The sequence below is a fragment of the Lepidothrix coronata genome, unplaced genomic scaffold (genome assembly GCF_001604755.1).
Source record: "Lepidothrix coronata isolate B3197 unplaced genomic scaffold, Lepidothrix_coronata-1.0 Scaffold3, whole genome shotgun sequence".
NCBI lineage: Eukaryota > Metazoa > Chordata > Aves > Passeriformes > Pipridae > Lepidothrix > Lepidothrix coronata.
Genome location: NW_016690183.1, coordinates 5,681,762 through 5,753,850, shown reverse-complemented (window position 1 = coordinate 5,753,850; position 72,089 = coordinate 5,681,762). Strand labels below are relative to the sequence as shown.

Here is a 72,089-nt window from a genome sequence, read left to right as displayed (position 1 = left end):
AATGCAAAGTATGACATAGATGCTTAAAATCCTAGAAGTAATTTGGATTTGTCAACAAGAGGAAATTAGTCAGTTGAATTATCCCAGTATAACTCAAAATGTACATGACACTATGTATTTCTAAATTTCTTTGGTGTGGAAAGGGTTTAAATTAAATGAAGCTGTCCTTTTTTGGAATGAGATCGATCAGACAAATTTGTAACTTATGTTGGTAAACTGTATTGTGTAAACATGCACAATAGTAACAGATAGAAAATTGGTCTTCTAGACTAAAGGATTAGCAAAAAATTTAAGTGAGCAGGTTTAGCCTCTTTCCCTTTTAGAATTAAAAGGATATTGTCTCATTTTGCTCAGGAAATTTTTATAATGTAGTGCAGAGCTGAGTTCACTGAGAATATAAAGTTAGTTCTTGCCATTGAAAAAAAAAGTCAACTCAAAGCAAACTCCAAACCCCAAACAACTATTTAAAGCCAAACAAAAGCAAAACTGGTATATAAAGCATAGAAACATTCTGCTTATTTTAATGGTTAACCTGTGTTCTGTGCTGTTCTGAAAGCCCTCTTTAATTTTCATATGTGACAATATCCTAAAACCAAGTAGTGTTGATACAAATTAAAAAAAAAAAGTCTTTATTATTTTTTTGTACAGAGTTCTTGAGGATTTGCATTAGTATACCTGAGAACAGAGCAGGAATGGTAATAACACTGTTTAATTGCTGCTAAATATGAGGTTCTCCTCTAAGAGCACCTTTTGCCACGAGTTTGTATGAGTGAGTCGTTGCCTGAGCTACTACTCCACTGAATTGCTGGCAGTTCGAACTGACTGTAAAGCAAACCCTTTCCATTAAAGTGCTCTTTAAATACGTCACTATATGTATTGTCAATTGGGACTGCCCTAGCGCACGTAGTTATTTGCAGGCTCAGATGTTATAAGACAGCAGAACAAAGGCGCACAAATAAGCATATCTGAAGTGCCATGAAGTGTGAGGTAAATACTCTCTTTGCTGTACAACAGATCATTTCGTTGTTGTTCACTGTAGCTGTGGAACCGCGGGTGTTCCCTCACAGCACCCAGGGCTTTCACCGCCTGAGTTACCAGGCGCGGCTTCTGCGCGTCTCCTGAGACTCTCTTACTCCAGATTATTCCTCTTGATCTGGAAAACGCACAGAATTACTCAGGGTCGGCGTGACAGATCGCTATGCAGGCTGAACGAGCCGAACTCCCACTCTCCCACTTCCAGGTGGGATGGACGGCGCCTCGCCTTCCCCGGCCCGGAACGTTTGGAGGCCGGAACCTTCGGGCCGCCTGGCGGGGAAAAGGCGTGGGGAAGGAAAAGGAGTACGCGCGGCGCTGCCATTGCGCAGGTTCCATTCCCGGCGCTGCCATTCCCGGCCTGTCTCTTCTTGGCCATGTACCGGCCAGGGTTCCGCGCGCCCACACCTCCCTACGCGGGCGGCGGCTTCCGGACCCCCCCCTCCGGTGGAGGGCCCCTGCCGCCCTCCCCGCGGGGCTACGGGAGCCCCCACCACACGCCGCCCTACGGGCCCCGGCCTGGCCCGTACGGCGGCGGCCTCTCGCCCCGCGGGCCCGGGTTCCAGGGGCGCTTCGGGAGCCCCTCGCCGGGGGCGCAGACACCGCGCAGGCCGCAGAGCGTCAGCCCCCGGTACCCGGCTCCCTACGGCGGCGCGGCCGGGGCGCCCCTGCACCTGCCGTCGCAGCACAAGCGCTCGCCCGGGGGCTTCCAGAGGCACTTCCAGGTATGGGGCAGGGCCGAGAGGGACACGGGGAGGGAGGGAGGGAGCTGCTGCCGCTTTAAAGCCCGCTAGGGAGAGCACGCTGAGCGCAGCATCCACCCGCTCCAGCACGATTTTCAGCGAAGAGCGGCGCTTGCACCGCACTGGGCAACATCAGTGTTCCCCCCGCAGCAGAGAGGACGGAGAGAGCACAGCTCAGGCAGCTGTAAGATGAGGAAAGGGAAGAGGCCGCGGGCCTGGCCTGTTGTGAAGACACAAGGGCTGATGAAGGTGCAACTTTTCTATTTCATATTGTGGCACGTGAAGGTACAGAGAGAATTAAGCACCGCCCAAAACTGCAGCAAACGCCTCTTTTTCCTGTACATGCCTCCCTTTGATGAGTTTTCTTCGATGCAATGGTAAAGCACTATGTGCTTTTAGTTTGCCTGTATTGTTACATCATGGGAGCTTCCTTATCCACACCCTGTCCACACCCAGAGCTTCCTGGGACACGGCTACAGAACAGGAGTGCTTATTAAAGAGAATTAAGCTGAGGCTCCTTTAAGCAGAAATTAGAGCACCTGTTGGGATAATAGACTATAATTTTGAAGTCTTTGCTTTGGACACTGAAAGCTTCTGTTTGTATAAAGTAGTTTTCCTGACAGTCATTCCCAACGGGTTCTGCGGGTTTTGCTTTTTTTCCAGGTGGGTTAGTTGTGGCATGTGACTGGCAATGCACCTAGGGATGATACCAACTTTATGTACATAACTGGTTTTATGCATTATTAGAGAAGCTTTAAAAGTCCAACAAATGGCACGTGCAGTACAAGCAATGATAAATTTTGTAGGTGCTCTTACTGACACTTCAGGGATTAGAGTGTGATAATGAAGTCAAATCTTAATAGAGATTAGTAAAATGTTAACGTGCCTGCACTGCATTGTCATATTTCCATTCAGAAATAGTACTTTGTTACTTTTTTGTGATGCAGTTAGCTATCTTACAGGAATCTTATAGTTGGTGGAAGGGGATCATTCTGAGCTTTGTACATATTCTTCAACACAACAGCAAAGACTCTCCTGGTGTAAAAGCCAATACATGGCTTAAGCTCTGTACCTCTGGAAAAGGCCAAGGATGTGGCATTTCTGCTGTAGATTCTAGAGGGACAGTTTATGTGATCGATGTCTAATTTCCCTTCAAAAGATTACTCTTTGGCTGTTCAATTAAGTGGCTTTTTCAAAGCCTACCTTAAAGTAATTGAGCAGAAGAATATGCAGGAATCCTTTTGTCCCTAGTTTTAGTCAGAACTGTTTCTTATCAGGACCCGTGGACAGGAACAGTCCCATAGGCTCATTCGTGATGTAGGAAACCCAATATAAAGAAGGTAGAAGTCTGAATCCAGTCTCAGCTTGTCACAACATTTTCCCTTCTCCCCTTTCCTTCTGTAGACTTTGTGAGTAGTTTAGGAGCATTGGCCTGATGGTGATGCTTTGAAAGACTCAAAGGATATTGTATGTCTGTAGCTCTGCGTAGGGCTGAAGTAATGTCTGTCTGCTTTTATGAGAATCCACAAGGGCTGTTTTTCCGGGGGGGGGGGGGGGCAGTGGAGGCAATCACAGAGGGAGGAAGTCTCATAAACCCCAAGTCCCCATTTTCTTTGGTGTGGACAAGAATCTCTCCATGAGGCCATGAATAAATTCAGGTTGAAGGCCTTTTTGCATTTTCGAAGCGTCAGATTTCTTTGTGAGCCATGTGTATTGTCCCCCTCTCTTCTGTAGGTGCTGATGTTAAGAGAACTACAGTGCTTTTGAAATCTGTGATGCTGTGGTCACCTTTGAGAAGGAAGTCTTAAGTGGTCCTTTAAAATCTTGTCAGAAAATCCAAAAGACAGTTTATGTTTACTTCAGTGTTCCATTAATGTCATGTCATTGGCATTCTGTGCTCATTTTGTGCTTGCAGACATTCATTTTTTGAAATGAGCAGAAAACACAAAGAAAAACATAGAGAGCTTGTTTTTTCTGAAATGGGTGACAACCTTTATGTGGCCAATAGTTTACAGCACTTTCTGGTCTTTCCACAGACATGCATCTGATTTATCTGTTATGAAAACATGGTCATGAAAACAAGGGCCTGTAGTGACAGGACAAGGAGGAATGGCTTTAAACTGAAAGAGAATGGATTTACACTGGATATTAGGAAGAAGTTCTTTACTGTGAGGGTGATGAGACACGGGAACAGGTTGCCCAGAGAAGTTGTGGATGCCCCATCCCTGGAAATGTTCAAGGCCAGGCTGGATGGGGCTTTGAGCAACCTAGACTAGTGGAAGGTGTACCTGCCCTCTGAGGGAGGGTTGGAACTAGATGATCTTTAAGGTCCCTTCCAACCCAAACCATTCTGTGATTCTGTGTTTGTTGTAATTCTTGAGTATCTACTCTTAGAATTCACTTAGTGGTAATGTTTCCTTTTCTACACTCAGCACGAATTAGTGAACTAGCTGGTAGCAGTAGCTTGTTAGTGGTGTGGATCAAAGATTATTACAGAAAGTGAAAAAAACCCCCAAACCCCAGCCTTTTGAAATGGTACAGTTGTGATTTTCATGTTTTCTGTGTATGCCAGCAGCTGTAATGACATCAGATGAAGAAAGCTGATAAAGGGAGTAACTGTCCCCATTTTCAAGGCAGTGTTACTCAGCTCAGTAAGGTGTTAGTGAGTAGCACTAAAAGATGTTGTTTTCTGCTCTAGAGAGAGACTTTATATCTGGAGAAAAAGTATTGAGAACAGATTGACTGTTTCTTTAAGGAAAGTTAACTGAGAAAAGGCTGTTGGCATCAGGGACAGCAAAATAGAAAGTTTTTTTTAAGGTATCTTTGGCGTCAAACAGTGTCTCTTGCACAGAATGGTTTAATTTCTACAGGTAGGGCAATTTCCCTTTTCCACAGGCCTAAAAAAATACAGAGGGGAAAAAAGCATATGTTGACTAGCATTCTAGACTTAAATAATCTACATGCTTAAAGTTAACACTTATTAAAGTCTGTCAATCTTGTATTACATAATACATTTCCTAGATTTCAGACATGCTAAAAATGTCAGTGTTACTGATGGCCTGCATATATTGTAGTGAAATTTAATATTATCAAATAAACCCATATAAATGAGCCTTACCATTGGATTATTTTGATCCTTCACTGAATACTGCAGATTATGTCAGCTGAGCTTTGTGTTCTGCAGATCAGATATAGCATTAAATAAGCTCCACACTCAAACTGTTATACAATGTCAAAGTTACTGGGTCTTCCTTAAATATGCTGTTTTAGAGATGGTGAAGTTTTGTGGTTTTTTCAGACAGAATGCCCTGTGTACTACTGCTTTACTGCTAAATGTGAGGGCTTAACATAAATGTCACTTTTGCTAGTGCATGTCAACTTTAGAAAATTCCATGTCCCTTAGAAAGTTTTTTAGATGTAGTCTGAGGTGATTCTCTCTGATCCTTGTAGGGTTTGATGCAATAAAGTAATTCTTCTTGCCCTGTAAATAAGACATGGGTGTTCCCACATTTGGTCGTGTATGCATTGTCATCAAGCTTTAGGAGTTCTAGAAGAGTTCTTGCTGGAACCAAATTAACATGTTCCTGCCACAGCACATGAGCAGAAATAGGTTCAAGCTGTTTGAGGGAAATCTATTCTTCTGGCTAAAGACAGGGGGCTTCACTGTACAGCACCATTTCTCAGTTTTACCCAAAAATTGTTTCATGTGATCTATTTATGTAGATTCTGTAAGGGCTTATTAGTCAAATTCAAATACCATCACTGCTGGTCCAAAAAGTCAGGGGTTGGGAGGGGTAGGAGGGGGAAGCAGCCCATAATCATGGGTTTTTACCGTGCTTCGCAAAGTTTAATACAGCCTCGAGGAGTCCTGTTGTTCTAATCATACAGAATGCAATGGGCATGTTTGGAGACTATTGTGTACCTGTAATAGGCATTGTTTAACTTTGGTAAAAACAAAATTAATTTAATTAATACAGCTTTAAACAAAACCTCACTTTTTAGGGAAGTGAATCTGAAGAGAAGAACAATGGATGATGCTAACAGGAGAAAATGGTTATAGGCATTCCTTTATGTCATAGCTCTCTTTAAGTTGCAGACTTGTAGCAGCTTTACCCAAGCAATTGTAGTGATCCTTGATCTTAAAAATGAAAAATAAATCAAAAGTTCCATGCGAAAGTCAGTATCTGCTTAATCACTGATTACCATTCAGATTGCACATAAAATAAAACCATCTGTTCTCAAATTTCACAGAATACTGGTTTGAATGAAATGTGTTTTTTTTCTCAATGAGTTCTTTGGGTCATTTGTAGCTATTTGTGTTAAACAACACTGTGTTCAATCAGTAAGTACTTAAATATGACTTCTGCTCTTGTTAATATTGTCAGCTCTTCCTCAGCCTGTAACTCCCTGTTTTGTTATTCAGCTTTTGTTAGACATATCGTTGACTTAGGCAGCTTATGAAGAACAGCATGAGGAGCTTTTCTGTAGCTGTGTGCCAGAGTGATGTAAACAAGTATTTCGGAGAAGTCTGTTGTGGGGCTTTTTTCTTATTTTGGTAAATCATCAGCTGTAATTAAAAGAATAATAAAGTTAATATTTTCTGAGAAAGATGCAAGTGAGACATAGTAATGATAATTAATAATCAGCTTCAAAGCTCTACTATGGTAGAAAGAAACATTTTTTTTTTTTAAGTTTGAATTAGTCTATTGAATGTTTCTTTACCTGATGGTTTTCTTCCAAAGGGATCACCCAGGACATCTACTCCATTTGGTACAGCGCATGGCAGAGAGAAAAGAGTGTCTAATGATGTGGAAAACTATTACAGACCTTCAATGCTTGAGGACCCATGGGCTGGCCTAGAGCCAGTTTCTGTTACAGACATAAACCAGCAATACAGCAGTGAGCAAACAACATGTACTGGTAAAAAAGGGAGGTATTTCAGCTAACACTTTTAAAGGCCAAATAACTCCATCTTGTCAGGAAAACTTTGGGACAAAATCTTAACACTTACACAAGATGAACAGTAATCAAGACCTTAGATAATGCTTTTATTTGAACATATGTCCACCCTTTTATCCTACTTTTTTTTTATTGCATTGGATATTTTTATGTATGGGACAGAAAAGGAGTGGTAGGAAACCTTACATTTCTGGCTATGTGGAAGTGCCTACCAGCTTTGAAGAACAAAGTGTTCTTTAATCACCAGCGACTGATATGTGACTGTTAAAACAGGTTTCCTTATACTTACCTCTTCCATGCCAGATTGTTAGCCTTTTATTGTAAAGTACTTTAGGAAGTGGTATTTTTTTATGTTTCAACATTTTTAGAATGAAGTAACTAGGAAATAAAGTTTTGTAAATTCTTGTTTTGTAATGTATAAAGAATATTTTAGGACTCTTGTTAAGGTGTACACATTAACACAAATAGTACTATTGAAATTAGGTGACTTCTGTAAATGTGCTTGTATGCTGTAGTTAACCTGTGGTTTTGTGCATAGTGATTTTTGTTAATTGCAGTGTAATGTGAAGTTGAAACGTGACTTTTAGCCATCTCAGGAAACAAATGTATTGCTTTTGGAAAGTTTAATTTGTTGAACCAATTCTTGAGTCACAAACTTAATTCTGTAATCATTTGCTTTTGTGTTTAAAAAAATATAGTTGAATCAATATTAGACATTTTTGGATTATAGTAACAAGTCTGTGCAGTGGGAGTTTAAGTCTAAGGAGTACATAAAACACAAGATAAAATAACTGGAAATGTTCTCTGTGGGTCCACCTGTTAGAATAGAGGTTTTGTTATACTGTTGACATTAGTACATGCATAGCTTTTGGTTTTTTTTAATCTGTACAATATTTTCCAATTATTTTTTATTTTTACTTATGGCAGGAATCATTGCCAGGAGAACTGTTTTGTGTGTGTGCATGCTATATTTTTATACTGAAGTGGAAAACAAGGAGTTGGTTTTTTAGACCTTGTCTTTACATGGAAGATTCATGCATCTAAAGTACATCACCTCTGTTTTCCCCCAGCTGACCCTGTTGTTTTAGTATTATATCCAAAAAGGCTGCTGAGAGAACTGAGAATGTAATGCCTTCTGGATGTCAAGGATGGTTAAATCTTCATCCCAGAATCAAAAGAACTGTGCCTTAAATGGCAGCTGTCAGTATCATTATCTGTAATAGGTACCAGCAAAACTGAGATGACAAGTTGCAGATAGTCTTTAGAATTTATACATCAGTTAATTGATGTCAATTGTCAAAAGTGAAGTATAAAGTTTTCTTTCCTTTTTTTTTTTTTTTTAAAACCTTGTCAGGTGCTGTAAAGCTCACAAAAAAAAAAAAAGTTGTAGTCTGCTCAACCAAGTCACCTTTTTTTTATTGCTATTTCCCATGTGATTGAATGCAATTTATTTTTTGCAATGTTTGGTGATCTTGGAGAAACAAATATGATTTTATTCAAGACACTAAAGCTCTGATGTGTTCACAGTTAGATATGAGAAAAGTTTGGGTTTGGAAAGGAGAAAGGAAAGGTAAAGGATTCCTGACAGAGGGGAGTCTGTTAAGAGGTGGGACTGCTTACACAATAGGCAGTATCAGCTGCCTTTGCACATTGCAAAGGTACATTTTGCCATTTTGGCTTTGCAGTTGGCCCAGGGATCAAAGCCAGCCTCCTCTGGTAATAATTCTTAACTCCTGGAACCAGGTGTCAGACATCAGTGAAGATAAATGTTCCAGAAAGACTTAAGGAAATATTCCTGAAGCACTGTTTAATCAATGCAGATCTTCTACAATGGCATCTGTTAAGCTGCTGCTCCAGTACACTTCAGGATATGATCCAACAATTATATCACAATGCTAAAGACTCCAATCACTTGGTCAAGAATCCACACCAAAAACTTAAAAATTATTCACCTTTCTGGCTTCTAGGAGAAATTCTGCAATTACAGTAAAATTTTTAAATGTCATTGTTGAATAGCTGTAAAATGCATGAACACATGTTCAGAACTATAAATATAATGTACTTAAAGCCAATTTAAGCTTTGCCTTTTGTGCTGCGGTACCCAAGAAGCTTAAGCACTTACTTCCTCACCAGGTTTTTTTCCTTTTTACCATATGGCAAACATTCTTTTTCCCCACATGTTTCTAACAGAGAGAAAATATATCACTTCCTCATTTATTAATGAAGCTACTTCATAGTAACAGTATGACTCTGGAAATAGCATTTGATGATAAAAAGTAAAGCACAAATGCATCCTTTCTTCATGAGCCCATGAAACAAAATAGTGCCTATGTCTTGTTAATGAAAGGATTCTTCTGTAATGAACGTACTAAGAATATGGGCATTACTCTTTCTTCAACAGACTTCTTAGATTTTAAGGTAAGTAATTTAGCTCCTTTTTCAGAAGTTTGGATGGGTATACTTTTCCATTCTGTTCCGCTTGCATCAAGTCCATTTGACTTTCTATTCAGTTGTTGTAAAGGAGTTGTATAACTCTTGACTAATTCTTCCAGCAAAAATTAATACAGCTCCTGTATTTAACATTGAACTGCATCGCTACTACACTGTGCTGATATCACAGTAACATGACTTAAATCAGGTGAATACATGTGTAATGCAGCAACACACTGGGTGGGTAGCTACCCCAAGTTGTACTAGAATAGTTCTAAGTTCAGGTTTAAGGTTCCATTGCAGCTTTATAATATGGAATATTCATTCTTCTCTGGCACTTAATACACACTATTTTATATTGAAACTTAAATAATTTAGAACATTGAAATTACAATTAAAATGGGATTTTAAAAGTTCATATCAAGCTCCTGTTTAGAATTAGCAATAATGCATTGAGATGTAGCATTTTCCTAATATCAGAGCTGGGAACACTTGCCAGGGAAAATGCTTCTGGGGAGCAGAATGGATAACTACTTTTGTAGTCAGGTTGTTTTTCTTTTCCTGTTAAGGGTATCTTTATGTGCTCTTCAGTTTATATAAATTGTAAAATTAGACATCTGAGGGGGAGCATTTGAAACATGCATTAATTATATGGAAATTCTACAAGCAGCTGTTCAGCTTCCTTCTAAAGGAAATTTTTTCATAGTCGGTTTGGGCTTCAAGTTGTGCTTCTGAGTAATCTCACTGAAGTCAGAGGATTCACTCGTGCAACTGAGATGTGTAAGTATCTAATGTTACAGTTTGAAAATTGTATCATCCCTTAGTCTGTCAACTTTTTTCCAACACACAGCAGTTAACTGCTCTGCCTAGCTATTGCTCTGAATTCAAGTTCACATATGAGCCAAGACTGTCTTGCAGATTAATTAAACTTGTTCTTACAACATTTTCCAAAACTCTCAAGTGTAAAGACTGTTCTCCTTTCCCCAAATCTTGGTGCTTGCCTTCCTCCTAGCTCCTTGGAACTGGGGAAAAAAGGGAGGACTGCCTACACTGATTGGTGAAGAATCATATAATGATTTTCATGTCTCAGGCTTTCAGAAACTTGTGTACCAATTGATATAGGTAACTAGATAAACTTTTTTATCATTTGAGATGTCTCAAAACAACTTTTTATAGCATGAGAAATGAAAGAAATCACTGTTATGCCTAGCAGTATTAATTCAGAATCCGTCATTAATTCAGCACTCAGTCATTAATTCAGAATCCAATTTTTTTGCCTAAAGTAACTTTTCATCTGTATATAACTAGGCACAAAGTGAGTAATTTTCATTTTCTGCCATTTTCACTGAAATGTGTGCTTTGCTGACTTGGAATTTAAGAACACTCTCAACTTGGACTTCTGAATTTACTTTTACACAAATTACTAGCTCTGGAGCGTTAGACCTCACATCTAGGCCTTCCCTTTAAGGCATTTTAGATCTGGCAAAAAGAGCTTTGTCTCATCCCCATTGCTTCCTTGATGACACTAGGAAACCTTTGACTAGGGCTAGAGACAGTTGTGCAGATGCTTGGTGCGAGACCAGGCCGTCAAGGTACCCTTCCTCTCCTAGAGGTTACCTCTACCCTTGCCATTCCAGAGCAGTGGGGCCCAGGAGGTGTGTTGAGCCAAAAAGTAATCCTTCATTTTGCTTCACCAGCTCTGTGTGGGTTTCAAACCATAACCATATTGGGAGTTTGCTTAGTGCATGTCCTGAATTTTAAATTTCATCAGTGTCTTCTGCAGTAAAATCACAGGTGAATTCCACTGGCCTTTGTTCATTGATCTGTGGCTGTTGCACGTTGCTGTTCTGAACTATTAATGTAAACATTTGTACTCAAGAACATAACTTTGTGGCTAAAAGGGGTCATACCAGTACAGTTCCAGAGTAAAATTTTTACTACTGCTGACACCACTGCTATTAAAATAAGAGCTTCTCTGTCCCCCTTTAACAGGATAAAAATTAAGCAGTTGAGATGCTGAGCTACAAACTGTGGTCTGTGTAGGGCCAGATGGACATACCTCTATTAGCTGATTTCCGGATTGGAGATAGAATGGGGTTTTAACAAAGAGCTGAAAAAAAATACCATCCCACTCCCTAAAAAGACAGAAAAAGGTATTTCTCAAAAGTAACCTTACACATGAAACAGGAATTCTTACACAGCCTCAAATTTTTCCACAGTCTTGCAGAATGTGAGTTCTGTCTTATTCTTTTTCTTCTGGAGAAGCACTGGCTTGTTACCATAACTTCAAGGCTTTCCATGACATGAACTTCAGTTAAAACCATCAGCTCACCATTTGACCTGCTCTCTGACAAAGAAATCTCTAGGCTATACTGTTCATTGGATGTCAGTATTATTTTTTTGACAGTGAAAAAGTTACACCTTCAAATTCTACCAGGGACCTAATTTTCACATACTGAAATTAATTCTTCAAATTGCTTAATTCTGAGTATTCATTTTTTCCAGGTAACCGTGACAGGATTGTGGAGAATGTATTAAAGTTATGCCTTTTTTCCCTATAAAAGAAAGATAATAAGTTGCATTAATTTCATTAATGTATCAGTTGTGGTTCAAGTAGTGATGGCAGTTTGCAAATTCAACAGAATCTGGGACTCCCTCCTTTCTTTCTTGAAAGTGCTTACACTTTCCAGAACTGGCCAACACGGTTCACCCACAGGCACGCTGGGTCAGAGCTTTTGCAGGTGAGATACTGGGACGGCAATAATGGTCTCCACGGTGCCAGATGGACATCTGAATAGGGACATCATTGCAATTCAGTGTGACCCATATTAGCCCATTTCTACATTGCAGCTACAATAGGATTTTAACAAGGACAAAACAAGTAAGTCCCCTTCCCTCCCACACACACAGAGACACACTTCAAGGGACTTTTAATTTTCCAAGTCTATGGTAAGCCACTATGTTACTGAGGTAAAGAATAATAGAATTTAAATTGTTTTTTCATTTATTCACTAGTGACAGCATCTTAGGAGGCAAAGAATTTGACATCACATCAAGCTGAAATTTTTAACACAGTTACTTTAAAAAATGGGCTGCACTTGAAAATCCGTATGTACTACCCTGCTTCTGTGGGCAGCAGTAATCATGCTGCTTGATGCTGTATTAAACTACACTTAAAGCTTCTGGTATCCCTATGTATTTAGCCACAGTCTAATTGCTGTGTAGCCAAGATAGTTAAAAGCTGTTACTGTAGGGCCAGTAGGTTTAAATCTTTGTTGTATGCATGAGGAAATTCCTAAGAGTTCAAACTGCTGAACATGATGTTGATGCAACTGTTAATATAAAGACCAGTAAATAGAAGAACAAAACCTCTTTGATGCAGATTATTACCTTTTCAAGCATCACACAAGCTAATGCTAAAACAAGGGAAGAGGACTCAAGCTAATTGACAACTTCCTGTGGATGACTACACAGCATAAACCACAAATAACGGTGCCATTGCACTTTCCTAAAGCTTTCTCTTGTCTGCCTCCTGGTTCCTATGGCAATAAAATTACACTAAGGAAAATTACATGGTTGTTCATTTTCAGATGTTAGCTGTATGTGCACTATGGGCAACAGGCTGAGAAACTGCGATAACTGCTTTCAAATGAATGAACTGACAAATTGTGTCCCTCTTGGAACTGAAGACAGCTTACACTACCAGCAATGTTCCTGTACTTTAAATAGCTTCTAAAATAAAATTCCAAGTATGTAGAAAGCTTGTGCAAAGAACCTTTAAATCTCTGTTATCAAGGTATCTGCTGCATCTGGTTGCATTTTTCTGACACTGTTTAATTTCTTCTCAGAATAATTGCTGCATATTTTATACATAGACTCTCCTGTAGCTCATCATCCTCACTGCTGTGAGGTGAGGAAGAAATAGCTAGTGTCTGCACTTTGTGGCAGAAGAGAACCCAGTGTTTCTTGTTCTCCCTATGTCACTCCCTAAAGCTAATAAAATATTCAGAGCAAGTTTCAAATGTGTTGCCTTCCTGACAGGAGGGATGCCAGCAGAAAGGCAGCCATGCTTTCCAACACATGCTAATTATAAGTGGTAGCTGTTTAATTCAGTGAGCATCTGAAAAAAAAAACACATTTCCCCAAGCACCTTTCAATTCTGCTGTAGAGAATACAAATAGAAACATTACTCTTAACAAAAGAAATCCACTTCTTACAGCATAAGCATTCATGAACTTCAGATAAATGAGAATCTCCGTGATTTCTTTGATAATCCACATGTTTGTGCTTCATGGCTCTCCAGGAGAGCTGCATTTCAAGTCTTCTGTGGCTAAAATAAGTATGCCAAATTATATATAATTTTTTTAATGGAAGGTAGTTTTATTAAAAAAAAAAAAGTTAAAATTGTGTTCAAAAAGGAAATTCTGACACAGAAGAATTAAAGGGAAATCCCTGCTGCATTTAAGAGGGGTTTTGGTTTTCATCCTTTGTCTGACCTAAAACCTGCAATGACAGCAGGAACAATTTCAACCGAAGATAAAAGTTATAAGTTTTCGTTCACGACACTGTAGCAATGGAGTTCACAGTCTCCTAAGAAATAGAGAGGGATACTTACACTACTGAATTTCACTGCATATGGAAATGATCTGTGCTGTAATCCCTTTCACTGGAAGATTCTTAAACAATTATCATGGAGTAAAGTGGTGTGTTTAGCTCTACTAGCCATTACTTTAATAGATTGTATGGCCAGTCTTCCAGAGCGAAGATTTGGGAAAGGTCATTAACCCTTCGAGCCTGCGCAGTGGATTTGTTAGGTGAGACACAGCGTGCGCTGAACTGAGCCCACCCTTTAATCCTAAGGTTCATCTGCTGGGGCCGAGCAAGCTTGGACAGTGGCAGTGAGGTCCTCAGAACATAGGTTTAACAAGACTTCTTTTTAATGACCAGGATCTTCATAACTGATTTGATGCCTAATCTGGTGCAGCACCTGCTCTCTCATTTCCTGGATGCAAATGTGGTTCAGCTTTTCAAATTAATGAATCAGAAAGCCAGTTGTGACAGTGTTGTAAAATTATTATTTTATTAAACTTTAGAAACAGAAAAATAAGCCACAAATTCACTTCCAGAGTTGAGGTTTCAGGTCCTGAAGGGTTTTTTTGGTTGGGGGCTTCTTCCGGACAGGAGCTTTAAGTGGCATAATCACTTTCTAAAGCATAGGACTGTCACCATAATAATTGTAAGTCTCTTCGTGCATCTTATTTTTTTAAAGCTACAGAAAATTGAGCCTAAAAATGTTAATAATCACCAGTAGTGGTCAAGCTCTGGAAATGCTGAACTTATTATGCAACAACATGTCATATATCACATGATGTAGATGAGGCTTCGCAAAACACAGAATGTGTAATACAAGTGTTACAAACCTGATTTCTTGCTTTTTCTGAGTGGCTACAGAGCATTTAGCGACAATTTGAGTGGCTTTTGCCTTCCCACTTAAGAACAGTTCTAGAACTACTCTGAAGAACAGTAGGGGCTGCCAGCTTCCCCAGTACACTTTGGGGCACCTGCTTTACAAATATTCTACCAATAAGAAATCTAATTCCCATTTGTTGGGTCTGTGTGCTTATGAATTTAATAATGCTGCTGTTGATGTGTTCTCTCTCCTGTCCCATGAAATCCTCCAGCAGTTACATGACTTGTGAAAGCATTACACAACCAAATAGTGCCCAGTTGGAAGGGGTCAAGCCAGTGTCCTATTGAAGTCTTTGCACAGCAAAATATGTGCTTGTATGTTTTTAATGTTGATTTAGTCTTGTCAAATTGTTGTCTCCGCATTGTGTAGAAACTTGGTCAGTTACCACCATTTCTTACAGCAGAACCTGTTTTAAATACTGATCACACTTAAAACACAACTAGAAAAAGATTCCCAGAAATTGTCAGTGAATCACCTGCATTTGATATTCTTTCTATTCTGCAAATGAAATCCTGACCTTTTACTGTTAACTGCAGTGTCTTTTGCTGTCAGAAAAAGGTTTCAGACATTTTAATTTTTAATTAGTCAATAAAACTGATCCCTCTCATTCTCATTGCATTTATCTTCCCAATTCTGTAAAGGCAATCGATGATCTCACCTAAATTTAAACTACCAGCTTCCACATGTTGTTATGGACCACAGTGACCATATTTAGTTCTGCTGGATACTGTTTACTCCTCTTCTGCTCTTGCCACCACAAACATGTCATACTGATGAAATATTTAGACAGAAGTATATTTTAACCAAGACAGGAGGATACTGGGACTGTATCTCAAGCAATTAGATACGTTTAGAACTTGATGGAAATACCTATTCAATGCTTTGATATACTGCTTCCCATAATGAAGGCCATCCTGTAATAGTTTATACAATGCAAAAGCTTTGTAATGCTGAAACCTTAATATAGGACTTGAGGAATGAAAAAGAAGAGTGGAAGAGGCTGCAAGGTAGCAACAAATGATGGGTGCTTAAATAAAAGCATGCAGAATATTTCCCTGGATGTCAGGAAGCAATTTGCATTCTAACAGTTGAGACTAACAACAAATACCCAAACCAAACTGGAGCTTCCCAGGAGATCAGTTGAAAGAGAAGGCCATGTACAATTTACCTGATGCTAGAAGCTGAAATAGAGTTGAATTTCTGATAGAAAAGGTCTGTGAAATTCTGTGGAATTTGTTGGGTGTTTTGTCATTTTTCCCAGAAGGTACCATTGTAATTGCAAGTACAGTTTGCAAATAAAAATTACTACTACTACTACTACTACTACTATCTGCATGTCTTCCTTCACTGTTTTGTGTAACTGTATGTGCTTGCTTGGATGTCTCAGAGCAGGATCTGCAATCCATAACAAGAAGCAATCTGCAGAGAAAAATGTACATAGCTTCTAAAGTCTGCCAGGTTCAGAGTAATACTTTCCCAGTGTGAAATTGCCAGACCATCTGCAGAAAATTTTTTTTACTATTATTTACTACTCCTCATATACAGCATTAATAGATTTGTTCATTTCCCATGTCGTCTGTAGTTCTTAGTCCACTGCCCAACCCCTCCCCCCTATGAAGGATTTTCATGAAAACAGAGATTTAAAAAATGGTTCAAATTGATCTTTGTTCTGCAAAAAAGCAGGAAGGTACCTGTGCTGCCGCTGCCAGAGGGTCCACTGCCTTCCTTGTCTTGAGGGCAAGGATTCCAGCCTGGGGATCACATGACTTTTCAAGAGTATTTGTGGGGCAGGGAAGGTTACAGGACCTCACATGGATAACTTTGGCTGGTTTTGTCCACTGGGCACAGCATTGTTTGTTTTCCAGTATGGGGATGTATTTTTGTTTTAACTAGCACAGAAAGGCAGGGGATGCTCCTCTTCAGTAACATCATGTATGTTTTGCCAGTGGAGCAGCTGCAAAGCAGAAGTCCCGATCTCTCAACCCTACATTGATTTGCAGGTGGTTTCTAACATCCAAAAGCTCTCTGAAGGATAATGGCGGTAAAAAAAAGCAGAGAAAAAAAATAAAAACCACTGCCAGACCAAATCCTGCTTTGAAACCACTCCCATAGATCCTTTTTGCAATTGGTCAGGATGAAGAATGAAAGTAGAAATACCTTTGCTGGACACCTAAGTAACGATCTCTTCCTTGCTCGGGGAAAATCACCTCCTGAAGTCAGGCTTCTGTCCAGTTCTCTGTACAGTTCCTTGTTCAGAGTGACCTAGAGACAGAGCTATGAGAGAAACCAGCATTGGCAGCTCTTGGTGCTTCCAGCAGCAGGGCATCAGTACTTTCCTACCACTGCCACCTGGGCAAAACTAAGATCCTCAGAAGACATTTGAAGGGCAGGAGAAAGTGTGCTTTTCCCCCATGACAGTACCTGCTGACATGCTGTGTGCATTTGTAAAACAGGTCTGAAAAGAACTTGAATGAAAGAAAAAAGGCACCTGTATTAGACATTGCCGCACATTATTAAACACTTGCTTATAACTATGTCCTATAGCAGCTAACACAGTACCCTAGCACATAGGAGGTAGTACAGCACAGACACACATCTGCACAAGCCAAATACTAACTACAGAAACCAGTTAATCACCCCAAGTTACCTTAAGGGCAGCACACAGCTGTCAGATCTGCTTGCACGTACCAGGAGCTCCCAGTCTGGTTTCTGTAACGCTTACCCTCAAGTATTCCCTTTTCTAACCAGCTATATCTCTTCTACCCTGTATTTTCTAATATTGAAAAAAATCCTCACAAAGCCTCTTTGCAAGAAGTCCCATTAAAGATATATTCACCATATTATGAGAATTAGCAATAGTACATCCAAAGTGCCCACAGAGGAACTGCTGTAACAGAATTGAAGCCATGCTCCGTAAAATGATCTGAGCATTGCCTATTAGCAAGGGCTGCTATACATGAAGAAAAAGAAAACACTACCATAGGCTCAGACTCAAGGTTCCTCTGACTGTGAGTTCTCTCCAGGGGCGATAAAAAAAAAAACACCAAAATAAGCAGCCATAATGAGCACACAATTCTAAAAGCAAAACCCTCAAGCTCCATCAAAGCGAATAGTTGACTGGGGAAAGAAACAGTTCCCCTTATTTGTCAAGTAAGTTCTCTCTCCCTTTCTTTCTGTCACTGTAAAGTGTTCTGACTCATTTTCTCCCACACCGGGGAGTTTGGTAGCTGTAATCCCGTTCATCCAGGTGGCCTGTCAGGGTTTATAGGCATTCCTTAAAAATAGAAGCAACCTAATCCTGGTTCTGGTAATTTAAAAGAAATTTTTGCAAACCTGCATTGTACTTTCAGAGCTAACAGGCAATAATTCATGGCTGTGATATGAGATGGTTGGTTTCCTCTCTTGCCACCAATTTCAGAGACACATTCCTTGCTCTGTGTTGATACAGGCTGTTGTTCTGCAGTTATTTGCAATCTCTCATCTTTCACTTGATGCTGATTTTTTGCAGCTGAGGATACTGATTCTCATGCAGTTCCCACTGGAATTATTACTGGTACCTTATTACACACCCATGTGGCAGTAACAGCTGAATGAATGGGATGCCGCACCATTTTCAAACCGTTACAGTTTCATACTCCAACACAAACCAGAGCCAACTTTGTTACATTACTGGTTGCAATAGCAGCTTACATGAGAAAAACTGAGCAGACAACTAGAATTGGTTACACACAACTGCCAGATCTGCTGTGTGCAAGTCAACACGCTATGTAATACAGCCTGACCTTGTCATCAGAATTGAAGTCCAGGCTTTAATTGTAGCTGTCATCAAAGTATTGTCTCCAAAGTGAGATGTTTTGGGCTACAGCTACACATCCTGGCAGCCTAATGTCAAATGGCACCTATAGAACTGCTGCTGGTCCCTGCAACTTCCAACTGCCCATGTTCTCATGGGCATGTTCTCAGTGCCCATGTTCTGACTTTGATCAATGACAAGAGATGAAGCAGCAGTCTATCCAACCTGGAGAATGGAAGATAGCAGCAAGTGCCATGTTTTTGTATGGAACTTTATTGAAAGATGCAAACAGTTTCATTAGATCAGGTGGTACAGTAGGAAGAAGCAAAAGAAGCCTCAGGCATTCAAAGCACAGTTGCTTAAGCCAGGCTCAATTTACAGTGTCTAACCTGCAACTGAAAATACCTGGCTCTTTGGGATTGATTTCCTGTTACTTCTAACACACCCCCCCATCCTCTTTAAATAGACTGTGGTGGGGAATACTAATTGCACCTCTGCTTGGACACTACCAAGAAAACATGTAAAGTTATACATAGCCTACCATTCTGAGAAGCTCCCAGGTGCTGGAACTGGCTTATCACCGCTGGAGAAGGCCACGTCCCACACCCGTGTCCCAGCACACTGCCAGCTTTTGCTGCATGACCAGTGCTGGGTGGGATGCTCCGCTGCACCTTGGAAACAGTACTGGAGCAGCAAAGATTTTTTCTTAAATAACTTAAAGAATTTCAACACACTGAAAATTATTTTCATCTGGGTACTAAAAAAAACTTTCTCCGTGTTCTTTTGAAATGCTTTTTGACAACTAGAGAGGGAAAACAAAGACTTCAAGTTTTCGTGTATTTTATTTACAGGCCACACAATACATTTTATATACAAATGGCTTAAAATAACAAAGAGTAAGCAAGCTGAAGCATAACAATTTGTTTTAAATTAGGTTGTCTTGAAATAACTCCTGCAATAAAGTATTCTTCACCCTGATAAGCACATTAATTCAATTTTAAGTCAACTCAAGGTCATTCCATTTTTAAATACAAATTCAAAACAATTTTCTGGCAGTTCCTTAATTTCATGACACACTTCTGCAAATGTAGAACATTCCAAAACTATCAAGAAATAGCTAAAATTTTCTCATGTAAAAAACACAGTAACAGAATAGACTGGGGAGAAATGTTGTATGTAAAACACTTGCGTGTTTTATTAATGAAAAGAAGAAATCAGGAAGTACATGTGAGATTTTCCTCTCTTGGAAACATGGTCCAAGATCTAATCTGCCTGCAGACAAGAGGTATCTTGTGTTACTTCAGTACTTTAGTTTTTAACCACACAATTATCTATTGAACTCTTCCAACTGTAAACTTAACCAAAACTGAAACTGCCTCCTGCAACAAGCAAAAGAAGAGCACTCAGAACTGTAAGAACTTACAACACAGCACTTATTGCCTTTGCTTCTAGAAAGCACCTTACAGTACTGTGGGATGGAGAAAATTTAACATATACCACATCTTATGGAAACATAAGAAAATATAAAGGTTTGCCATTTAAAAATTATTTTCCCAAGAAATTATATTAAAGGATACATGTATTTTTACACCTTTTCCCTAACACTGCTCCTTCTGTTCAGCATAACAACTAGCAATCCATAAAAGCTGTTTCCTTTTCCTTTGGCTGAGTTTAAGAATTATAATAGTCTAAGTGTTTTAAGTCATGGTCATAGAAGTCCAGTTGTGCTCGCTTTCTTCCTCTTGGTATGGCTAAAGACCACTTAATGTAAATAATGAAGTACTTCCTACTTGATAGTCCATTATTACAGTATTTCACTATGTTTATTTAGAAATACAAACACACAACACTTACTTTTCGATGTAGTGTCCAGGTCTCTGTAGCACAGAATTGCAGCACAGAAAATATAACCCCATAGGAATGGGGAGGGACGTAAAAAAAGCCACAGCTCCACAGAAAAATAATGCAGTTTTCAGAATGTCTACTATTGCATCAAAAATGCCAGGGCCACATGATGTAAATTGCCAAACTAGCACAGACTCTCTGCTGAGTGGAGTTTGCTAAAAAGGTAAAATTCTGTCAAAAGCTCCTCATCATGTGTTTTAATTCAAAAGAAACGTTGACAGGTAATACACAGGTTGGGTGCAAATGATTGTGGACCTACAGTCATTAAATCCCACCAGTTCACTGGCTGCTAACCTGCCTAGACAACTCCGGGGCCAGGGGAGCGCAGCTGCAGGAACAATCCTCCCGCCACGCCTCCTGAAGGCTGCCCTGGAGAAGCAGGGCAGAGCTCCTCACCCACGTGCAGCCCATGCGTAGCCTCCACGGGCCCAGGAGGAAAAGCTGCCAGCAAAAGAGCCAGGAAGATCCCCTGGGTCGCAGAGACTGTAATCTCTTCAGAATTATCACATGTGGAAATACATTAACTTTCCCTGCAAATTATCCCAACACTGTTGTCCCAGGCAAATGCAGTGTTCAAAAGTCACAAGCTAATCATCATTAAACTGGGGAAAAGTCATTGTACAGTACCCATCTGCCACAGCGTGCCAGAGTTCTGTTCCTGATTCATCTGGCAGTCAAGTGTCTATTGCATCTTCTTCTCTCTCCTCATAGTCAGGACTGCTTGTGCTCAGGCCATGTTTCTCATGGCCAAAGACTGAAATCCATTTTGGTGGAACAATGTATCAGAGTACTGCCAGCCCATAAGGAAACTGCACTGTCATTTTAAACAGGCAGAGGGGACTCACTTCTCTGCACTAAATGAGGTGAACTAAACGAGTTAAAAATTTACCTCCAAAAGGGAAGCAGTAGGAGACTGCAAGGAAACATCTTCCTTGCATTTTTTTATTGGAAGGCAATTCATTTAGTCTTCTGAGATCTGTTTTCCATTTGAACTTACCTGCACTTTAGGCCAACTATCACCCGCAGTCACACTGCAGGTGAGTAACCCCAGAGTGCACACTTTCAGTGTAAGTAACTGCCTAAAAGCTTTGAAAGGCCTTTGCTTGATTCTGGAAAGAAAAAAAAAAGGCAACAATCTGTGTATCTCTGTGGGACTGGGTTTTTTAAAGATTAGTAAACAAAGAGCCTTAGCTGACACTGTCCATATCTAAACGACACTAATGATTTTTGTCTTTATAATTTTACTAGCAGAAAAATGCTACGAGGGTGTCCTTACTCAAGGAAAACTATCCAATGCACTGTCATTCACATGAAACTTTTGCTTTTCTTAAGCACAGGCTACTCAGGTCATAAGTATTTATTTCTGACCTGGCCACTTATATTTTCAGATCCCAGGACTTTTTTTTACTGTGTCTAGTGAAGGCAACTGCCAGACTTGTAGGGACACCGTAGGCAGCAGGACGCTCTCTCTGCTCCCCATTTGCCAGATCCTCAAACACTACGTAGTTAGCGAAGTGAGTTTCTCCACGCTCCACAGGGTGGGATTTAGCCATATAGGAACCAGGATTTTCAATCAAGACAAAACACCAACAGCTTTGGCTTCTACTCTGAAAATCCAAAAAGTCACTGACAAGACTACGTTTGTAATAGTGTAAGTAGAAATTTTACTTTTTTTTAAAAAGTAATATTTAAACACTCAGTTACATAAGGTACCGATTTGTCAACTGGATAATCAGTTGGAAAATTGTTTCCAATATGGGCTTCAAAACATTCTTTTACGTACAGGCAAAATATAACCATACCTCCTCTCTGCGGGAGAGAGACCACTTGTCAAAGGAAGGAAAAAAACATGCTGGAAGTTGTAATTAGTATGAGGAGTGGCTCTTGATAAGAGTTTTAACTATAATAATTTTATCAGTTGTTCAGAGAGACTCAATTCCAATATTAAACTGTTCCGTGGAATAGCAGATATAAAAATCAATTAATTGGCACAATTACAAGTTTACAGAGAATTAGAACTAATGTCAAACGTTTTGCTGTTGCTTTAAATACTGGTCATTTTTCCTTTGGTTACTTTCTACAATGAAGTACTTGTGGTAAAAAGACAAGAATGTCAGCTTTCCACACAAAGTAAAGTAATTACTGCTATTGACATTTAAGAGAAAAAACTATTTTATCACTTGGTAAGGACATACGAAGTATAGTTTATTTGGCAGAGGAACTAAAACACAACAACTCCAAGAGGGAGCTGAGGAAAAACTACACTCTTCATTCTTCTCCTCACTTTTTATGTTTCTCATGAAGTTCAATTTGGAAATTACGATTTCACCAAGGTAAGATCAGGTCTCTAAGTAACTGGCCCATGTAAAGTAAACAGCACAAGGTTATGACCTATTTGAGTTTCTTATTATTATCTGAATTCTCTTGTTAACTACCGAGGTTTAGGCATTATGTTCATACTCATCTATAAAGTACTTCCAAATTTTTGCAGACCTTAAGCTTACATGTTAAGGCACTTACCATTCAAGTAAAACAGTTTTTATATAAACAAGCCTGGGAGATGGACATTTTACCAGAACATCCATTCTTTTTTTTTCTTGAAAGAAAAAAAAAAAAAACATTGACCAAATATTTATAAAATTTTGCATCGAGAGAAAGGTTGTGTTTTATTATCTGAAATGAGCACAAAGTACACCTTCCACAATAACACTGAAAGCAGTGCAAAGACTGACAGTGACCTTTGACTAAAGGTAGTTCTGTAAAAAGAAAAATACCAAATAAATCAGTGCCCTGCTTTGATTGTTGTAAAATTTCCTTTTTTTTTACATAAAAGTTGGTCCAAACTTACAAAAAAAGCACAAATGTGCATAGTTCAGAAGATCTGAAAGAGTGCCATAAAAAGCTGATGTCCCTAAATTTAGCATCCACTTAAAACTGCCAAAATACAAAATAAAATTCAGAACTAGAGTTTGTGAACATGTACAATCAATTTATCTAGTTTTCAGACAACATGAGTTGTAAGCATTTTTTAATTTTTCCTACTGTATGCAAGACCCTTTTCCACATAAAAATAAAGCTGTTGAATTAACATTATTCAAGTCTGTTGAATTGCTGCTTTAAACTGCAGCTAAAGGGGGGGGAAAAAAAGTTTTTCCAGATAAAAATGGTGTGCCTGAGGAAAAACAGATACTCAATATGGTAATCCTCTGCCTCGCCCTCTCACTGCAGATGTGCTAATGTGTCCCCTGTATCCTTGAGAATAGCCAGGTCCTTGGGCAGGAGAAGTCCAAGTCTGTCCATGCATGTGGCTGATGCCACTGGGGTTTTCCTGCAAATTACTTCCATAGCTATAGTTGTGCATCTTTGAGGGCAAAGAGTGTGTACTCTCTGGCCCTGTGGAGGCATCACTGCTGCTCCCCAAAACCGGGATTGGGCCGTGGCTGTATTCAAACCTATGGTCTTTATCTCCACTAAATAGCATGGGGCCAGTGTTGAGGTAAATGTCTCCATAACCAGTTACTGAGCTGGGAAAGGATTCTGAAAAGGCTGATGGAGGAGGGGCAGCACCAGAGTGAGATGAAGCAGTACTGTAGTTATCCAAAGACTGAATATCTGAGTTTCCAAGGAAACTCCTCCTTTCTAATACTCCTGATGATCCACTTCCTATTCCATCGCTACTGCTGTAACAGGCAGATGAAAAAGACGATGATCCAAAGTTATCCTTGTAGTCTGGGCCTGTAACATAGGAGTCTCTAGCCTGATAATCCACACTCGTTTGTACTGGCTCCTCTGTTGTCGCCTGAGCTTGATGCTGAGCAAGCAGCTGCAGAAGAGCTGCTTTCACTCCTGCATGAGGATCTGTTCCTGAAGAGTTAGTTATAGGCAAATGCTGATTCTCTGTCCGATAATCAAGGTCTTCATCAGTGAGAGGCGGAGGCTCTGGTGGCTCGGGGGGACGCTGATCTGGAGGCAGGATCCGAGGGCGCTCCTGTTCGGGTGTTCGGTTTAGAAGCCTCATCTCAGACTGCCTAACCAAATCCTCTTGACCTAAGAAGATGAAAAAGAAAAGCTTTGGAATAAAAACACACAGTAACAGTACCAGAAAGGAAAGGACTTTCCTGGAAAAACAGAGGTTTGTTACTTCAATTCCCATTAACTTATTAGTTAAATTTATCAGTAGTTATACAAATTATTTTGGAGAACAAAATTTGGCAACAGCTCATTTGCCTCAGGAGCATGATGCAGATTTCTCCTTCAAGTAAGATTACCAGCAAGCAGTTAAAGAAAAATAGTAAGAGTTCCCTAAAAACACCCCACCAAAACCAAATAACCGAAACAAAACTCAAGCAACATGTAAACACTAGAAAATTCAAAGAGGGATCAGGAAAGATTCACAAATAGGATAAAAGTCTCAAGGGACAAAAGGCCACCCTATCAAGGAACAGCAAAGCTCTAGGTTTAAAAAAAATCGTGAACAAAAAAGCATACCACTCAAAAAAAAACCCCAAAAACCCTCAGAAAACAGCCCCAAGCACTTCAGAATATTTCTTTCAACAGCTGCAAACCACAAAGCAGTACATACATCACCATATAACGGAAACTGAAATAGCAATCCAAAAAGATGAACAGAGCTCTAAACAGTGAGAAGAGTATGGAAGCCTCGACTGTACTGCAATGGAAACCTTTAGCCATGTGTGCAACAGTTACAAATAGCCACTTATAGAATTTGACACTAAGCAATTGCTCTAGTCAGCACTGAAACCCCAAAATAAAATATCCTCTCACCAAAATATGCTTTACCTAAACACACAGTCAAAACTGGCAAATTCCATTAATGCATCTGCTAGAGAAGACTGTCTTCTCCACCACACACACCACTAAGAAAACCCCAGCCCCCCAGAATAATGATCAGTGTTTCATCACTAATACTTGTGTACCTCTTAGCGTGGGGAACATTGTTTGCTCTGTCTGCACGGCACCTGTTACACTAAGACACAAATTCTATGATCCAGACATAAAACGTGACAAAATCAATTTAATCTCCAATACTCACACAGATTCATATGGCAAACGTGTTAATTCTCTACCCCAAACTATTACACCTCCAGTGCTTAAAGTATTTGCTGGTTAGCAATAAAGGCCTTCAGTACCTGCAGACATATATAATGATTTGATCAGATGTGGGTAGCCAGGTGCTGGAGATTCCACGTCGTCCCGGCTGACAGATGCAGGAGTGGAGGGCTCTGGAGGCTGCCTGAGTTGTAATGACATTTCATTTCCTGATCCGTTTTCCTTCTCCTCCAACACAAAATCTTTTTGTTTTGTTTGCTGAGCCTTTATTAACTGAGACAACAGAACAGCAAATGCACTCTGCACAGCTGCCTGGGCAGCATCAGTCTCAACTTTAGGCTGGCCCAGCTGCGCAGGTGGCACAGGAGGCTGGGTGACGATCTGCTGTTTTAGAGGCTCCTGCTCTGGCGGGGGTGGCGGAGGCGGCGGCGGCTGCTGCTGCTGCTGTTCTGACTGTTTTTCACCTGCTGACAAAATTCCAGCAGGAAGATTTATTTTATTTAGTTGCTGCTGAGTCTCTGGGTTTACCTTAATATTCAATACTTGGGCAAACTGTGCCAAACTAACACTTGTTTTAGACTGTAGCAGGTTTAGCAGGATTGCCACTTCATTCTGGTTTAACTGCTGTCCAGTGCTTGTTTTCGCTAAAGACAAAAAAGGTGTTTTTAAGTATTATTTAGAACTTGCATAATTCAGAAACTCAAAAGAAGACTAATCTAGCATAGCTGACACAACAGGCGAAGCATGGGTTTGGACAACATAGAAATGGAATGCTTTTACATATTAACTGCCTTTGGGGGAGTATCTAGAGGAAATGGAATAGTAAGATCCAATATAAAGAAACTGACTTCCATGAGGTGCACACATGCACTTGGACAGATGGAAAAACATCAAGCTGGAGCTCAATTTTCTACAATACAACTAAGCTGGGGCTTAAGGCCACTTGCTTCAGGCAGCTGTAAGATATCCAATCCCTGTAAAATTTCCTATCTTAGACATATCACATCCCTTTAAAAAGTAGCCATCTGCAAAATGCATTTCCAGTCATATTCTGGCCCATTCTAATTCAGCATCTGGGTTCTAAGACCTGCACAAGCGACCAGGATCTAGATGGCCCAGGAGCTCAGGGTATAAATGCAAAAGCAAGTGCTGAGCTTGAAGGATGAGAAGTCCATCACTTAGTACCAAGAAATACGTAATGAATACAGTTTCTTCATTTAAAGGGAGTTTGACACAAATAAGAGGAGATTATGATGATGCAGGGGAACATGAATAAGGAGGTTGGGATATCAAAGCAGTTTCTTAGCTTCAAACAGCTGTTGTGGTGGTTTATTTTGAAAGAAGCGAAGCAGCATGGACTTAAACAATAAAGTATTATCGAAATGACCATTTTCTATATATCTTGGCACAGATTATTTGGACCTCTGCTCTACCGTTAAATTAAGAGTTGATTCAAGATGGTTAGTATTAAAGAATTTTCAGGTACTATGAGTGCATTAACTGCTTGTTTTTCAGCTGAACTCCTGTATCAATGCCATAGGATTTACGGTCACTTTGCACAGTCAAAAATGGTCTAAATTAATCTTGTCAGGTATCCATTTGGTGTTGTTACTCTGTGTATTTCTACATAGCGTAAGAGAACTATCACTAAACTGCTGACTACCTCAAATGGAGTCCATATAGTCCATTACTTTTCTTATTATATTCATAAAACTGGTCTCAAGCAAGATACTCTAGTTAAGTTTCAGAATTAATGGCTGTGCAATCTACAGAGGTAGATACTTCATGGCATATGACGTTCTGGGGGTGGTTTTTGGTGTTTATTTTTTCTACAACTTGGTTCAGCCCCAACAACCTGGAAAGCTGAAGACTATCATAACATGCAGATGGATTCTGTTCCATTTGAAATGATGACTGTTCTAAACTCTGCCTTCTGATCCATTTATCAATACCAATAACACTTCTCCAATCTATGGAGATTGTGAGGAACTTTGAACAGCTACTGGCTTGTGGAATCACAAAAGAATTACAGATGAGCAAGAGCTAAAATTCTCTCAAAATACAGAGCAAGCAAGGTAGTTGCTCTGACCAGACTGAAAAATTAGGTAAAACTGAAAAGTTTCCAAAAGCAAAGGTAAATCTTTTGTAACAAAGATTTAACTTACAATACTGTTACTCCCTCAAGAATCCAGGAGACGTCAATACTCTGCAAATAACATCTAAAATTTTTAGAGGTGCAATCCAAGTAGAAGGTAATTATAAGAACTGAAAATATTACTGACCAAGTGCTACACTAGAGTTGCCCTGAGTTTTGAGTTGGGAAGAAGTTTGCATGCCTTGTGGGGTGTTGGTTCTGCTCTCATCCATGCCTAGGGATAGATCCTTCCTAGGGACTTTAGCTGCTGTTGAGTCATCAGTCATGCCCATCTGCTTCTGTCTTCTGCGTTTCTTACTCCACAGCTCATGGCAATCTTGCCATAAAGGAAGGCTGCAAAGAATGATTAGAGATAATCAGTTTTATCCCAGAACTATTTTTTTTTAACCATACTGGTAAAATAAATATTTGAGTTATACATAATGTAACTTCTGAAAGATGAACCTACTAGAACTCAGATATACATCAGAAAACACTCAAAAGCCAGCAAAATCTGAGACCTGCTTTTTCTGGCTAAAATCTCTTCACTGATTGCCTATTTCAGAAGCACAAGTCCTTCTAGCAGAAAAGGGGAATGCGTATCTTACAATGAGAATGTTATTTTCTTGAACTCATACTTAAGAAAAGCCTAATTATTTGTGTAATTCAAGACTTCAAAATCGATGCTGCACACTTGCTATGAAATACAATTCACATAGTAACAGATGACAAAGTTATCAATATGCAAGTGGTTTTTTCAAGGTCCTTCTGTCCACTGGTAAAAGTACTGCTGTCTCATTAGGTCAAATATTTGTCCACAATAACAGACACGGCAATGTAGTATTTATAGTGTACAGCACAGCCGGCCAAAAAACATAGGGAAAAAAAAGAAAAACGTTGCAGAAATAAGTTGCATGAATAAATAGCACTTAACACTAGCAAAACTGAGATACTAGGAAGAACAAGGGATGTCTCGATCCTTTAAGACAGACAGATGCAGAGACAAAAGTCTCCTAAGGAACTCATCGGCCACTAATTCTGTCCTTCCATTACAGTTTCCTGCAGGCAGCTCAATTTTGATTTCCTATGGAACACGAAGACCCATTCATAAATAACAGGCAGTAAAAACAGTGTTTTATGTTTTCCTATTACATATTAGTAACTGTCTTAGCTGTTCTGTCACCCAGGAACATAGAAAAATTAGGTGACAGATGACAAGAGACACTGGAAAGGCAATTATGACAACTGCTTTACTCTCTCTCCACACAGCAGGTCAAAGACCTGCCAAGTATTTTCTGAAAAACAAATGGAAGTAAGCAAGAACTCATTGCGAGAAGTATCCTACCATCCCTGCAATCAGCACTGTCACTTTCTTTGAATGAACAGCTGCTTCTTCCCAAAAGAGAACTTCAGTCTTTCAAGAGAACAGTCAACACTTTCCTGTGCACGCTGTCAGAAGTGACTGTAGTTCTTCTTAATTTTTAAAAGGACACCAATGACTAGTTTGTTTTGAATTACCATATATCAGCTTCTAGAATGGATGCATTACCACATCCCTGAAGAATAAAAATTCTTCCCATTCACTTACTTTAAAATGCACATAAAGCAACATTCTGTACAAGTGGTTCTGAGACTCAGCAAACAGCCTAAGATTGCTAATTTCTGATTTTCACACAGTGATATAGTCATATTCAGGTAATGAATCATGTTTCAGGAGCATTAGTAGCATTTGCCCAGAGAGGCTGTGAAGTCTCACTGGAGATATTCAAGAACCACCTGGACATAATTCTGTGTTCTAGGATGACTCTGCTTGAGCAGGGAGGTTGGACCAGATGACCCACTATGATCCCTTCCAACCTTACCCATTCTATGATTCTGTGTAACAACCATGTGTATGTAACAGGTAAGTCTTGAAAGAGTTTTAATAAACTCCTTAGATAAAATGCAAACATTTTTTCCAGTTGGTAACTAATTAAAAAGAAATCAGTATAGGCTGCCTTGAAGGTTCAATTTACTCAAACAATATTGAACGTTCTATGTTCTGACAGCTATCTTGAGGAAAGAATTGAGACCTGCAGATTCTGTAATACCTTCTCATTGTTTTCCTCAGGGCCTGTTTCAATAAGATTTCTACTGATTAAAATGATGATTAGGTCACTGCCAAAATCCTACTGGACACTGCAGTACATTGCCCTCAGAGAAACTGACAGGAAAAATCCTGCACAAAGTATTTCATTCTTCCTGCCTGTAAAACCAAGAATCTGGCTCAGGAAACAATTTATGGTATTTCACTTTAACTCTCAGGTACCTTTGTAGAATTCTATACCCAGTGTCATTCTACCATCAAAGAAGGCAATTCAGATTCATGGAGGACTTCAAAACCCTTGGAAAAAGTAGACACCGATAAACAGAGATAAAAGGGGAATGATGTTTTCTAAACATTAGAAACATTCACAGAAGAGTATTTCTTTAAAGGAAGTAAATCAGTAACTAGTTCTAGGAAAGACAAATGAAACTTCTCAGATGCTCACAAGCACAGCTATCACAGTGTAAGAGTCACTCAGCAGCACAACCATTCTACTGCAGAATCACCATTCAACAACTGTATATACCAATGTTTTTGTTCTACCACCATCTAATTTAACTGAAACATAATAAGCTTAATGAAATCAGTGCACATTCTCATTCCATAGAGGTAAGGACCATTACCAGTGCAAATGACTTACTCTGGAGGAGGCATTTTAGATGGTTCCACATCTCGCAGAAATTCACACTGAAGAGCCTGTTCAGCTGTGCAGCGTTTGCTGGGATCCAGAGCAAGCATATAATCGAATAAATCTAATGCAGCTGGTGGGATGCTACAAAAGTGCAAAATGGAGAAAAGCATTGTATTTTTACTTTGTATCATACACTTCCGCACAAAATTTTAAGAAACACATCCCTTCCAAGATAACTGATCATTAACTCCTCAAATAACTTACATATTAACAAAATCCACTCACAACCTGAGTATGGTAGCAAGAAGTAGAAATAAACTTCACCTTTTACTACCTGTGCAACCATATAACATAAGCTTTCTTTGCTTTGTGTTGTTTAATTGTTTAAACATTGTCCTTACATAAAAACACCCCAAAGTTTTTAAGCCAAGACTGTGTTACTGTCCACTTTGGAATTTAGCACCCAGGGAGTTGCACTTCTGATTGGTCCACGGATAATAATTTTATTGCTTTAAAGATATTAGTTTCATTAGTATGAACAGATGATGCATTTCTCCAGAAACCCACAGTACCTGAAGGAGGGGAACAAACCCTTTAAAACAGGCTTACAGCTGTTTTCCATAACTTTCACTTGTGATATTTGCACAAAACTAGTCCAGTGGTAGTACTTTAGAACATATAGTTCAGATAACTCCTCTGTGTTGAATGATTTATGACCCAAAAGACTGTAATGTTAACCAGATCGCATATTCAGCTGTAGCCAGTTATACTAATAAATAACAATCAATTTTTTTGGACAGGGCAACAAGCAGGTGTACCAATCATGGAAAACAAATGTTTCCTTAGGTGAAAGCTGACAGGTGGCTGAAATTTTAGGGCCTTCTTTTCTCTTCTTCAAGTTCCTATTAAATAAGGGTTAATACAAGCTCTGTGGGTATCATGGGAAGGACAAGAACCTAAAGCCATTTTTGCTTTACACTTGATCTATGCTCATTCTCTGGAAAATACTGAAGTTCATAACGTCTCCAGGAAAACTTAATGCTATTACAGTTGACTAAATTAATTCTTCATCCTTACAAAGCAAACTCTTCTCTCAGTTTTCGACGATACTGCTTCTTTGGTTTCATTGTGTTGAAATAAGCTAATTTTATAACATCGGGCCACACTGCTGGACAAGGACTCCCGCAAATTCGGCTGTACCAAAAAGAAGGGAAAAAAGGGTATGAGATCCAAACCCACAAATGAGCACAGCTGTCATTTTGTTCTTGCATGTACAGTGAAAACCAAAATAATTTCCAATTTTAATGCTCAGGTTATTTTTAGCTAAAATTTCTCTACTGTCAAATGCTCAACACATTAAATAATGGAGAATTGTCTACAAAGGGTAATCACCCCGCCCAAACTAAACTTACTGTTTCTGCCTCAGCCCAGCCCACACATCCTTCACTATGTCTGAACAGGACTCTGGGTATTTGACTTGAACTGGATAACCCATGGTTCGAATAACTTTTATGTCCTTAGCTCCCAATGCCACTGACAATATACCAAATGGCTGAAAACCCACTTTTCACTGAGAATTTATTTAACACTGAACACATAAAGGGGAAAAAAAAATCTCAGTAAGGCCTCAAGGCAGAAGCAAGATTTGACCACTAGAAAACATCTGTATTTTTTACTTCAGTTATGAGTTTTATGTGTCAAGCCTCATTTATGTCCACAAATAGTTGCCCACAGTCTTACTCTTACCACTCCATCCCCACCCATTTTATCCAACAAAGGATGGCTAAGCACAGATTGATCAACATCACACTTCTGAGCAGAAGAACTAAGGCGGCATTTTCATACACTCAAGGCTTTAAACTCTGATGCAGGCAATCATAAAAGGACATTTTGCAAAAACATTTCCCTAGTTCAGCCCTCCTATTTACCAGATTTAAACCGTTAGTGTAAGAGAACTAATGATCTATTAGTCACGCCTCAAATGCTATGCAAACCAATCTGACTTTACACTGTTTGGGGTATGTAATTTTCAGGAGGGAAAAGACAAATAACACATCTATCTCTTCCTATGAGATTTTACTTCAGCTCTACCTTTGAACATTAAAGTAAATGCATAGCAGCAATAAAGAGGAAAAATGCAGATGCTTCCAGCAGAAGGGAACCACAAAGTTTTAGTTTTCTGTACCAGAGGTACAACACAAAGAAAAAAAACCCTCAAATGACTCATTGTAACATTCTTCAATGCCATCTAGTGCTCAAAAGCAAAATTTCCCCAAGTTAGGAGTTTAACTCTCCTTACACCGAAAATGACCACTGATATGCTCTGCACCTCCTAAAAAACTTAATTTGTCCAGGCTGGCTAATAACACTTTACACAGAAACATGCTACTGTTCAATCTGTTTTGAAAAACATTTCAATATATAACTTTGTAATATTTTTTTATTAAGGTAATTTTTAAAATAATGTGGAACATTTACTGTTCAGGTTCTCTAAGTTCCGTAGAACTTTCCCCCTTGTTTCTAGGAAAAAGACCTCTCCCTGTTTATAAGATGAATTATGACATCAGAATCGAGCAATTTTTACTTGCAAAAAGAAGGGAAAGAAAAAAGATGCTCTGGTTCCACTGAGTTAAATACCTATCATTCTGTGATTTATTGAGAACAAGGAAAGGAACAAAATTTTTACCTCCACCAAGTGTTTAGTGGTTTGTAAGGGAACAGAAATATTTCCACAAAAATAATAAAGCCCAGGTGTGTATGTGGTAGGTTTGAAACAAGAACTCAAGGCCAGCAGCATGCCAAGTACCTACTCCTCTCAAATACCACTTGTCCTTATTATTTTCCATGTTCTTATTTTGATTTGCTGCAAGGAAGTTGCAACATCATCTTAAAAAATAATGGGCATTTTGATTACTCTCTCTTTACAACTTCAGTAACAGGCAATTCCAGTCGTTCTACAAAAAACTCTCTTACTAATCAACTGTACATTGCTAGGAGCACAGAATACTCACAAAAAAACCCCTTTCTCCACGTCTGTGCAAAAGCCATTTGCTTTACACACCCTTCAGAACCTCTAACATCTCACTAAGGGCAATAACATGAGTACTGGAGAACATTCACAGTGCATTATCTCCGATTTTAACACCAACAAAAGAAACCTGTCAGTTTATGAGGCACCTACTATGGGTCAGTGCTTGCAAGTTACCTTATGAGTTCCAGCTGTGCAAGTTCTTGATTTGCTTGAAATATTGGCTTTTTTGTAAAAAGTTCACCCAGGATGCAGCTGTAAAACAGTTTTGCATAATTCCATCATTATGGCTTTTAATATAGATTAATAGAAACATTTAAGATTTATTTTTAGCTTGTTTTTGTCCTTGCTACACTTCTGTCCAAACTCTTACCCACAGCTCCAAACATCGATAGCTGGTGTGTATCTTTCTTCTCCGAGCAGAAGTTCTGGGGGCCGATACCATAACGTAATAACTTTGTTGGTATATGGTCGGCTGTTGGGGGGAGGAAAAAGAGAGAACTATCATTTTACTACCATCTCACCTCTGAAAAAGTGATACCTTAAGGACTTTGTGATGCTGTACAATCTTCCACTCTTAATTTCAGTCCTGCAAAGCAGTAACTGCACAAAGGCAAATGCAACTGTTTGACCAAGGCTATCAAAGGCCAGATTGAAAATATAAATAATAATCACACAGTCATCTCGATGCTATGTGAATCCTGTATCTCAATTACTATTCAGAGAGCAACACTGTATATTTACACTAATAATTTCCAAGCAAATATTGATTATTAGCATACTGAATATAAGACCTCTACGAACATTTTAAAAAGAAGAAAAAAAGTCACTTTTCCCTCTTTAAGTAGGAGTAAAAGAGATACACAGCCTTTTTCTGGAACTACATCCTTCAACAATTTTGATTCCAAAGCCTGGAATGCTTCCAATATCTTCCTATATTTCACAACATCTTTAATTCTCTACAGCTCTAACCAGAAGTTCCGGTCACTGGGAATAATCCTTTCTACCCTCCCACTGAAGGAAGGATTTCCACTATCTTAGACACACATTTTTTATGTGCACAGGCTGAGATACAGTATCAACAGTCCAGAATGAAAAGTAGAAAACAGATGTTCAATTTTAGGTTTTGTTTCAGCAAGGGTGTTTTAAAAGTGAACCCAGAATTCTTTCAGTTTTAATAATTCACTCTTACTAACATCAAGTAACTCCAAACAGAAAGCACAGTAATATTAATTGTGGAGTATGAACGACCATAGAAGAAAGTCCAACAAGCTCTTACAACATACTCAGTCGTACAGGCATCATTTCTCCAAAATCATCTGAGTATTTTTTTCATTAACAAACTCCACAATTCATTTTAAAAATGTAGGATGTTTTTGGAAACAATCCCATCATTTATCATATTTATCTCTGAAGCAAGCATTCCTCTTTGAAATGTTTACATGGTATGGACTTTCTCTACAGATATACTGCTCATATATATTAGTATATGGTGCTCTTTATTTGAACAGATGTCTTCTCATGCAATCTGTCGTATCTCCTACTCCAAACATGTTTAATCCACCAGAATAACACTTAAAGGAGCACAACTACAACAACCAATGGGAATTTATTTAAATTTTTATTTCCTCCCCGTTATGCTCCTACTAAATTCTGTACCCTTTTAAACAGTATTAAATTCCAAACAATAGGAAATCAAATGCAAAATACATGAATTTAAAGTAGCAGCTATTATACACTTGTTGGTATACATTAATTATGTCTGTTACTGCAGGTCAGAAACTACTTAGGAGGGAAATGAATGACAAAAGAATTGTCAAAAATCTACTAATGAGATTCTAGTTATCCTCCCAAGTTCAACTGGCAATTCTATTAGCTAGCTTAATTACATTTTAATCTTGGTTTCATTTATGCATAATGGTGTAATATTGTTGTTTGATGCACAGTAAAACCTGTTATTTGGACTATAAAGATGCTGAATTTTCAAATCTTAATTATCAGCGAGTTTTACAAGCAAAATGTAAATTCATTTAAAAACAGACATTAAAAAAAACAAAACATGGTAAACCAGAGGAAAAAACCAAACCATTAGGTCAATTTGGTGCATGTTAAAACAAGAAGATAGGATAACATCAAACCTTTTATTATAAGTACATCCAAACCCAAAAAATAATTAGGCAGCAGCTGTTTAAGATGATCGTACCCTGCTACTATACTGAACAGTTTTCATAACTCTACTTAAGCATATTTTCCTGAAATGACAGCTCAGAATACAGTGAAACTAAGGCTATCAGGTTCATCAACAAGCCAAGAGCTCTGTGAGAAAACAATAAACCCATAAAGCTAACATTATTGATATTATTTCCCAAATTAGCATGCAGAAATCAAAGCAAGCTGAGGTATCCAACCACCTCATGTACATACTAGTGTAGTGAACATTCAGCTTGAATTGTGAAAACTCAGTTCCACATGAGAAATACATTACAAAGTAAATACAGAAGTTCTTAATCATAAGAAACTGTGCACCTGTTTCCTGGAGTATGAGTATAATGAAGCCAAGCACAACAGAAGCACAAGTCACAGGAAGTTTCAGGATAACTTTTATTTAAACTTGTATCGCTGTTTCCAGCAGATTCAACATCACTGACTGCCTAAGGAGTACAATGAACCTCTTCAAATGTAAGGTTACATCTCACACAAAAGTAATGCTCATTGAATAGGAAACAGTATTACTACTTTGTGCCAGCAAAAAAAAAATTTGCTTTCCCTAAATAAAGTCTTCAGTATATCAACAGAAAAAATATACTTTAGGTTTACAGGACCAGAAACCTAGGACTGTAACTCTTAATTTCCAGTCAATATATGGCCACTCTCTACAGTTATTTATCCAGAACGCCTGGAAAAGCAATACACTTGCACAAAGACTTCTGTGGTTTTATGCAGTGCAAGACAATGTGCACTTCTTTAAATTTCCTAAGGTATTACAGTACAATAAGATTTCCTCTAAACAAAACAGTGTTCTGGCGCCCATAGTAGAGTTATGCAGAAAGATTAAACTTCTGAATTCTTTTTCACAGTATAATTGTATCTTACCTTTCTTCAGAGTTGTACAGCCGAGCAAGCCCAAAATCCGCAAGCTTTATCTGCCCTCTGGTGGAAAAAGCAAAGAATTATTTAGTGGTTAATCCTGTTGAGATTTCCTCTCCCAAATCAGGTAAAGTTTAAGACTGCAAGTGATCTTCACCAAACCACATTACAAAGAGGCAATGCCTTGCAATCTGTGCGTTTCTTCAGTAAACAAATACACTAACATACTGATTAGGAAAGACAAGTAAGCAAAATTAGGTATGCTCATCAAATGGCATTTACATCAGTGAATGTTAGTAAAAATTTAGGTGTATTCCAGTCAATAAATCTGCAGGAAAAAAAACAGAGGGAGGAAACTGCTATTTTCTCATGGCTTACTGCCATGCTAGCATGAGCATTTGTACAACACGAGCATTTGTACGTCCTTCTAGGAAGCCACAAAGTCCTGTTCTGCTCTTGTACAGTTTAAATACAGCCTTAAAATCAGGGTGACTGACAAGATAAGAGCTTCTATTTTTGCCAACAGCCAACTTGCTGAATGACACAACCCCTAACCCATTCCTGAGTTTTCCCATATACGAGGGGAAGAGTAGAAGATACAGAGCTCTTGCCTGGCAGTTCCCACAGCTAAAAGGTACTGCTCAATGACCAGAACCCCCCTGTAAAGTCTGGATGATTTAAACAGAAAGCTATCTGCGAGCTTCTCTAATACATTCTAAATGAATGTTGGACTGTTATACCTGAGTTTGCTTTTCAATACTCATAAGCTTTTATAATTCCCATTACTTCCAAATACATATTACTTTATCAAATTAGGGCAAGACTTGCTGATGTGCATAAGAATGACAATTTTGTGATAATAAAATATACATTACAGTTTCCATCCACTTTTTTCCTCAGATGTATACTCAGATTTGCTGTAACACTTGAAGAACCCCCATAAACAAAGAAATGTTCCCCTCAAATATATATGCTTATTCCTCAGAGAGGTTATTTGTGGAAGATGAATGTCTTTGCTCAAAAATTTGTTGAAGTTGCATATCTAAAAGATACATAATCCATGTGTTTGGCTTCAGGCTGTAACTACTAATGCAATTTTAGAAACACTGGCTTAAAATTATTCAGATCAACTACTGAATTTTGTTTCTACCAGTGGAAACATCTAAGGATGCTCAGAAAATATCCTCAGGGGAAAAAACCCCAAAACTCTGTATCCTGGACTGGAGGGAGCACAGTAAAATACCAAGCTCCTCCTCTACCATAATTCACTCTTCTCCACTGTCAGGTTACACCTCAGCTTCTGAGTTCCCAAAGGTGCACAAACCCTGGAGATCAGCAGGCAATAAGATTAGGTGTACGGGCACAATGAGTGATGGGGAGGAACATGTACATCTGTTCAAAAGTCTGTATCATAATCTGGCAAGACTGTGCTAAGATCCAGAGTTGAAAATAATCTAATGTTAGTTTGCTCTATGGGAAAAAGGAGGGGAAAATGGAAAATTTAATTTGGAGAAAGCTGGGAAAAAAACTAGGGTCCTACCAAAAGAGATCCATTTTGCCCAGTATTTCATCTCCAACAGCAGCAGTAGATTTTTAGGGAGAACACATGAACCCACTCCCTTTAGGGCTCATCTTCTTTTTACTTAACCACCACCCACAATCATTGTGCTAAGGATGGTAAAACAGGTCCCTGTCCATTCTTATTACCAGGTCCTAATGATCCTATCCCTTGAATGTGTATCATCTTTTTGAAACTCCTGACACTACCCAGAAAACCTCCTGTGACAACAAATCCCAGAAGCTGACTGACTACCTGCTCTGTAACAACACTCTTTTTTGCTGTTATAAACCTTGGTCTTATAGTTGCTTCCTGGATTTAGTACTGCAGGGTTTGATGTACAACAGTTTGTAAAAAAGTTGTCCACTACCTTCACACCGGCCTTTTATTTGCTGCTGCTGCACACCAAAAGCAGCAAGGTTAGTAATAAGATTTGTAATTACAAGGTGTTAAAGTAGTAAGAAACAAATCCTTCTCCCCATTTGATTGTAGTTACAATTGCAAACCCAAGGTACATTTGAACACGCCTAACTGAATACTTTTTAAAGCATTATCCTGACTGATGAAGATGAGGACCTCAGAATTATGTCACAAAGAACCAGCCACATTTCCATCTTGAAACGAGATGGCAAAAAGAATACATATCAAATGCTTCTGTCTTACAATTCTGTTTTAATATATTTGAACTCAGATAATTTTCCCCCAATACTCTGATTTAAAAGACTCGAGTTTCAATCCTGCTGTTTTAACACATATAAATTTAACACATAGTTGCAGGACCCGGTGTTAAGCAGGAACATTACCATATTAGTATTTTGCAATTGATTTGGAAGAAACTAGGAAATCTAAAAAATAAGTTTTGCTAATGACTCAAAGCAGGTGAACTCTGAAGATTAAAAGAAGGACTTAAAGATGTTAACAGACAATTTTTGTTACAGACTTTTAAGTAATATCCATACCTATTATTTAGAAGAATATTTGAACATTTGATATCTCTGTGCAAAAAGTTCTTCTTGTGGCAATACGCCAAGCCCTCCATCAGCTGTCTCATAAAAGATTTAATATGATTTTCATTAAAATGAACCAAACCAGATTCTAGCAGTCCCATCAAGTCATGGTCCATATATTCAAATACCAGGTAAAATGCACCTAGAAAAAGAAAGGGAAAGGGTATGAGAAACAGAGATAAAAACTGATTTAACAGCAGTCCAAAGCATTGTTGTTGCCTACTTTTTAAAATCAGAAGTATTTTTCATGCAACTGCCCACATTTTCTTCAGTATTTATAGCTGTACCTCGTGCCAAATAATAGCAGTTAAATATAGTGCAGTAAAATGTTTTCATAAAACTGCTTTTCCATGTAAACAATTGTACTAGTCAAATGTTTGTGAAAACAAATATAATGCTAGCATATGGTGCTTTAATCTAGATAGACACGTACTCTCCCTATAGCTCTCAACCTCCATACATTTTATTGGAAGAAAACTGTGTTAATATTCCCTATATAAAATTTGGGGAGAAATACAGAAACAAAATATGTACAAGCATTATTAGTTCATCTGTCATGATTCAGTGACTGATTTTTTAAAAAGACTTCTGTGTAATTGGGTCAGAAATAAGTCTGCCCTTCTCAGACTAAAAATACCTATAAGACAGGACAAAATGAGAAAGCAGAACTAAGCTATTAGTAACAACAGCTCTGCAAAGATGGAGTTCATATTTCAAGTCGCCACATACATACATTAAGCACAGGAGAATCTGGTCTTATCTCACATCAGCATATGTAATTCCACAAATAAAGCTATTAAAGCCAAGGCTCTTTGATACATATAAGTACTCTTAAAGAGGAAAAGTGCTGACTGCTTCAGAAGCAGCAACAACCCATCTCCAGCACAACCACTCCCAGTACAATCTACATTTTAGTACTTCGTTCTTTTCCTTCTAAACTCTGGGACAGACAGGACAGTGAAGCTGCTGCAGAGCACTGGTGGCAGTGGAGAAACCACATTCAAGAGGGTCCGTCTATCTTGCATTTTGAAAAACCTCCTCTCAAAGCCACTACTTCAAATACCTTCTGCCCAACAAGTACTCATTACAGGTTCCCGCTCCTAAATAAGAAGTTTCAACTCAGAAACTAGTGAAAGTCTTGGAGCAATAACAAGAAGTCAGCTTGACAGAACACACAGCCTCATTCTAATGAACTGACTTGTTTTCTTGTATAGTAGCTGAAAAAGGAAGAAAGAATGCTAAGTCCATCTGCTATTTAACAAGCAGGAAAAAGATTACTCATGCAGTAAGTGTTAAACTTGTAATAAAGATCAGCAAAGATCAGCTAAACCACAGGATACTGCATAAGACACTCAAGAGTTCATTGTTTTTAATTTAGGTACTTTTGTCCTGCTGTATGTGATACAGAGGAAGTAAAATACTAATCATAAAATACAATAAAATACCCCTGTACAGAGGAGGTCAATCAAGCAGGTACAATAAAACCCCATCACTTCAAAAGGAGAGAAGGAAGTACTAAGAGCCACGAATAACCAAAAGTCTGCTGTGTTACTAACTGCATAACTGAGTTCACCAATGCAGTTCACCAGTTCAGCATGGAAAAGCACAGAGGCTCCTAATCTTGGTCTTTTCAAACAAGATAGCAATCTGCTGTTAGCTCTACTTCAGTGACAACTGCTGAAGTATGAACCATGACATATTTTAAAATGCTTTGAAATAAACACCTGATATTAATGCTGCAGCGTCACAATAACCTAGATATGCCCTTCAGAGGATGTCACCTCAAAAAAAAACTGAATACCAATGAATCTTGGTATCTTCTTGCTCTGGAATAAAAGGGAAAGTTAATTCTGTCATGGCAGCTGGCTGCATGTGTGTACATGACAAGGAGAAAGACTGACTGCAGACCTGTTTAGTGAGAACAGCTGAACAGAGTCCTCTTGTTTATATGCAAAGTAGGCTCCATGCCTTGAGCAATTTCCTGCTCTGTCACTAGCTCCCAGGATTTTTTCACTGCTATTTATAACCAGCAATCACAACTGGTACCCTCATGCAAGAAGGAAAGCTGACAACAATGGAGACAATTCATAAATAAAGCAGAGTAGTACCTGGGAGACGACATACGATTATTTATATTCTCTGCAACTCTCATTAAGAAACATACACCAGAACAGTAAAAATGCTAAATGTTCTTTCCATATAAGATTAAGAGGAAATTCACAGATCCATTACACTTGTGCATTACTACCTATTTCCTACCCACATGATAGACAATGTTAGGATTTGATTTAAAAAGAAAAACTTAAAGCCAAATCTTCTATATTCACTCTGAGAAACTATTAAAATTAGTCTAACTTTTGCAATCTAACCATTAAAACCTGATTACTGGTATTACTCAAGCTATATTTGGAAGTGACTGTAGCTGCAAAAAAGTTATCAAGCAAACTGAAATGAAACTCCTGTTAGTTGATTCCTACACAAATACAGTCCCCTTTTCTGACAGAAATCTACAGTTTCTGTCAATAAAATAGTTAAGTTATTCCATCTGATAATTTCAAATCTCCATTGCTTTTCATCAGATTGGGGAATCTGATCCTTTTTAATAGGAAAAGAAGCTATAGTTAGTTATTCAGGAAGAAGAAACAGTCCTTGAAGACTTCACAAGTGAATTGTGCACAGCCAGAAGCATGCTTACTACAACTTAGTCGGAGTTCAAGTTTACAGCATACTTTAGTTCTATCAAAACAAATGCCACGTAAATGTCCATTTTTCAAAAAAGGGAAACATAACAGAAAAAAACAATAGTTTGCTCCTTTATTAAGGCAAGACATTTGATAACTTGGAAGTTTCACTTTAAAATGACCTTTTCTTTCACACTAGCTTTGCCCAGTATCCCCATTTCTGAAAGCAGTGTCATAAAAACGTGAAGCTCTCTTAACAGTAAGGTGCACGCAATTCAAAAAAACCAAGCATTATTTATTTGACTTTAAAGTTCCTCATCTTACTGTTGTTATGTCAAAGGCCTGCACTTCCCAATAAGTAAGTACCTATGGGGTGGGAGGACGCCTAGAGTCCATTTCCATACACAAGTGCTAACACAGGAAGTATTAACAGGGGTGTGTGTCTTGGGTGCCGCATTTCCTTTGCTAATACCATGCAGCTCATCTTCTTTCCTTCATCAACTGAGATAATAAGAAACCTTAATGTCACTACATGTTGATGGAGCAGCTGAACAGGAGTAATACTGCCTACTTCTGAATATGGGATAAGAGAGAGCAGCTGAATCTCTTAGGGAGGTACACAATAAATAAAGGAGACTCACATGGATGGAAATAATCTTCACCTTACTCCTTTTGTTTGCACTTAGAAAAATTCATCTTTCTGACCATTTTGTCAGTTAAGACTGATGGGGTTCATCAAGTGAGATACCAATTTAGAATGATTAAAGGATTAACACATTGTCTCCTCTTGGTCATATATTTCAAGTCATGGAGCTCCAAGAGTAGCAATTTCTTAACACAAAATGAGTGGGGTAAAGTGGTGTAAAGCTATGCATACAAAATAGGTAAAGCAATAAAATGTGGCACTAATGATCTGTAATTCTTTCCTGAGAGGCCAAAAAAACCTAACAAAACATACTTTGCATTTTTGTGACACAGACAGGCTCTGGATTTTTTTTGGATTGTCATCAAACCACACAAATCCAACAAAACAGGACATTAAGTTATGCACTTGCTCCCAAAGACACAAATGCTTCAGACGGGGGGGGGAGCGGGGAGGGTGCAGCAGGGGAAAATGATCCAAAAGCCTCTGTCGATGACAGCTTTTAAGCAAATGTTTTCCAAATGTAATTCATAGGGAAGGTGTTTGGTATTTCTCAAAATATCTGATTAGATACACATCAGAGGAACCGGGAGCCCAGAAGTGCCTTATTACATGCAAATTTTAATTTAATTCTGGTATAAATGCTTACAATTGTATCTTGAAGTGCAGAAATGCTTTAAAACAAACTCAGAATCCCTGCTTTATTCAGTGCATGGTATGTACAATGCTGAGTTGTTGCACAGGTTTTCAACATTTGTTATGTACTCACTATTCAGATTTTCATTTTGCTAATAAAGCCTCCTCAGCTTCTTCTACAACACAATTTTCCCCCTTGATTGATTAAATACAACTGGATTATAGTTATTCTTCTATTCCCTTAACATTTCTCTTTCAGTACTCATGATACACTATATTGTAAGAGTTTTAAACAGGATTTTATCAAACAGAGCTTGAAAACCAAAGAAGAAACTGTCCATTAATTCTTTGGAGTTCCTTACATTTGAATTCTTTAAAGTCCCTTAAACAGACATTTCTCTTGTCTTTCAACTCATGTTTTATTAATCTCTTTTATGATTTGCAAAACACCAAATATAGGCCTAGCCACTGAATTATTCACCTGAAGACTAAAGAAACCATTGATGCTATACTATTTTTTTTCTTTCTTTATATTTTCACCCAATATTAAGTTTCTATTTAATTATAATGTTATTCTTGTTACTCTTCCATTGGAAAGTTTAATTGCATTCTCCTCTTGAAGCAAATCCAACCCAAGCTCCATATATGTCCTGATATAGGCATACAGGCCAAGGGCATACAGAAGCACTGGTATTAAATACTGTCCTTGTTTCATCATATACAACAAGGAAATAAGAAACCAAACAAAAAAAAAGAACAGAAATCTTTGATTAATCATCAGGGATTTTTCTCATTTTGCCATAGCTCAAGTTGAAAAGCCACACAATCAGGTCTGCACTCATTCCAGACCAGAGTCCAGTACAGCACACACAAATGGGAAGCACCACTCAAGCAATCACACTATTCCTGATAACTTAGCCCGTAGCATGAAAACTATTTGGGTAAGACATTTCTATCAGCTATTTCAGGAGCAGCAAGGCAAGCTGTAGATCATTACAGGTTTCTGAAATTCTGCTCAGATTGGTTTTACCCAACTTCCTAGGAAACCCCGACAAAGCTAGCTAAGTAGAGAAGAAGCTGTACAGAGAAGCACTCTGATGACTACGGGATTGCTGTCACAGACTCCTTCCAAATCATAAGCTTTCAGACTAAGTACTCCTTGACAGCTCTGGGAAAGCAATTTGCTAGTCATATGACAATGTACTACAGAGTTTGTGTCCTCATGTACTACAGTACTGTCAAGATAAATATCAACTTCATGCCTAAAAAGTTTGCTAATTTGTATTGCAAATCAAATCAAAATTTAATCTACAGAAACACACACAAAATCCGAACAGATAATTTACACTTACACATACAAAAAAACAAACCCCAAAAAATCCAAAACAACAACAAAGAAACAAGCCACAGTGTTAACCAGATCTGTTATTACTGGTCTCCATGCAAAGTTTTATATCCTTCCTCAGGTTAGCAAAAATGCCTATTCCAGTCAGAAGGATGAAGGGATGTCAGTCAGCATACCTACTGTGTTTACATTCACAGCAAGAAAAGCTAAGTCAGGCACTTTCCATTTGTTTAGTAAAAAGAGATCATGGCAATCCCATAGCTAGACTGTTGAGTACTTGCAAACAGCTCCCAGCTGACAAAGAGGCAACTGGGAACTGAAGGACCATCTCAGGTGCCCAAAGAAAAAAAAAAGACATCAAAGTCAGATAAATGACAGACTCACTGAGGAAACAAACCAGAGCTGACAAAAGCCCAGAATAAGGAAGGTGTTTTTTCCAATGATTCACTTTATATGAAATAAAGTGACTCAAGTAACTTAAATCATGAGGTGTATAGATTTGAATACATCTAGGAAATACACCTAGATTTTTGTTTTCAACTTCTGTTTTCTTCAATTACTGTTGCAAGGGAATGTCATACAGACTTTCTCAGACAAAACAAAGAAAACCACTGAGACAAGATGAAGAGCTTCTGCAAAGTACAATCCTCCTGCTCCAAACTCTGCTCCAAAAGGATGTGAACTGAAGTTCATATATTTGAACTTCAAATAATTTGGACTATCATGAAGCAAACAAAAAGGAAAAGTGAAGCAAAGTTTAGGTGCCAGCAGACTTGGCTGTAAGTTCCAACAATGTCAGACTGCTTCTGCTATTGTTGAAGACACCCACAATCGCTCCAGTATTAGCTCAGTGGAAGCAAATTCAACAAAAATAACCAGTTCTGAAATTTAGGAAAATACTGAATGCAAACTATAACTCATCAATGCTATCACTCTGAGTAAAGCAAAAAAAAACATCTGTGGAACATACTGTTAGGTCAGCTGTACACACAAGACTGAATACAAACTATGAGTCATGTGTTCCCATCCCTAAGCTTGTGTGTTCACCTATCTCCTTCTGAATGACAGGAATGGCAGAAAAGCCTACACAAGAAATACATAAAATGGATACTCCTTGTCACCACATCCAACACACACATTTTATTTGTCAGGATTATGCCTCAGGATCAACATGTTACATTACCAATCAGTAATTGGTAATGCTGTGTTCCAGCTTTATCATCAAGCCTATCTCATGCATGTTGAAGACTGCAAAGTCAAAAACTACTGATCTGCAGTATACAGACCCATGTACTATCCACTCAGCTGTGGATGTGCCCAACCTAGATAAACAACTGTGCTGCCTGAGATGCTGTATTTCCAATGATGGAAATACACTTACAACATTTGTAACATGCTGCTCCAATGTGCTACACTTCCTTTTCTAATAGCTGGTCTAGAAAGAATAAAACCAATACTATCTATCAAAGCCGTTCTTGTCTTTAAATTTATACTCAAACTGGCTAGGACAAAAGACAGATATACTTTCCTCCATTTTCTCTGAAAGTAAAATGCTGTTGAAAATAATGAGACAGAGACAGATATTGACTTTTACATGGGAGACAGGTAATCCTCTCTCTTCCATACTTTTGAGTATGTCACTGAAAAACACATAACACAGCTCAAAGTATCAAGACAAAGCCATGGCTTACAGTCCAATGTTACTATCTGAAAAACCATCCTTAAATCAAGTACCGTACAAAGTGGGCCCAACACTTACATTACTGTCTGAAAACTAAATTTGCTGTATTTTAAACTACAGAGATCCAAACAAAAAACCCCACACTGCCTGAAGTGAATAAGCAGATGAGTAATATGTCAGTGTATGACAGACAGCCTTAGACACAATATTAACTTTACCCATACTAACTAGAGAAACGTGTTAGCAAACATGTTCTCATTCCCTACTCTCACAAATGGGATATCAGCAGGGTTTTCCAGCTTATATTTCAAAACTAAGGTAAATGTATAACAGATATTAAGCACAAGCATATTCATCAGATGGGCAAAACACTTTGCTTCTACTGTAAGCTCTGCCTGTGTAAAATATCACTACCACTTTTCTAATGGTTCCTTGCTGAGTAGCCTGCTTTTACATTTGCAACACTTTACTGTGAAAATGACCAAACTTCCTCCTACTTGCATGGGTTCCCTGCACAGACTACAATTTGGCCACAACTCAGCTATAGATCCCCATCTCACAATGAACTACTCATTAGAGAAATACAGAACACAGTGCCTGAAAAAAACCCACAACTTCCATCTTTTCACAGACAAGTTGAAACAGCAGTCTCATTATCCTGCTGATGCTTTCAAGAAACTATCAGGACTTAATCAACCGTCAGAAATAAATTCTATTCTAGCATCTCTAGAGAAGCCCCTGCTCTTGCAAATTTTCAGAAAACGTAATTGTTTTAATAGGCTGTTAAATAAGAATGAGAAATTAAATTGAAATTAATATCAAAAATATAGACTTGGACAGAAAACTCCAAATTTGAAATTAATGAGACACACAGTTTGAAGCACAGCAAAAAAATTTACAATTCAATTCTAAACATGGCACCAAACAGAAAGGGAGAAAATTAATTAATGAGTCATTAAGTATTAAGTCAAGGCTCAGTGTGGTCTCATTAGCCAAGTAGGTTAGACCTAATTAAAACTTAGTACAAGATTCACATACAAAGCCTAAACTGGCTGTTGCACACTGTCAGTATTTAGTGTGAGTGCTGACCACTGAACCCACACAATTCTAGAAAAATTCTTGTGATAGATGCTTACTACTTTTAAACACAACAAAAAAAGCATGTCAGTGCTGTATACCCTTCAGGGTATTATATTCTGTAAAGACACTAGGAAAAAAATCCAAACTAATTCCTGTTTAATTTTGACATCCACCTTGTTACTCATCACAACATCACTGGTGTTTCTGCTGGCTGTGCAGCATATACAGAATCTTCTATCTGCACTGGTGATGGGCTTGCTGTGTAGAAACTCAGGGAGAGAGAGAAGGGAAGAAAGCACAGGTACCACATTACAAACACCCTCCTCAGCCAAACTAGGTAACAAATTGCCCTCAGGACACTAAAATACCCTGGAAATGTTTATAGCACTTGGACTGGAGAGGCAACAGCCTCCAGTGGCAAAATGACCAACTGAAAAAAAAAGTACCAAGCAACAACACTGCATGATTTTAATTGTTTGCTTGATTCTCTAAGTTAAGGAGGTTGCAGCAACAAGACAGACTTAAAACTGAAGGAACCAAAAGAGTAGAAGTCTGCATGCCTTCTATTTGGGGAAAAACACTACCACTATACAAGGCTCGCATTTCATTCTTTCAATTTATTCTTCTTCTAACTCTCAAGACACATGCCCAAACATGAAAAAAAGTAATTGAAGCACAATTCAAACAAAAAAAAGGCCTAGAACAAAAAAACATCTCTTCAGCATTGAGCATTCATATCTAAATAATATGAAAAAATGCTACAAAAAATTAAAAGGCCAAAAAAGCTCACAATTAAGAGCTTCCTATTATTGCTGGCCTCCCTAATCCATGGGTGTCAAGGAGACAAACATCTATCTGTTCCTCTCCAGCAAAACCGGAATCATGTAATACATTTTTTATACCACAAAATATTTGCAGAAAATGTTTCTATGAGCAAAAGGCATAGGTGAGTTAAATAAACGACTTCTATTTGTATTTAAATCAAAATTAAAATCCCTTGTCAAGCATCACAATTTGGAAACATACCTTTTAGTGAAGTTGAACTTCAAATCCAGCATAGAAGACTATAATACTAAGAACAGGACCAGAAAGAGCTAGCGCTCTGCTAGTTTACATACCTTTGTCCTTCTTGAAGTCCAAAGCATCTTCCTTATCTGTCACTATTTCCTTCATATTGATAATGCTTTGGTGATTAAGCTGTCGAAGAATCTTAATCTCCCGAATAGCTGTAATTGGAAACCCTTCCTTTTCATTATCCAGACGTACTTTCTTTAGTGCCACCATTTCCCCTACAAGAAAATTTAAATAAAAAACATTAAGATCAGTGATCAAACTACAGGATTTTAGTATTGGGTTTGTTTGTAAAATCCTTCCCATTCATTACTATTTTTGAATGGACCTCATAGTCAACATTCTGATGCTTGCACCAAACATTATGCTGAACAGAAATCAGCATCACACGGTGAAGCAAAACTACTAATGACTGTTTTCAGGTACCCACTGTAAGGCCTATCTTCTTCCTCCTGCATACCTCACTCGCCTGTCCCAATATTCCACACCATACCTACCAAAAAAGAAAGAGTGATTATCAGCAGCAGCTTCAGAGACAGAGGGCTGTGACTGCTCTGGGTATCTTAATACTACATCTCCACAGGTCAAAATGCATGTATCTAGCCAAAAATACTACACAGTTCAAGATATGAGGCAGATGACTAAATTCATCAGTATACTTTCTACAAGCAGAAGTGTCACTGCCATATTTACTGTGAGGAAAAATTTCCCTTATTATTTTACTGCAAGGTGGGCTGGATGAAACTATATTCTGCAAATGGCAGGAGCATGATCTACTCATGGAGGATATCTAAAGACTACATGCTAGCTCAATCATTTTCTTCTTGGAATTTTATTGACAGCACAGGTATCTTTGTTAGCTCCAACAAGTACTTATCCTACAGCAATTTATATGATACATTCAGAATAGATCACATTCCAGCATGACACAACATCTACTTGCCTTAATGCCACTCTTCACACAAAGCTAATGGAAAGTTTGCTGTATCTGCATGGACCCATTAAATGCAGAGAGCAACAACTTCTACTGGAAGTTAAGAAAGGACTGCCAGACACAAATAACCTGAAGTTTGCCCAAGAGGCAATATGGTTATGGCAGGATTAAAAAGTTAAATGTCCAAATAGAATCTCAGAAGAGCAGGAAGAAGATCCTAACAATGATTTGCAATGGTTCTCAAGGTAAAAATCTGTGACAGTTCAACTTTAGTTCTTAAATTTGCAAACTGAGACAAGCATAGGTAAAGAATGAAGAAGGAATTATAATTACACTGCTTATTCTTCTGGAGAAGGAACTGAGGCTGGTGTGTGGTCCTATGTAATTCAGCTACTGCTGAAGTAGAAAATAATCCAGCATTCAAAGCATGTGCAAATAAGCCAGAAGGGCAAGCAGCAACAGAAAGAAATACTAATTGAACAAAAAATGATCCAGCAATATACAGCATATATGAAGAATTTGGATGCAATATCTATTTAGAAGTAGTGACAATATTCTTGTGGATCATAGTGGTGACTGATTGCTCATTTCAGCAAGAGTTTAACAAGAAATTTAAAAATAATGACACTGTTGTGAAGTCAGTTATACTGCAAGAGAAACACTCTTCAGGGCTGTGTTGCACAGAAGCAGATTCTCTTCCTACTGTCAGCTAGTGACTACCTGGAGTACAAAGGACAACAATGACCAAATCTCCTGAATGGCTTCTTTCCCTCTCACATCCCTTTACAAATTTGATTACTGTTTGCCAACCCGTCTAGGGTGCCATTTAGTTTCCTCAGAATATTTAATCTCTCTTCTCCACTAGTTCAATTCTGTACAGAGCATCGAAACTCAAGAAATTAGAATTAGAATTTAAGACTACTCAGTTTGCCTTCAGCCGCAGCTTTACAAATAAATGATTTTCCAATGCAGCAAATGATTTCTTATTTAGACAAATGCTAGATTTAAAACTGAACAAACACATCAACAACTAAAAACTTTCCAAACATTAGAGGGCAGAATACCACAAATTTTACTCAATATAAAATGCGAACTAAAACAAAACCATCCCATTCACTTAAAATTACAGGATTACATTTACCTTTTTGAACTTACCTGTATCTTTATCCCTGGCTTTGTAAACTTGGCCATAAGTGCCTTCACCAATAATACCAATGATATCAAATTTATCCACACAGCGCTTTCCCCAGTCTATTTCTTTTTCTTTCGTTTCACCATGTCGTGGTCCACATATTCTAGAAAGCAACAAATATTTCTAAGAAAGTTAATATATCTAAAGGTTGTCTTAATTTTGAAGAATCCTCAATGCTAACTATTTGAAATGCTACTAGTTAACTGTCTTACTACCATTAAGTGATGATAACCATGCAGTTTGAGTCAAGCCTCTCTAATATTAAAACAGGTCATTAAAAAGCAGAATTCTACCGACAAGAATATATTTTAAAGAAACTATTATCATTTCTACTTGCTTGATAGGCTTAAAAAGTCTAATAAACATACTTTGGTCTTCTCTTGCTGTGTAACTGAACTGCTGGTTTCTTTTCTTCAGGACTTTTGGGTACCTCAGCTCCTCCAGGCAACTCAGGTGGAAGTGGCAAGTCTGCGAGCAGATGGCGAAGTTTCTTCTCTGTTTCTTTAACTGACTTCACTGAAATATTCTCTCGCAAACTATTAAAAAAAACCCACAATTTTGCTAGTAAGTTGACAACAGCAGAATATTAACATACATAAAGGAAAACATACTAGAATAATTCTTTTAAAAAATACATTCCAGACTATGAATGCACCAACATTTGAAATCTCTGCTCTTAGAATTTGCAGGACTTGGATAATAATAGGCTCACAAATAGCTCTCTGGAAGATGCACAGGTAACTACCACAGTTCTACAGAAGTGTAAAATCAGATCTTTCTGGTGAAAGCTGAGGTCAGATGACACAGGAAGCCTTACTAGGACAGACTTCTGCCACACAAGCTTCTTTTCAAGCTTATGGCTTAGACTATTAAGAATATTTAGAGCCCAGGTGCTGCCAGACATCAAGTGTAGTGGTAAAATCTGTACTCTGACTGACTTATATAAAAGAGAAGACCATCCTAATCCAGTTCTCTACAAAGTTGGTCTTCATAGATAATGAGCTTTGTGGTTAGAGTAACACTGCAGGGCATTACCAGGCTGTCCGCACCAACTCATTTAGAGATTCTAACCTCATACATCTGCTGAAACACTCCAGATTTAACATGCCTGTAGTGATGAGCATGCAAATCAAGTGGAAAAAAAAAAATCAGATAAAAAAAATTACTAGATGTTTTTATGCCATTACTGATATTTGACCAATTTTTAATCAACCATAATTAGACAGCAGATACTGCCAATCTCTGTCTTGAGAAAAATCCCCAAACACGTGTACAGCAATGTATTCCTTCAGGAATTACTAAACACAATGATCTTAGAGAGATGCTCTTCCCATTCTAATGGAGAAAGTCTGAAAACATTATACTTGTTGTAGGATTTTTTTTAAGCATGTGGTTCCATTTTAGCAGATTTAGCTAGATTTGCACAGCTACTGCATATCCAGCAATTTTAAAGCCAGGATCACCTCTAAACTTCATATAATTACATAATTGTTTCTCCCCAGAGGACTCTCTCATATTATTCACTCTTTAAATTTCAAACTCTGTCGCCATATCAAGAAAACTGAGTCATGCTTTGAGGGGACATTTCCCAATACAGCTGCGTTTGCCAAATCACACTATTCTAATGTCAGCATCCTCCTCTGCAAAGGTTTATTTGCAACTTCCTACCTGCTTAGTTTCATAGATAAAGCAGAAATTCTGTAAATGGAAAGACATTGCCAACTCCTATCATGGAGAATGCATATATTTTTTCTTAATTAAATTGCAATTAGCAATATTTATATAGTAAAATAAAGCATTCCAGTGTTTTGCATGTGTCTGTGCTTCCCCATGAAAACAGAACACTTTTATGTCTTTTGCCACTTCTCAAGCTGTCATTATCCAATTTTAAAGACGCATCAGAAGGAAGCATATACTGCCTTTACCACAAATGGTTAACATACTATAAAGAATAAACCACGTTAGCACAGTGCATGCAGTTATCCTGGTAATGAAAAACTCTTATTTTTGAAGTTCATATATTTGTATTTCTCTCACAGTTTTGCCCCCAAATTTTCAATATGAGTGAAATTACAACATATGAAAGGTTCTGAAGCAGATTTTAGAAGTGGCACATGAAAACAGAGGCAGCCAAGCGCAGTCTTTTTTTTCAGGTCTGTTAAATCACACATCATTGACAACCATGGCAATTTTCCCTTTCAGCTAACTTACACAGTGAAACAGCATCAAGCTTTCTTTGTTGGCACAATCTCCCCACAGTAACTATGAGCCCAAAAATACCTTTGTCCTCCTCCACCTTTAAAAAATTTGATCTTTTTCCTTCGATGGCTTCAGCTTTATCATGACTTATAATCACAACTATTCTGAAGTTTATAACATCCTATAGGCAAAACTAAGCAAAGCATAAAAGATACTTTATTACTTGCCATTAATCTTTTTAATATAGCTGTTCGCAAGTATTAGGGTTTCTTTTTTGAAAGAATGAGCCCAGTGCTGAAAGAACCACAAATTAATTGTACTTAACTCCTCTGTACAGTTTAGCTAAACTTAAACAGGCATTACATAAAAAAATAATAATCAGAAACAATTAGCCGGCTTCAATATGAAATCTCATTTCATATTATTGCAATTAATACTGCAATGCCTGTTATATTTAGTTAAACTAGTTAGCCTCGGTTTTAGTTAAAGCAGTGAATCTTGCTAGCAGTGTCAGGAATCTCATTTACCTAGACAGGATGGCTTTGACACACATTTAAATGCAATTGTACATTTGCCACACAGGTATTCAATTTGCTACAGTGCTGAAGGGCAAGAAACAAGATTGGTTTTAGTAGTAAAAGAGGAATGTATCTATCTAATACTGTTAGGTTGCATTTATTTCCCAAGGTCTCCTATGCACCTTAATGTGTAATACAGCATTAAATTACTAGCAAACACAAGAGAAACATTTACAGCTCTAGCTAAAAATGTTTGGTTTACTTGTGAGAAAGTGATTTCTTGCAAACATGTGAGAGGCATGTAACACCATGAGTAAAACCAAAAGCAACTTTTCTCATCACCAAACGGAAGGAAAAATAGTAACTTCCAGCCTAACAGCATAATTTTCCAATACAAATCACAGCCCATATTCTTTGGACTAGGAACAGACTTAACACAGTCAAAACTCAGATGACACTTGGAAGACAGAAATTAATTTCTTCACTACAGACCATTTTTTACACTCCAAAAGTTAACAAAAATGATAAGCCATGAACCTCACTTCCATTATACATACTCTATTATAATACTACTGAACTTTGAGATAAATTACACTAAAATAATGCACAACCATAAAACAATTGCCTTTCAAAGGAAAAAGAAATGTTTACCTCAAACTCCAGCTAAATAAAGAATTTTCACATATTGCTGCTGAATTCAACTTTTCCCCAGAAGTTTATGTTCACACAAAACTTGAAATCTTGAATCCTTGAATGCATCCTTGCATTAGTCCCAAAGCTATTATGTACCAGCAATTTAAAGTCACCTCTTCAGTACACTTTTTATTGAAAGATTCCTCCAACACAAAATCCTTCTCTTTTCAAGAACCAGTTCACTGCAGTCTACAACTTCCTTGTGAGGGGAAGAGAAGGGGCAGGCACTGATCTCTTCTCTGTGGTCACCAGTGACAGGACCAAAGGGAATGGCCTGAAGTTGTGTCAGGGGAGGTTTAGGTTGGATATTAGAAACAGGTTCTTCACCCAGAGAGTGATTGGGTACTGTAACAGGCTCCCCAGAGAAGTGGTCACAGCATCAAGCCTGACAGAGTTTAAGAAGTGTTTGGATGATACTCTCAGGCACATGGTGTGACTCTTGGAGATGGTCCTGTGCAGGGCCAGGAGTTGGACTCAATGATCCTTGTGGATCCCTTTACTTAGCATATTCTGTGACTCTGTGATTAAGTTATTTTTAAGATCAAATTCCTAACTAATAACCACACCTTTAAACACAGTTAAACAACTGAAGAGCAGAAACAAAGTACATAATGCGTCAGCCTGATCTAGCAAATAGGTTTGTATTTATTTTGCGAAGGCAATAATAACAACAATATCACCAACAATAAAAGAACAGATAATAATAACAATAATAAAAAGGAACAGATAACCCCAAAAGCAAATCTCTGTCACAACTCACCTATCAGTTTCTTTGTCTTCAGGCAGTGTGGGAGGCAAAGGCAAGGGTGGCAGCGTGGAGGTTGGTAGTGCAACGATTCGATCCTTTTCCTTGGCTACTACACTTGGTGCACTCTGCTTGCTTTTCTCTCTTACAGTGACCAGTGGCTGTTTTACAACAGTTAATTTATTCTCTTTTACTGCTGCAGGCTTCTGTTTAGTAACTTTGTCTGCAATTAAATTATTTTCCCCTTTTGTTTCAGGAAGTGAGACCTTTGCTTTTGCCTTGTCGTTTTTCAGACTCGCACTGCTGGTAGGAGAAGGTGTATGCTCAGTTTTGATCTTCTTCAGATCCTTTACGTTGTTCACTTGAGGTGCACTTACAGCAGTGTCAGTGCTTCCCTTAGTAGGTGTTGAAGTATTGGAAGCTTTGGCACTGGCTTTGGCTGCCTCAGCAGCTCTTGCTTTTTTGTTTTTGTTCAGCTCAGCAGCCAGGCTACTCTTCAGAGTCAATGTACTAGGAGAAATACTTGAATGACGACTTCTGGATCTGGACAATCTGTGTCTGCTACGAGACCTCGAGTGCCTTGATGAATATGGACTTCTGCTTCGAGATTTTGCTGATCTCCTGTTTCAAAAAAGTAAAAACTTATCAAGTTAAAATTAAGTCTAGCTACTTTCCCAGCATATCTGCTTTTTTGACAAACTACATTTTTTAAACCAACTATTATCACCATGCTGTCGAATAAATGGAAGTCTACTAAACAGGAAAGACCATGCATTAAAAAAATAAAAATCTATGGTTAATCAATGAAAATTTTACATCTAAACAGGTTGTTAGAAAATATTACAACTTTCTTAGATGTAGTTTCTCCTGTTACAGAACTGTGAAATACAAGAATACCTATATAAGGAATGTTCTTTTTTCCTCACTACTTTGACATATTTTTCTCTTTTAAGAAAATCTCATCCTAAGCAACTTTTACAAACACCTTTAGTATTTGCAGTATTTGAGGAAAATTCAGTTGACTACATAATCAGAGTTCAACCAAATTAAATTAATTTTACAACAGAAAGAGAAATGTAAACACAACACTGAACCAGTAATTGTAGGAACTTCTTAATTTTCACTTTCATAAATATAATTAAAATAAGTCAATTGAAAAAAATTGAATACTAAGGGCTACAATATAACTAACTAAAAGACAGCAATAAATCTTAGCTTTCCTTTTTTGAAATCTAATTGTACACTTTAAAAAAAAAAGCAAACAGAAGCCCCCCCAAAAACCACAAGTACCTAATACTTGTTACACCTACTGATAAGCAAACATAATCCACAAATGAGCTTATGTTATAACAGCATCTGAAAGCAGAAGCTAACAGAAAGAAAAAATATTTAAACCATCTACAAAATCATATCAAGAAAACAACCTAGAATGAGGGCAGGTGTGTGGGGGGCAATCTTAATAGTTAGAAAAGTAAACTTTTAATGTCCAAAAATACCATTTAATATGAATGACTTTTTCGTTCAAAATTTCAAAATATCTTAATTTGCCTAGTAGTAGTTTTGAGTCAGTTCTTCATTTAAATGTAAAGGGAAAAAAACTAATTGAGGTGAAAGGCATGAAACAAGTAAAGTAGCCTAATCCACTGCTACTATACAGAAATATTATGAAATAAATGAAATTAAATGTAGGGGGTTTAATCCATTTTACCATACCAAGGATAGCAAGGATATTAATCAGATTTACAAGTGTTTTCTTGATTAAAGTTTGATGGAGATCTGTTTTGCTAATCAATTGTAGGGGAGAAAAAAGTATAATCAGGATTAAAAAAAACAGTATTCATCAGCTGGACAAAGGAAAAAGTATCAAGCAATAGCAAAAATGAGACTTCCTGGAGACAGATAAATTTCAGAGTTCAAAAGATAGCACCACTGTATGGAGGTTGCCAAAACAAAAATAAACAAAAAACCCAGACCAAACCAACAAACAAAGAAACCCCAATAAACAAACAAAGAGGAAGCCAACTACAATCTTTATGATTAGGACTATCCACCCCATATACAATTTAATTTTAGTGACAAATTAATTCAGTTCTAATTATCAAAACATGAAGTTACATCTCAATGCTTCAACTGAACAAATATTTAAGTTAGTGCAATAATAATTCTATTTCGTGTGCAATATTTACTAATTTCCAAATTTACACTCTTTTCTTTTTATAACGCAGGAACTCTTAACAGTCTTCATAAAAAGTCACTGAGATCAATCAAGAAGTGACTGAAAACAATGTGTATGCACTAAGCACAAACTTCAAAATTCTGTAGGTAAAACTGAAATTGATCCAAATTGCTAGAGACTCTTGAAAGGAAAAAAAAAAATCAAATCGCGGATGAAGACAACTCTTGGAAACTAGCACAGTTCAATTCTATGCCAGGAAGTAGCTTTTATAGGATTTTCTGGCACAGCAGGGTAACAAAGACAGATAGTAATAGTAATAACAAAATAATAATCTTTTCAACAAAAATTTAACGTTTGGTTCACTTCAGTAAAGAAGTATTTATGTCCACGTCTAACATACACCAAATAAAATCATAATATTGATCAGAAAAATTCCCTTGAAAACTCCTGCTCCTTTATGAACCATTTTGCCAAAGGTATTTTTTTCATTATTATTTTGAAAATTAAGTACTAAATACCACAGAAAATTTTCAGAGGCTTGACCAAAGAGGAGTAAAAGTAAAAAGGTACAAAGTTTCTTTATACAGAGTTAAGATGGGGTAGCAGGAAGAAAAAGGGAGGGCTGATACAATGCATAAAATACATGCACTTCAAATGTGTGAGTTCTCTCCTCACACTGTTGTCTGACTTTCAGAGGGGAATTAGTCTCAAGAAGTGTTACAGCTACAGATCTGTACCCACTGTAGAATCAGTATAATTATATTTCTCCAGCATCAAGCACAAGCTAATAATCCCCTAAACTGACTTCTTATAAATGGTGCATCATTTGCAAGGATGTCACTGACCTGTCTTGGAAAACATTTGCTTGCATATCTTGTTCATAAATCAGCTATTTAAACTGACACTTGCTCCAATTACCAGTGGAACATAACCTCTATCCCAAGGACTGCATTGCAACCTGTACCAAATTTAAAACATGCCCTAAAGGTGTCAAAATCTGTTTCCTTTATAAGTATAATTTTGGGTTTCTTGTATGTTTTGATCAGTGTCTAATATTAAGAAAGTAATCAATGTAACAAATAGAAACATGGACGTATTTCCACACGCACTTGAAAAGAGATGTAGCAGTTTAAAACAATGCAGTTGGTGAGACACTATGCCTGATTCTAAGACTATTTCTGTTCATATAATAATGGCCAGTCTTCGCGAGCGAAGATTTGGGAAAGGTCATTAACCCTTCGAGCCTGCGCAGTGGATTTTTTAGGTGAGACACAGCGTGCGCTGAACTGAGCCCACCCTTTAATCCTGAGGTTCATCTGCCGGGGCCGAGCAAGCTTGGACAGTGGCAGTGAGGGTCTCAGGACGTAGGTTTGTTTAGAGTGACCTTCTCTTAGATGGATTGCCTTACAGGGCTAAGCGAGCTCCATCTGCCCGGGGGGCTGGGAATCAAACCTGGGTCGCAGCGGTGAGAGTGCTGCACCCTAACCACTAGACCACCAGAGGCCCCATTTCTGTTCAACTTTGGTACAAAATAAAACAGGTTCATTTAGTTCATTACTAAGGATAAAATGAAAAAATCTGTTCAAATTAGTGAAAAGTGATTTGATCACCTGATCAGCTACCATAACTTGGTGAGGAAGAGACAGTTTTAGAAAGCTAGGCCAAAAAATAACTTAAAATTTTATACTTTCTTCAAAAACAAACATGTAAGGAAGCCAAGAATTGACAGTGGATTCATGTCTGTATTTTACCAATAGTCAAGAAAGTCTGGGACATGAACGTGGATTTATGCAAGCTCAGAAAAAAACCCACACATACTAACCATTCTGCATCCTGGGTTTCACACCCCAAATGACAACTGCATACTTTTTCATGTATAGAGACAGCAAATATGGAAGACAGCAAATACACATGCATACAAATATTTAAGTTTCAGTCCCAATAGTTATTACAGCCCTTAAAAGCATATCAAAATGATAGCAGCCTAGTTATCAAATATGTTGACTGATTATAATCTCTGCACTGGTTGAATTTTCCCAAAAATTTTTCACTGGTTCCATCAGGAAAAAATAATTGTTATATTACATAGTTCATGTCTGTGCTCATAATAAACTGAAACTTCCTGTGGCATCCCAAACACCTTAGAAAGAATCTCTTGTTGTACCTAACCCACTGGGCTAAACCCAAGACAGTTACAGTGAAAACATTAACTAAATAGACAAATGCTGAATCTTAAGTAAAAAGTAGATTTGTCAAAGTGCTAGTTATTCAAGTCACAATGATAAAATCCACTGTTTTCAGAAGCCTAATGATCTTTCAAACATTCAACTCTCACTTTCATCTATGCAGTTCAAAAGTCCCAGTAGAACCTCCCAGGCCAGACAACTTATGTACAAGTTTCCATCTATTAAAATGGCATAAATCCAAAAATATGGATATGTTTACATGCTTATACAGCACTTAGAGTGGAGAAATATTGCCTTATACATAATAAAACCAGATAGTTCGCTCTGTTCAGAGCTAAGATTCATGTGACTTAAAAGATGCAGTCTTAACAGCACAGAAATCGGCTCACACAACAGCCAGTGTCTGCCATTTAACAAGACCACTTACTGGGACCCTGAAAAAACACCAGTAGAGACATCTGAAATACACAGTCCTCTCCAAATCTTCTAGCAGGTTGCTGTTAAATGTGTGTGTGTGTGCATACACATACATATAAAATGCATTATCTGACATTCATCAACAACTATTTCATATTTAGTCAGCAGCTTGTTTTTAACACAGTAAAATGGAACAAAAGAACAGTGGCTACAATTGTGCTGCAAACAGCGAATAAATCTAACAATGCAACTGAAACTTCTCTTCCCCGAGTACGGAGAGATCAAGAAGTGCACTAAACCTAAAGGTCACTTCCCACTCTCTTAAACAAAAGCACCAGCATCTGTCAGTAACACACATGGGGACAGACTATACTAAGAAGCCACTGTTTCAGGTAAGTTTCCTTCGATGCTTCTCCCTATTTGCACCCAGAAGTTCCGCCTCACTTACTTTTGCCACACACAGCCATTGCCAGTCTCCTATGAGCATCTTGAATTCACTTCACAAAGGTCTAGATCCCTACAGAGAGAACTGCCAGGCCTCTTGACATTCATAAAACCTCTTCTGAACCATATGCAGATTTCAATATGTTTTTATATATGGAGAGAGAAAAAGAAAAAAAAAACAATTTGCCTAGAGACCCTAAGTATCACTAGGACTAACGAAGTTCTAAGGCTGCTTTTTTTTCTTCCCTACAGACAACAGCTAGATCAGCTGCAAAGGGAAATGGAAGAAACTACATAATATTATGTGTAGCTATAAAATGAAAACAGAAAAAAAAGTTTAAGACATTATCTACAAAACATGTATAAGAAGAGGCAGATTTAAAGAAAGTGATAAAGGAAGAAAGCACTAGGATGGAAGTTACCCTTAACCCAAAACTCAGCACTGCTTTTCTCCACTTTTCAAACAACAAAAAGAATGACTTTTTTTTTCTCCCCTCAACGAAAAAAAAAAAAAGATGATTTAGGGATCACAGTTCTTTCTTTTTATTTTTTTTTCCCCAGTACCCTAGTTTTCTTAAAACAAACAGGTATTTATTTTTTCTCTGCTTAATACAACATACTTAGTCACTTAATTAAAAAAATTTAAGAGATCAAAGTGCTATTATTACTGTCAAAGTTACGAGATTCAAAACTGTTCCGATGTTCCTCCTTCCTTAAAGGCAACATTCTAGGCTTCACTGGCTTACTAATCAATCACCAAAGAGTCAATTTACTAATGAATTTAACAAAGAAGAAAGTCTACTGATCTAAAATCACATTCTCAAGTACAGAATGAAAGAATTCAAAATAGCATGTTAGAGTGCTGTATTTTACTATCTTGATATTTGCAAGCACAGAGGAAAGAAAAATAACAGTTACACATGTCAGATTACTAGGAATAGAGGTTTCACTCAGCTTACAAGGTGCTTCTTGCCTTGCTGCTTTTTTACGTGCTTCTTTCTGTCCCATTCCAATACTCCTTTGATTTTTATTACCAAAAAAAGTTACATTTTATTAAGAAATCAGAAAGGTCATGTGTTATCTTCTCATGTTTGTAAACTTGAAAACCTTTTTTCTTCTTAACTGCTTTAAGAGCAAGCTAAATCCAACATGCTGGTAGCCAGCTACATCCAACATGCCGGTAGCCAGCAACACTGGCTGTTACCTAAATGCACACAATATTGTACTCAGAATACATTAGGGCCCATGAAGTTGAATAAGGGAAATAACTTTGTCAGTAACCTTTTGACAAGGCATAACACAAAGGGATTAATGAGAATATGAAGGGGAAAACACGAAACCGAACAGTCTAAAGGAGGTTAAAACAACCACTGCGGCCCAGCTCTTTCACTTACCAGCAGTTAATGCTGGACTACTGACTAAGCACTGCCAACTTCCACTGCATGGCAAGGTCATACTGCATTTGAAAAGGGAGACCTAAATTAATCAACTGGCTTCACTGCAAATCTTCCAAGACATTTATAATCATTCACTAACATAAACCACCTTGACGAAACATTTTAGTCCAGAGTATAGCTTTTCCATGTTGCACTAACTGGCAAACATACAATTCATTTCTTTAAGCCATTACAGTAATAGTACTCCTTCATTTGATACCTTATTAATTAATTTTATTTATTTTCTCTAGCCCCTAGGTCAAGGTTACATTCTAGGCAGCCCTGTAACCAACCACCTAACTCAGCTGCTTTCTACACGAAGACTATATAACTTCCCTTATTGATTCAAACTGTAAACCTTTAAAAGGGTCTCCAATACATACAGCAATGGAATACAAGAAAACTCTGAGCTTGGCTTTTATTTGTTTCTTAAACCTGCTTTATAACTCTATATTTTCAAATGAGAACTTGGCCTACCAAAAAAAAAAAAATCAACCAGTAAAATGTCAACTCAAAAGCTGTGTTCTAAACACATTTGAAGTTAAATTTGTCAAATGAGTTCCCTTCCCACAATAAGGAAAGAAGCAGCACCAACCAGGAAAAGGAGAAACACATCAGTGTGGCTGGGGCAAAAGGCAAAGGCCACTGTTAATTAACAAAACAAATATTAATAAATTCAGAATAAGAAACAGAGTGGGAGTTTCAATATTCACTGGAAAAATTAGCTACTCCAAACAGTGAAAACATACAATGTCCCATTTTAAATTCTGCAAAATACAGTTTTGCTAAACAAAATTAGAGCTTTAAGTAAAAAAAAAAATCTTATTCCCGCCAGTCAAGGGGGAGAAAAAAGTCAAACTGTCTCTTACTCCTTCAAGTTCAAAAGTAGTAGAATTACTGGATTCAAAGTTATTTTCATATCAGTGTGTGAAACCATGTCTTCTCCATGGAGTAGGCATTTACTAGCTGAATATCTATTTTACTGTCTTCCTATGCTTGTTGTGGTTTTGCATATAAATCATCCACATTTTGCAGAGCCTCACTATACAGACTAGCTACCGGGAGAGACTGAGATGGCTCTATAGTACCAAAAAAAAGAAATCTGTATCTTTCCTATAAGAAACATCTATACATATAGTAGTACTATGCTAGTAGTGCCCCACCTACTTACTTTTATCTAAGCAGATGGGTAGGTGTATCCAAATTTGGAAAAATGTGATTATTCATCTGTACTGCTAACTGAATTAAATGTGTGATCACATAACATATGACCTGACTGAAGTTAGAAAAAATAGTTCTCTGAAAACTACTTTAGGATGAAATTGCAGGAAGCGAGAGACTGTGTCTGCTTATTTTGTCAACCATGGGGTTTGGTTGTGAATTTTTTTTTTTAACCAGCTTATCATTAGAGAAATAAATGCCTCATATTTTTAGAAGAATTTCCATTTTGAAAATATGCATGTGCTGCTTTAGAACATCTGTGTTACTCTATCCACAAGAAAAAACAGTAGTACAAATCCATCAGCAGCAAGTAAAGAAGTTTTGTCAGACAAGCGAAAACAGCTCAAACATTCAGTTTGTCCAAACCACAATTTTTTCCTGCTATTATAATGGAAAAGGCAATTAGTTTGCCATTCAAAAAGAATTCACCAAGTGTGGAACACACATCCATTGTCTTTGCTTTTCTTCAGAACCCACATCCAGGCAACATCACCTAAAGACAGTAGTCAGAGTTCACTGCTACAATTCAAACCTCAATTCACTCAAGTGCACTGTTGCTGCTGCAAATGAGTAAAGCTGACTTTACTTTTCAGCTGTTTACTACAAGTTTCTCCCTAAGCAGCTCAGACATCCAGATGAAAAAAACAGCACTCAAAACACGAGCTTTCCAAGTGTGCTAGAAATACTTCCTTCTTATTTTCTACACCCCAAAGTAACTAAATAATTTACATGACATCAGAGAAGACATATATGAGACATAGGATGAAAAGAGCAAAAATACTTGCAGGCTGGAATACTCGGTCACCTACAAAGTTCTTACTGTCCTGACATCATTACAGCTGGATACAAGCCCAGAATTAAGTCTTTAAATCATCCAGATGAAAACAACAGGTGCTGTAAGAAGCTGTTGCCTTCATGAAACTGTAATATTCTATCAAGTCTAAGTCCACTATATCTTAAACAAGACAGCAAAAATGTTCAGCGTTTCGGTTGTAGTATCAGAGAGTCCAGCAAAAAGTGATCATGATATAGTTTTCAGTGGTTGAAACAACAGTATAAAAAGCTTCCATCTTTATTTCCCTACTGCCACTGCAGTACACATAGCGTGGAATAGCTGTATGGGAGTAAAAAAAAAAACACCCACTAGCTTTGTTTTCTCCACAACTAGTAAACGTAATGAACTGAGTTAATCTTCACACTTTCGGTTTCTTTTGTTTTCTGTGAAAATTATATTTTTGCAATGAATCCCCCATTGGGACAGACCAACATTTCTCTCTACATATAGCAATCTCTCATTTTCACTCAACCATTCCAATACCTCTCCTGTAAACCTGACAGTCTGCATTTGTCAACAAGTCATTTATCTGTAAGCAGTTAAAAACTGGATGCAAATTACAGTTTAACTGGATGGAGGAAGGAAGGTGGGAAGTCACATAGCTAACTCCTAGAAACAGATCTGCAGCTCAAAGATTTGCTCACCCCAGAGTCAACAGAAAAATCAGGACATTTAAACTCTCATGCTTCAAAATCACAGGCCCAACAGAAAAAAAAGAAACACAATCCTACAAAACTCTACTACAACTTGATCAGTCTGGGCATAAGACAGAACCCTAGGCTTAACTGGGCTGTCAACATGACTAATACAGCTATTACCAAAGGCAAACCTCATGTACATAATTTTGCTCATCATTATTAGCTTTCTTATTCCAGGATATAAGAAACTACAAAAAATAATCTGATTCCTTGAGCATTTAAATCAAGCTATGCAGATAATATTCCTAATATGTTATTATTAAAATAATATTGAAAGTCTGTCCTTAACCACTTGTAACAGGCTCTCACAGAACAACATGCTGTTTTTCAGAGCAATTACATTGTTTTCTGTTTGAAACACTTCGTATACAAACCTGTTTCATACAACCGCACCTTAAAACAATCACTATTTTTATCCCAAGGCACCTTTGTTCTCCCTCTCTCTGAACAAAGTAGGACACAGCTTTGTTACTTCGCTCTTTAAACAGCGCACCCAGGACAGCAGACCCTACCAACAGCCAGTGAAACACAAGAACAGCTTCAGCATGTTCCCTAGATACACTACAGGACACCCCAAATGGAAACCAACACAAAGTACTCATTAGAAACACCAGAGAACAGTTCCCAGACAAGTGGTAACTGCCTTGTACGTAAGGTAATGCCTTGTAAACAAAATTTTTGCCAGTAGAACGACAAATTGCCTGATGCATTTAAAATTAAAAGTCCAGACATGAATTTAAGTAAATCTATAAACAATGAGGCAACAGTAGGATTCCAATATAGGAAATAAAAATCTTCAGTTATAAACACATACTGAGCAAGTACTTTAAATTCTCAGTGGACTTTGATGCAGGTTAAAATATTCTGAAGAGCTTTAATTCCACCACACAGTTTGTATCTGATTAGAAACATACAGCTCACATTTCCTCTCCGTATAAAATTCAAAATCATGCAATGCTGACTTTTACACCGAGTTCCCCCTAACTGAAAAAAAAATTATTTGCAAACACACTCCAATACATTCATGTACACAACCTTACTAGAAAAAGAGCTTACATTTATTTTCATTGGTTGTGTATAGCACAAAAGACAATTTAACACATCTTGACATTGACTCGTTTTCCTAGCAAAACAGAGAGTTTAAGTCTTTCTGTAGACCTTTAAAAAGAACAAGAAACGCTTGTAAACACAAACTACCTGTGAGCTTGTTCTCTCTTTAGATTAGTGGGAATTAAACCAAAACCAAATGTATTTAATATGAATCCTATTTTACGGGGCAATACGATACATAAAAATGTACCAGAGAATGTCTGTACTCTATAAGTAAAGATTTAAAAATCAAAATTGGTCCATCAGAAAACCTGTCCTCCAAGAAGCATCTTCCATCAGTCACTCCAATCCGAGAATGTTCTCGTGCCCTTCTTACATTTAAAAGCCTTTTTCCAGCTAGGTGGTCTCCCACGGAGAGAAACTAGACGCAGAAGTGTTACAGACACAGGCAACCGCGTCTCCGTTTACCCCCAAGAGACAAGACAGGAAGATCTTTGTACTTGTTCCTCTATCCTTCCCCCCGACCCAGCTTTCTGGCAGCAAGAGGGCAAGACTGTTGCAGAATGCACACCTCTCAGACCTTCCCTGCATCCCAGCCCGAGCCATGACTACCCACCTCCACATACCGAGCCCCCTTCCCCATTCCTCCTTCCCGCCCCACCCCGGCCCGGACTCACCGAATAACGGGGCTGTAGGGGCTCCGCGACCGGCGCCAGCTGCTGTAGGGGCTGGGTGACACATCCCCGCCGCGCTCGTAGGAGCTGTGCCGGCTGTAGCTGGGGGAGCGGCGGCGGCTGTAGGGGCTGAGCGGTGAGCGGGCGCTCACCGGGCTGAGCGACTTGCGGCCGCGCTGGCTCTGCGAGGAGCGGTGCAGCGGGGGGCTGTCATCCCGCCCGGGGCTGGGCGACGAGCGCTGCCGCCGGTACGCCTTGGGCTCAGGTTTGTCGTCCCGGTAAGCCTTCGGCGGGTCCTTGTAAGCCGACGGCGGCTCCTTGGCCGCTTTAGTCCGGCTCCGATGTGCTTTGCTGTCCCGCTCTTTCCTGCCGCTGCTGGGCGAGGCGAGGGAGCCCTTCCTACGGCTGTCGCTGCCGCCGGTGCTCTTGAGTCCCTCCCGGTCCTGGCTCCCGGTGTGGTTGTGGCGGCTGCGGGACTTGGAGGACGACGAAGAGGGCTCGGGTGCCCCGCGGCCCAGCGCCGCCGCCCCCTCCTGTTGCGCCTTGTCCTCGCCGCGCCGGCGGTGCTCCCGGTGCCGCTCCTTGGAGCGCCCGCTGCTACCGCGGTGCTCCCGACGGGACCGGCCGCTCCGCTCCGCCTCGCTCCGCTGCCGCTGTGTCCCGCCGCCCGACGAGGAGCCCGGGCTACCCCCACCGCTGCCCCCGCCGGCCGCACCGCCGCCCAGCAGCCCCTCGGACTGGGAGCTCACGTCGTCGTACTCCTCCACCAGCGTGCTCAGCCCGCCGCTACTGCGCCGCTTCTCCGCCTCCTGGGTGCCCCCGCCGCCCCCGCCGCCGCCGCGGCCCCGCCGCCGCTTGTGCCGGGAACCCGAGCGCCGCTTGCCCCGCGGCCGCTTCCGCTCCCCGCCGTCCCCGCAGCAGGAGGAGGCGCCGGTGGCCGCCAAGAAGAGCAGGGACTGCGGCGGCAGTGGTGGCTGCAACAGCGGGGGCTGCAGGAGCGGCGGCTGCAGCAGCGGGAACAGCAGCGGGTGCGGGGCCGGCGGCGGCGGCTGCGGCTGGGTCGCGAAGCGCTTCCGCCTCCGGTGGTGCAGCCGCTTCTTGTCGGCCGCCGCCTCCACCGCCGCGCTGCCGCCGCTGCCCCAGCCCCGGCTGCCCCCGCTCCCGCCGGCCGCCGCGTCCGAGGTGCTCGGCATCGAGCTCGCTCACGGCCGAGGGCGCGGCCCAGGAACCCGCCGCCGCCGCGCTCAGGGCGCCATGGGGACCCGCACCGGGACCGACCCCTGCGGCCGCGCCAGGGCCTCGCTCGCTCCCGCACCGCCCGCCCGCCTCACATGGGGCCCCGGCAGTACATACGGAGTCGGGCCGGGGCTGGGGGCGCTGCCCGAGTCGGCAGCGGCGGAGCGGCACCGGGAGCACCCCGCAGGCCGGCGCGGCCTCTCCCGCAACGCGGAAGTGTCTCCCGGCGGCGGCGGCTCCTCCTTACTCCATCCTGGGCCGCGGCCGGGGACACGGACACCGGGCGCGGGCCGCGGGGCCGCCTCCCCCTCCCTCAGGCGCTCCCCGGCAGGGCAGCGGGGTCAGGCTGGGCCGGGCCGCCCCCGGGCAGGGCGTCCGGGGCGCTGCGCGGCTCCGCTCCCGCGGATCGTGCCCGGCGGGGCCCGCAGGTGGCGGTGGCGGTGCCCGGGGCGCTGACGCGGGTTCGACGATATCGCGCGGTGACACCCGCACCGGGGAAACACGGACACGGGCCGGCGCCGCGCGGCGCATGCGCGGAGCCGGCGGCGCGCGGGGGAGGGGGAGCGCGGCCCGCCAATCGCGCGCGGCGCCGCCGCCTTCGCCCGCATGCCCGAGAACCGCCAGCTCTCGCGGGATCTGACCTCTCCTCCTCCCCCGTCCGTCCCGTGCGGCTCTCGCGATTCCGCGGCTCTCGCGGGAACTGCGCCGCGACCGCCCGGCGGGCGGCGGGAGGGGGCGAGGATGGCGGCGGACGGGGGGAGGGCCTTGAACGAAGCGATTGACGGCACTGCGCGTCCTCCGCGGCTCTCCGTGTCTCTGCCATCAGCGCTCTCTAAAGGCAACGAGCAGAAACTGATGCACAGGAGGTTCCACCTGAACAGAGGAAGAACTTCTTTACTGTGCGAGTGACGGCGCACTGGAAGAGGTTGCCCAGAGAGGTTGTGGAGTCTCCCTCACTGAAGATACTCAAGAACTGTCTGGACACAACTCTGAGCAATGTACTCTAGGATGATCCTGTTTGTGCAGGGGGGTTGGACCAGATGACCCGCTGTGGGATCCCTTCCATCCTGACTCATCCTGTGGGCTGTAGCGGAGCAGGCGCTGTCTCCCGCAGCGTAGGAAATCCCCCACTTTCCAGGTGGTTTTCCCTGCTTTTGTTTTGTGTAGGCCCTGCTTATTGATTTGGGGGGAAGGAAGGAGTGAGAGCTCCTACTGAATTACACCGTTGGAGAAAATCGCTCCAGTTAGAAGGCATGTGTACCTTTGAACAGTGAAGCGACTTCATTGCTTCCTGAAAAGTTTTTTGTTTTTTTTTTTTGCTGTCTTACAGTACTGAAACAAACTTAGAACATTTTAAGTTTCCTTCCCAACTTCTTGATTTCTGATTTCATACTGTAATGAAGTCTCGAGATCTTTTTTCCCTTTTTCTGCCCTCTCTATCCTTTTGCTTTTTCATGGTTTTACTGAATTTCCGGACTGGATCTGTGACTCTACTGCCTGTTCGTCCACTCACCTTCTTGGACTGACTTTCTTCCATTGGTAGCATCTGCCATACCGTCTTAAATGTCGTTGTGAAAGCAGAATCTGTCTTTCCCTAGGGAGTTAAAAGTCTTCAGGCCACCTTGCTCTCTAATTGTTGTTAGCTAGCTTACATACATACTGGTTACTTGTCTTTGTAAAACTGTGCAAAAATAAAGAACCAAACCAAAGAAACCCATTTGTTTTTCACTGTTGTATTTCAGCTTCCTGAATCCCTCTAATGTAATAATTTCCTCTCCATTCCTAAACCCAAGCAAAAGCACTCTTCCTATCCAGGTCCTGTGCATCATCTGCTTCCAGCAAACCTCCTTTCACAAGTTTGTTACTTTACTTCACCCATCACCTCTCTCTTCCAATTCACATTTCTTACAAACGTTGCCATCAAAGCATTCATTACGTATTTCTGTAGTTATGCACACACACACATGCACTTTCCTTCAGGCTTTTTCTTAAGACAAGTGTCACGTGCAGAACAGCCATGCCTTTTTTTTCTCCATTCTCTGATAGTGTCCTATTGGATGGTGAAGGAGAGAAGGTCCCTGTCCAAGGAGGATTGCTCGGACCTAGGCAGTGACATGTTTATACTTTGCCAAATCATGTTTCTTTATCAATATGCTGCGCCTCATGAGACTGCTGCGGGATGTAGGGGTCAGTAGCAACATGCCTTACATCTTCCCAGGAGCTGTGTTATGTGCCATGCCTCCCAGATTCCATCTGTGGCTGTTGTGGAATAGCTTAGCTTTACATGGTGGCCTGGAGGCTGCTCTCAGCTTTGCTGGGGTCCTGTACTGCTCACTGTGTACATGAATGTTCAGCGACTCCTAAGAGGTTCTCCAGGATGTGTGATAACACACTCAGCAAAGCCACTGCACCATCAAGTTTCTGGCATATTAAAAAAAATCCCCAAAACAGAACCCAGAAAGCCAACAACCCTTCACAGAGGCAGCTGTGGAGACTGTGGATAATTATACAGGGCAGATCTGGACAATGCAACACAGGCTGCAATTTCTAATTTACTCCTGAGCACTAGCTGGCACTTCTGGAGCAGGAATATGTTATTTGAAGGACTTGTGTCATTAACAGTGGACCGATGGTGTTTTCTATGTGGAGCGAGCCCCGTGACTTGTCAGAGAAGCTTAACTAGAAGCTAAGCTCCTAATGACAGGGAGTTTACTCTGCCTGGAAATTAGCTACACCAGGTTGTAGGGGGATTTGCCAACAACAATCATGGCAGTGTTGGCAGCTGTCAGCCAATAGGCGATGGCAGCATAGGATTTGACAGTGGAAACCTATAGAAACCCATAGATTCCTGCCTGACATAAGAAAGCAGACCTGAAACAGATCCCTTACAGAGAATGAAATCCTTTATAAGCATTGAAGTCTTTGATGGCACAGTGCCAATTTTTGGCTTCGCAAAGAGCCAGAAAATTCAAGATGCATTACAACTTGTTTCCACAAGGCTCAGTGGGGAAGAGCAAATAGTGGAGAAAGGAGAGCCAGATCAGACTTTGGCAGTGGCACCTGCAGTGGTGTGAGAACCAGAACTCTGAAGAGATGGTTGTTCCACGACAAGCTAAAACCTTGTGTCATAGGAATATTGGTTGGAGATATCTCATATCTTGCAAGGTATTGTTGTATGGTCAGCACATGAAAACAGTGGTAAACACTAGAGAAAAAACATCTGGAAAGTTTTAGCCAAAATACTATCAGCCCCAAAAGTATTTGGATGCCAGCTCTAGAAATGGGACCCTTAGAAGAGCACTTCCCTAACAGCCATCCTGTGGAGGAAACTTGGGCTAACATTTAGGTAACTTTTTTTTTTTTTTTTTAAAGCTCAACTTATATGCTGATTCTTTACTGAAATAATTTTTGGATCTGGAAAAGCACATTAAGGCTCCCAAGAGTCTATTCTGAGCAACTGTTCACCATCATTAGTATAATACAGTTGGTACAAACAGATGCTGAGCTGGTCATACACTAAGGAGGAGACTGTTCCTACATGTCACGGGCAATGTTACCACTTCTTTTTCTTGTTAAGGTTTTCGTTGTACTTTTTTCCTTCTGTCTTTTAAAGTTTCTGTGTCCTGCCTTTGCCACCATGTGTAAAAAGTTTTTAGCAACATCCTTCTACTGCAGCATAACTGTCTAGATTAAGCATTAAGATAAAAAAGCTTTAAGATAAAAAGAAATACGAAAAGTTTTCAGTAGTTTAAGGATCTTTATTTTTCAGCAGAATTCCTCAGGGCTTGTTTGTTGACTTGGAAGGCGTTTTTCCTTAAGGATGATTTTTATTTGGTTGTGGGGTTTTTTGGGGGGTGGTGGTGGGAAAAGTTGTCTACTTCTCGCTTTCTCCTGAGCGGCAACATGTATCTAGAATTCTTTGAATTTTTTTTCCAGTCTTCCAGTATCAACCTGCTTTTTCTCCTACAAGTACAATTTTCCCCAAACACAGAGAAAGTTAGAAATTAAAATTTGTAGCTTGAGGGTTTTTTTGGTTGGTTAAGTTTGGGTTTGGGGGTCTTTTTTTAGATAATTGTGGAAGTCTTAGAAGGCATCTTATTCTTACTCTCTGAAGTACTGTACGCTTTCACGTCTTGTAACTATTTTACAAAATATAGGCTGGTGTCTGCATATACTGTCATGTTTAGTGCAGGAGTATTTTTTATTACTACTTTTGCTATTTCTTCACTGCAACTGTATTTGCATCTTGCCCTAAGATTGTCTGTTTACTGAAGTGCAATAATTCATGTTTTCCAAGGCCCTGTTGAAAAATTGGCTAGATTAAATATGTCAGTGTTTGTTCTTCCCAACCAGAAGAATGTTGCTATGATCTGGGAACTCAAGTGTTGGAAAAAACAGAGAAGGATAAAGACCTCTGTATTGGTTGATCAGGACACAAGTGGACTTACCAGTAAAATCTCAAATGCAGTGAAATGTCATACACAGAAGGGTTGAGAGATTAATGCTGTCTTTAAGTCACTGTTACATCACTGAGTTTCTGTTCTGGTCATTCTTATTTAGAGAAAGGCAAATTCACAACAAGAGCAGAAAACGCTATGAAGATCATCAGTGAACCAAGATCTTAATTTCAGGGGAGACTGGCAGAGCATGGTTAGTGTACCATAACAAAGAAGAGGAAGTCACAGTGTTCCATAAGTTTAGCTTGAGGGTAGCAAAGGTGTCCCTGCCCATGACAGAGGTGTTGGAACTAGATGATCTTTAGGGTCCCTTCCAGCCTAAACCATTCTGTGATTCTAGGAAAGAAGATAGAAGAGAGAAGAACTATTTGCACTAAGAGACAGAGTTAGTGCAGTCAGTTATAAACAAAATGTCATGGCTTTAAAGCCCATTCTCTTCTAAAGCAGGCTTATTGCCTGCTGCTGGGAGACACTTGCACAGTTGCCACTCACCCTGACTCCTTTGGGAAAGCAAACTATTAATACTTCCCAAAGCCGTTAGGCTAGAACTTAAGTGGTTGATACCGGATTCATCCATTGCTGAAGTAGTCTTAGCAATGGAATGAAAAATATATGCTGCCCTCCACAAACTCAGAGCACAGAGGTCTTTTCAGATTTTTAACTACCAAGTTCACAAATATTCAGAACAATCACCCCATTTCTTAACTCAGGATGCATTTCCTCTGCTGACAGAGCCCTGCTTAAATGTACCAAAACCTTTAGTCACTCAAGCATGCTGCAACCACCTGAGGGAGCAGCAAACAGCTTGCAGCTTCATGTTTGCAGCCTACTTTGAATTTGACACCAAAAACCTGGTCCCTAGAATAAGAAGGTCTGTGACTGGTTTGAAGCCACAATAGCAACCCACA

General features: G+C 39.3%; 2 protein-coding genes across 7 annotated transcripts in view; one reads left to right on the top strand and one right to left on the bottom strand.

Annotated features, from left to right (window-relative positions):
• The window catches only part of MPLKIP (M-phase specific PLK1 interacting protein), a 7,569-nt gene extending 208 nt beyond the window's left edge, over positions 1 to 7,361 (top strand). Inside the window, exons 1-2 of the mRNA XM_017821847.1 lie at positions 1 to 1,757; positions 6,518 to 7,361. The exon at positions 1 to 1,757 is cut by the window's left edge and continues 208 nt beyond it. Coding sequence (XP_017677336.1) covers positions 1,410 to 1,757; positions 6,518 to 6,721 — 552 coding nt within the window. The 5' untranslated portion in view covers positions 1 to 1,409 and the 3' untranslated portion in view covers positions 6,722 to 7,361. The remainder of the gene's footprint in view (positions 1,758 to 6,517) is intronic.
• A 14,618-nt stretch (positions 7,362 to 21,979) lies between these two features.
• CDK13 (cyclin dependent kinase 13) lies at positions 21,980 to 66,681 on the bottom strand. 6 transcript variants are annotated; one of them, XM_017821800.1, is made up of 14 exons: positions 65,492 to 66,681; positions 54,367 to 54,972; positions 50,565 to 50,732; positions 50,160 to 50,299; positions 48,118 to 48,288; positions 38,886 to 39,075; positions 36,375 to 36,431; positions 33,655 to 33,756; positions 33,459 to 33,536; positions 31,331 to 31,447; positions 30,263 to 30,394; positions 27,685 to 27,890; positions 25,483 to 26,046; positions 21,980 to 24,379 (listed from the first exon to the last, which is right to left on the bottom strand). In XM_017821800.1, exons 1-14 carry the CDS (start codon positions 66,679 to 66,681, stop codon positions 23,523 to 23,525), a joined length of 4,578 nt encoding a protein of 1,525 aa, XP_017677289.1. In that variant the 3' UTR covers positions 21,980 to 23,522. The 6 variants fall into 6 exon arrangements, with proteins under 6 accessions (XP_017677289.1, XP_017677315.1, XP_017677319.1 ...); XM_017821826.1 differs by having other exon boundaries at positions 25,483 to 25,869; XM_017821830.1 differs by having other exon boundaries at positions 25,483 to 25,866.
• Positions 66,682 to 72,089: the final 5,408 nt, after the last annotated feature.

Coding starts and splice junctions, on each gene's coding strand:
- CDK13 (XM_017821800.1), bottom strand. CDS start 66,681: ATGCCGAGCACCTCGGACGCGGCGGCCGGCGGGAGCGGGGGCAGCCGG. Junction 54,973..65,491: donor CCCTACAGCCCCGTTATTCG/GTGAGTCCGGGC, acceptor TTTTTGAAACAG/GAGATCAGCAAAATCTCGAA. Junction 26,047..27,684: donor CAACTCTAGTGTAGCACTTG/GTCAGTAATATT, acceptor TTTTGTCTTTAG/CGAAAACAAGCACTGGACAG.